The sequence below is a fragment of the Rhinoderma darwinii genome, chromosome 7, assembly GCF_050947455.1.
Source record: "Rhinoderma darwinii isolate aRhiDar2 chromosome 7, aRhiDar2.hap1, whole genome shotgun sequence".
Taxonomy (NCBI): Eukaryota; Metazoa; Chordata; class Amphibia; order Anura; family Rhinodermatidae; genus Rhinoderma; species Rhinoderma darwinii.
Window position 1 is genome coordinate 83,210,099 of NC_134693.1, and position 72,089 is coordinate 83,282,187.

Here is a 72,089-nt window from a genome sequence, read left to right on the forward strand (position 1 = left end):
CAATTGTGATGCATCACTCCTGAAAGTGAGAGCAATTGATCGTGTACTCATCGGTCCTAGAGGAGGAAATTGGAAGAAGTCCTTGGGACAGAAAGAAACTGCTTGGATTATGAGGTTGGGATCCCTATACCCATATGGGCTTAATGAGTATAACAGTTTTGCACCATTTCTGTGAAATCGCCATAGTTAAATTTTGGCTTCTTTTTTTGGTTCGATTATTGCCACTCTCTTATTGGTGTGCGCCAATATTTTATCCCTGTACTTTTTAACTTGTCGTTATTGTTTTTAATACACATTTTTTTATTCTTATTCTTATGTTTCTTGTATTTTTGGTTTTTTATTTGCCATTCCCCTTAGGGTATGTTCACACGGCGGGGGTCCGTAACGGCTGAAATTACGGGGATGTTTCAGCCTGAAAACATCCCCGTAATTTCAGCCGTACCGGCATGTGCAGGCGCTTGAACGCCGCGTCAATTACGGCCGTAATTAACGCTGCTATTCATTGGAGTCAATGAATAGCGGCTCCAATTACGGCCAAAGAAGTGACAGGTCACTTCTTCTACGCGGGCGTCTATTTACGCGCCGTCATTTGACAGCGGCGCGTAAATATACGCCTCGTGTGAACAGACAAACGTCTGCCCATTGCTTTCAATGGGCAGATGTTTGTCAGCGCTATTGAGGCGCTATTTTCAGACGTAATTCGGGGCAAAAACGCCCGAATTACGTCCGTAAATAGGCCGTGTGAACATACCCTAAGGCCTCCTTTTTCTCTCTAGATATATGTTGATATTTACCTCTATATTTGAGGCCAACTACTATCCCAGCTTTTCGGTGTTTGATGATATATATATAAAAAAATCAGCAGAGTATATAGGGGCAGCAGAGTATATTACGGGACAGCAGAGTATATATGGGGAAGCAGAGTATATAGGGGACAGCAGAGTATATATAGGGAAGTAGGGTATATAGGAGGCAGCAGGGTATTTAAGGGGCAGCACAGATAGCTTAATTTAATCTTTTCTACTTTAACCCCTTAGTGACCACCGATACGCCTTTTCACGGCGGTCAGTAAGAGGACTTAGGCTAGGCCGTCGCCTTTTCACGACGGCCTAGTCTAAGTCCTGCTCGGGTGTCCCGTACAGGCTGGAGCCGGGCTTGGCTGTCTAATGACAGCCGGACTCCTGCTCCAACGGCCGCGATCAAAGTTTACTTTGATCGCGGTCATTTAACCCATTAAATGCCGCGGTCAATAGTGACCACGGCACGTCATAATAGATTGCCTTACAATCTAAAGATCACATAGTAAAGTCCCCTAGTGGGAATAAAAAATAAGCAAGTAATTTGAAATAAAAATTAATATTAAAAATGACAATAAAAAAGTCCCATATACCCCAAAACAGTAACAATCAAAACTACGCCTTGTCCTGTAAAAAAACAAGCCCTCATATCACTACATTGACGGAAAAATAAAAAAATTACAGCTCTTGGACATAGTATATAGGGGCAGCAGAGTATATTACGGGACAGCAGAGTATATATGGGGAAGTTGAGTATATAGGGGACAGCAGAGTATATATAGGGAAGTAGGATATATAGGAGGCAGCAGGGTATTTAAGGGGCAGCACAGATAGCTTAATTTAATCTTTTCTACTTTAACCCCTTAGTGACCACCGATACACCTTTTCACGGCGGTCAGTAAGAGGACTTAGGCTAGGCCGTCGCCTTTTCACGACGGCCTAGTCTAAGTCCTGCTCGGGTGTCCCGTACAGGCTGGAGCCGGGCTTGGCTGTCTAATGACAGCCGGACTCCTGCTCCAACGGCCGCGATCAAAGTTTACTTTGATCGCGGTCATTTAACCCATTAAATGCCGCGGTCAATAGTGACCACGGCACGTCATAATAGATTGCCTTACAATCTAAAGATCACATAGTAAAGTCCCCTAGTGGGAATAAAAAATAAGCAAGTAATGTGAAATAAAAATTAATATTAAAAATGACAATAAAAAAGTCCCATATACCCCAAAACAGTAACAATCAAAAGTACGCCTTGTCCTGTAAAAAAACAAGCCCTCATATCACTACATTGACGGAAAAATAAAAAAATTACGGCTCTTGGACAGCGACGATGCAAAAACAAATAATTTTAGTTCAAAAGTGTTTTTATTGTGCAAAAGTCGTAAAACATAAAAAAAAAATATACATATGTGGTATTGTCGTAATCGTACTGACCCATAGAATAAAGGTAATATGTTATTTATGCCGCACAGTGAATGGCGTGAATTTAATACACTTTTAATTTAGCATGTATACACACGTTGTGCTCATATTTTGCGGCAATTTTCACAAAATTAAATGCAGCAAAAACTGCAATATGGTTGCAGCACATGAATATACTCTAAGGGTATGTTCACACGCATTGTTTTCAGACGTATTTCGGGCAATACACCTACAAACATCTGCCCATTGCCTGCAATGGGTTTTACGATGTTCTGTTCCCACGAGCCTTTATCTTACACGTCGCTGTCAAAAAAAGGAGCGTAAAAAGACACTTCGTAAAAAGAAGTAGCATGTCACTTCTTGAGGCGTTTTTTGGAGCTGATTTTCCATTGAACACTATGAAAAACGCCTCAAAAAAATGCCTCAAAAAACGCCTGAAAAGACGCCTCAAAAGAAGCTCCAAATTTAATTTTCAGCTTCAAAAACGCCTGAAAATCAGAGGCTGTTTTCTCTGAAATCAGCTCCGTATTTTCAGACGTTTTTGCTCACTGCGTGTAAACATACCCTTAGGGTCAGTTCACATGAATTTTGTTTCGGAAAATCCACAGCAAATACAGTAGCAACAAAGTGGATGAGATAAAACAAATCTCATCCACAAGCTGCGTAAATACTGAGCGGAAAATACACTCAGCAATTGACCTGCGGTCAGGGGTGAACCTAGCCTCTCTGCTGCCTGAGGTGAACTATAAAAAGACGCCCCCCCCCAATTCTATATGAGTTTTTCTCATTACTAGCTTTACACAACAAACACGCAATATATAAAATTTTTAAATAGGAAAACTTTGTTGTTTTTTTGTTAAAGTGCTGTTTGAAGTATAGAAAAGAGTTAAAGAATTCTTCTTACTGTATTACTTTAGTATTATAGATCAACAACGCAGCATTATCACTGAAAATGGTTTAACACATCTTCTTGCCAGGTGAAACTTCAATGCCTGTTTTGAAGCGGCACGTCCTGGGCTGGTTTCTTTGCTCTACCTGCTGTATTGTAGTGGTCTGCCTCTGCTGGCTCGATGCCAGTGGTGGATTAATATGATCTTAGGCCCTGGGCTGTGCATAAGTTATCTGCCCACACCCTACACTTAAGTCTCACCTACATGTCAAAGTGCATCACATACCACTCTGCAGACTGTCTCTTAGCCTGATCATCTGCTGCCACACTCACACTTCCCCACAGCCCCACCACAGTAATTTACATAGATTGTAAGACCAACATTACAAATAATGCCGCCATACTGCTACTGAATAATACCTCCATACTCTTACTGAATAATACCCCCATACTGTTACTGAATAATACTCCCATACTGTTACTGAATAATACCTCCATAGTGATACTGAATAATACCGCCATACTGTTACTGAATAATACCTTTATACTGTTACTGAATAATACCCCCATACTGTTACTGAATAATACCTCCATACTGTTACTGAATAATACCTCCATACTGTTACTGAATAATACTCCCATACTGTTACTGAATAATACCTCCATACTGTTACTGAATAATACCTCCATACTGTTACTGAATAATACCCCCATACTGTTACTGAATAATACCTCCATACTGTTACTGAATAATACCTCCATACTGTTACTGAATAATACCTTTATACTGTTACTAAATAATACCCCCATACTGTTACTGAATAATACCTCCATACTGTTACTGAATAATACCTCCATACTGTTACTGAATAATACCTCCAAACTGTTACTGAATAATACCTTTATACTGTTACTGAATAGTACCCCCATACTGTTACTGAATAATACCTCCATACTGTTACTGAATAATACCTCCATACTGCTAGTGCATAATACCTTTATACTGTTACTAAATAATACCCCCATACTGTTACTGAATAATACCTCCATGATGTTACTGAATAATACCTCCATACTGTTACTGAATAATACCTCCAAACTGTTACTGAATAATACCTTTATACTGTTACTGAATAGTACCCCCATACTGTTACTGAATAATACTTCCATACTGTTACTGAATAATACCTCCATACTGTTAGTGCATAATACCTTTATACTGTTACTGAATAATACATCCATACTGTTACTGAATAATACCTTTATACTGTTACTGAATAATACCTCCATACTGTTACTGAATAATAACTCCATACTGTTACTGAAAAAAACTACCAAACCATGGTCACATATTACTATAACATAGTGTCAGAAAAAACCCACCATACTGTTAGTGAATAAAACATACTATATATAGACCAATATTACCACCATACAGTGACCTTATAGAGGTAGATGCCAGTTATACACAAGATATCTGCAGACCATATAAGTGATTACAGTATAGTTATATCGAGTGACTCACAGGTGACGTCTTCTCAGATTGAAGTCGCTCACTTTCACCTTTTCTTCTTTATCCAGCCAAGACCGCAATGACAACTTCTCCCGGACACGATTTCCTAAGCCCTGCAGAATATGACACAGATATCTTTGACTCCTTGCTTTTCTAGCACACTCCCTAAATATTCCCTACCTCTACACAAACTCCCTATACATACTATACTAGGTGCCCCACACAGTAATAGTACACACACCCTATTGTTCCCCCAAAGGCCCCACACAGTAAGTGCTACTTTTGTTCCCCTACACAGTGTTAGAGTGATAAAGGCACTTTTCACTTACTCAGTGATAGAGGCACTTTTAGGGCCCTCACGCAGTAATAGAATTCCCACTCAGTACTAATACCCCTTTATGTCCCCACAGAAATAATGTCTCCACTCAGTAGTAATGCGGCCTTTTGTGCCCCATTCAGTACTAATGCCACTTTTTCTGCCAAACTCAAATGCCTGCTTTATGCCCCCACAATAAGGATGCCCCCTTTTGTATGCCACTTTTTTATGCCCCCTTTTTATTACCTAATAGACTTATGAATTTTAACTGAGTTCCGTGGCCCGGCGTGGATGGCATGATGCAGTGATGTCATCGTGCCGGGCAGTTGACGTCATCAGCATGCTCCCGATCTCTTGTAGGCCTCAGGTCTAAACCAGGCTGCGGCCTACAAGAGCAAACGGCGGAGCAGGGAGCCAATGGCCAGGGGTTGGCTGGCAAATTTTAGTCTGCGTGGCAAGCACACAGCACTGGCCCAAGAGTAGCGGCCCATTCTGGGGGCACTGGGCAATTGGCGAGTTTGCCCCCCTAACACCACTGCGGAAGAACTCTGCTACCTGTCAATTAACAAATCATCCGCTAGGAGGAAAAATGTTTCTTGATGGCGGAGTACGAGAAAGCCTGACCTGGGAATTCGACTTTCTTGTACTGCACCATGGGGAAACATTTTTCCCTCTGGCGGATGACTTTTCAGTTGACAGGAAGCAGTTACATGAAGGGGAATTATTTTTCCTTGACCTCTAGTTTCTATTGTGGCAAATTTAAGTTTTTTAAATTTTTATACTGCTTTTTTTTGGTAGGTTCCGCTGGAGCATTTGGACTACGTCATAGATTCATTGGACTACTTCGAAGATCTACTTTAAAAAAAAAAAAAAATGGTGAAAGATGGTTGCATGGGGGAGTTTAGATTTCAATAAAAATGTTTTTCTTATGTCTGTTTTTTTTAATTCTTTATTATGGCCTTAGTAATGGCTGCTGTCTGATTGAGAGCGTCCATTACTAAGAAGGGGCTTAGTGTTGGCCAGTAAAAAGGCTATCACTAACCCCTATTATTACCCCAGTTCTCACTGCCACGAGGGGAGTACGATCCAGTACCCGACCATCTGAAGCGACGGTAAGGCAGCAGGGTGGCCACAGGCTGGTTTTACCAGGCTGGGAAAGGATAAAAAAACGTGGCCCTTCCCACGCTGGTGATGCTAGGCTGCAGCTACTTTATCGTATCTGGCTGGTTATGAAAAATAACGTGGGGTCTTTTAAAAAAAATAAATAATAGAAAAAAAATTACGTGAGATCCCCTCCATTTTTCAGCCAGATACAATAAAGCAGCAGCAGCCTAGCATTACCAGGGTGGGAAGGGCCAATGTTTTTTGCCATTCCCAGCCAGATATTACCAGCCTGCGGCCACCCCAGTACCCGCCCTTCTCTTCAGACGGTCGGGTGCTGGATCGTACCCAGCTCTTCCAAGTACTCCTGGTGATTTAGTGCAACCCCTGACATATAGGTTTACACTAAATGGTTTCCAGCTCCCAGCATGGCCCAAACAATGATAAGGATATGCTGGGAGATGCTGTTTCACAAAAAATAAATCCTATCATAATCATACCACCCATCATCTCACTGCAGATCATACAGTGACTACAGTGCTGATTAGAGGCTTAATGAACATTTACATTAAGTGACTCACCGGTGACGTCTCAGATTCTAGTTCTTTTTCTCCATCCGGTCCAGACTTCTATGATGACTTCTCCTGGTCACAGCCCATTTCTGCAGTTTGCCGCTCAGATGTCTTCAGCTTCTCACTTTTCCAACATTTCTACACCTATAAATAAAGATAAAGTTCTCATTATACCATACTACGCCCCTAAATATAATAGCGCCATACACTGCACCTCTAATTATAATACACCGTGTCCCACACACACGCACTGTGCCACCTGTAGATAGTGTCTGCCATAGAGCCCCCTGTAGATAGTGCCCCCATACAGCCTGCTGTAGATAGTGCCCCCATATAGCCCACCCCTGTATATAGTGTCCCACAAATAGCCCACACCTGTATATAGTGCTCCATAGATCGCCCACCCCTGTATATAGCCCCCCTGTAGATATAGTCCACCCCTGTCTATGGTGCTCCACAGATAGCCCACCCCTGTATATAGCCCCCCTGTATATATAGCCCACCCCTGTATATGGTGCTGCACAGATAGTCCACCCCTGTATATAGCCCCCCCTGTAGATATAGCCCACCCCTGTATATAGTGCTGCATAGATCACCCACCCCTATATATAGCCCCCCTGTAGATATAGCCCACCCCTGTATATGGTGCTCCATAGATAGCCCACCCCAGTATATAACACCCCCGTAGATAAAGCCCCCCCATGTAGATAAAGTCCCCCACCGTAGATAAAGTCCCCCTGTAGATAAAGCCCACCGTGTAGATAAAGCCCCCCCGTAGATAAAGTCCCCTTGTAGATAAAGCCCCCCCTGTAGATACAGCCACACACTTTTTTATTACAATAAAATAAAAAACTGTTCAAACTCACCTTAATCCCGTTCACACGCCGGCCAGCAGCAATGGACACCTGCTCTCTTCTGCGCAGGTCTCCTGGGGGTTGAACGAAGCGTCTATGAAAGGCGCTGATTGGCTGGGCAGGATGACTTTGCTTGTCACTCAGCGCCTTTCAGCGACGGAAGCGCGATAGCGCTTCTCTGTTACAAAAGGGCTGAATAGCCGGGAACGGAACGTACCCGGCTATTCATTGCTTCTAATTGTACCTGTGTCCTATAGACACAGGTACAAGTATAGTGCAGGAGGAGGTGGCGCTGGCGCCCCCTCTAAGTTGCGCCCAGGGCACATGCCCTGCCTGCCCCCCCTAGCTACGCCCCTGGGCTGAGTTCTCATACAACAATCACACAAGTGAGTCCCCCACTTCCACACCATTCTTCAGTCAGCATCCTGGAGTCCCCATTCCTGTGTTGGCTACATCTCAGGTACCCACGGCTGACTCTGCATTTGGGGACTTTCTGCAAATCTGGCAACAGACCCGGTCCTCTATTTTGCTAGCAGTCGATCGCATGCAGCGAAAAGCGGATATAAAAAGAAGAGAGCCACCTCAGTGTCTTCCAGGTACCAAAGTCTGGCTGTCTTCCAGGAATATTCATTTAAAGGTGCCTTCGTAGAAGTTTGCTCCCAGGTTCCACGGTCCCTTTGAGATACTACAACAGTTAAACCCTGTCTCCTGTAAGCTTCGGCTGCCTCCTACCCTCAGAATCCCCAACTCCTTACATGTGTCCCTCCTGAAACCGGTGGTCCCGAACTGCTACAGTAAGACTATCAGTCCCGCAGTTACTCCCAGCGGTTCATCTGATGTGTTTGAGGTGAAGGAGATCCTGGACTCCAAAAGGGTAGGGGGAAGGACTTTCTATTTAGTAGACTGGAGAGGGTTTGGTTCTGAGGAGAGGTCCTGGGAGCCAGAGGAGAACCTCAATGCCCCTACCCTCATTAAGAAGTTACTCTCTCGCTTTGGCCTCAAGATGAAGGGGCGTAAGAGGGGGCATCCATGTGCTCACTTCCACTCCACTCTGCTGTGTCCCGTAGGGTGCACATGTTAAACATCAATAGTTAGCCCAGATCACCATGGACTATACGAAGGGCCCTGACCCTTTGCTCATTGCCTGAGCATTGTTAGTATTCCCATGTTAGTCAGGCAAATTAGTGTTATCCTGTTCCCGTTGTTACCCGTGCCCTGCTACCTGTATCCCATGCTGTGTCCTTGTTCCTGAGCCTGTTAGTGTTTGGAGTCGTGTCCTACTGCACCTACTGTCTTTCGCCACGTGTGGCGCAACCTGCTGCACCTGCTGTCATCCACCACGTGTGGTGCAACCTACTGCACCTACTGTCTTCCGCCACGTGTGGTGCAACCAGCTGCACCTGCTGTAATCCGCCACGTGTGGCGCAACCTGCTGCCCCTGCTGTCATCAGCCACGTCTGGCGCAACCCGCTGCAACCCCCACCAGCCGTGCTAAAGCCTCTGCCACTGTCTGGACTTTTTAGGTACCCGAATGTGGGACTTTGTATTGCTTGGGTACACTGTTGTTTGGCCAGCTGCCTCCCCGCCTCTCCACATACCCACAGACCGTGACACTGTACATCCTCCAATGTAGTGTACATGATCCTGTGTACAAGGTGCATCAGTAAAGGTATCTACATTGAAGAAACAAAACAAAAATTACAATCCAGGATGAATCTTCACAGACATACAATAAAAAAGCAGCTGGATACTGTAAAGGATCTGCCAGACACAGCTTCTGTGTCGACGCCCGTGGGTAATCAGTCTGCACCTACTCCTAAGTCTGAGAGAGTGACACGATCTTCTACCAGTCAGGCTGGGAGGCTGAGGAGTGGGAGAGCCTATCACAGCCTGGCCAGACGGAGCTAGCTCCCGCCCTCTGTCTATTTATACCTGCATTTCTTGCTCCTCCTTTGCCTGTGATTCTTTTCTGTTTCCTGGCTCTGCTGCTCCTGCTATGATTATTGACCTTGCTTCATTTTTGACACTGGCTTTACTGACTACGCTTCTGCTCTGCGATTTGTACCTCGTGCACTCCTGGTTTGACTCGGCTCGTTCACTACTCTTGTTGCTCACTGTGTTGCCGTGGACAACTGCCCCATTTCCCTTAGCTTCTGTGTACCCTTGTCTGTTTGTCTGTCGTGCACTTATTGAGCGTAGGGATCGTCGCCCAGTTGTACGCCGTCGCCTAGGACGGGCCGTTGCAAGTAGGCAGGGACTGAGTGGCGGGTAGATTAGGGCTCACCTGTCTGTCTCCCTACCCCGTCATTACAGATACACTCGTGGGAAAACACTTCTCTGGACCAGACCACAGTTTGGAATCCAAGCTGATGATAAAATTCCAGTCATTGACACAAGGACTCAATCTAACACATGGATTTATGAGCCACTACATGGACACACGTCACATCCCCCATCAGACTGACTTCAGATCCCTTAACTCCTAAGTCTTCACCCCCATAACCTCAGTTTTATGGCCCGACTTATCTTAATGATGTATCACCTCATGTACTAATTGTCTTTGTGTAACATCTTAAATGTTGTGCTTTTTCTAAGTCACTCATCTGTAAACTTGCCTGAAGAAGGAGCCTGTGCTCTGAAAGCTTGTTTATATATATATATATATATATATATATATATATACACACACACAACAAGAGCAAATAAACACAGCACTCCACGAATCCAGACAATCAGGCCATGTGCTCGTCACCAGGGGATGAATCAATTCCCCTTCTTTTTAGATAGAAACCAGCATAGGATGTAGTAACGGCACCAGGACTTCAAGGCAGATGAAAAACGGTGGATTTATTCACCTCAAACACAGCAACGTTTCGGTTCAACAGGAACCTTTCTCAAGGCTTGAGAAAGGTTCCTGTTGAACCAAAACGTTTCTGAGTTTGAGGTGAATAAATCCACCCTGTTTTTCATCTGCCTTGAAGTCCTGGTGCCGTTACTACATCCTATGCTGGTTTCTATATATATATATATATATATATATATATATATATATATATATATATATATATATATATTTTATGGTTAGCCAATAAAGGTATCATACGTGCTATACTTTTATCTTTTTTGACAGAAAAGTATTTAACATTGCATATTGTTTGTGGCTGACACGGTACGATACTATTTTTTTACTGTGCTTTGACTAATATGAGAATTTGTGTGATCTTTATGTTGGTGGTTCTCTGGTTGTCATTAACCCCTTTCCGCTCCTTGACGTACTATTAGGTCATGGTAAGTGCATGGTTCGCGCTCCATGACCTAAGAGTACGTCACGGAAGGATTCGCCATTTTGGCCGTGCTCCCGGAACATAGAGGAGCTGTGACAACTACTGTCTCGTACAGCAGTTGCCGCAGCTCCTTCAGCAGGGACCGATTGCCTTAGATGCCGCGTTCAATAGTGATAGCGGCTTCTTCGGGGTACACCACTATCATCAGCCTGCTACATGATAACAGGCGGCGATGGTTGCTATGGCAACCTGAGGCCTAACAATGGCCTCTGGCTATGCCATCTACAGAAGCCTAGTGCCTCCTGACAAAGTCAGGACCCACTATGCTTGCTGTCAACGAGTAGCTGACAGCTCTAATACACTGAACTACGCATGTAATGCAGTGCATTCGAATTGTGATCAGGGCCTCCTGCCTTCAAGTCCCCTAGTGGGACAAAATAAAAAAGTTGTGTAAAAATAAAAGTTTAAAAGTAATATAAGTAAAAATCCCCCTTTTTCCCTTATCAGTCCTTTATTATTATTTTTTTTATAAATAAACAAATAAACTATACATAATTGTTATCATCGTGTCCGTAACGGCCTGTACTACAAAAGTATTTAATTATTTATCCCGCGGTGAACACCATAAAAGAAAATAATAATAAACCATACAAAAATCAAAATTTTTGGGTCACTTCACCTCTCAAAAAACGGAATAAACAGAGATCAAATCATCACATGTACCTAAAAATTGTACTGATCAAAACTACAGTTCGTTATGCAAAAAAAAGCCCTCACATCACTTTCTTGATGGAAAAATAAAAATGTTATGGTTCTTAGAGTATGGCAATACAAAAAGTAAATGATTTTTATAAAAATATTTTATTGTGCAAATGGCATAAGACATAACAAAAACTATAAACATATGGTATCACCGTAATCGTATCGCCCCGCAGAATGAAGTGAATATGTCACTAATAGTGCTCGGTGAACGCTGTAAAATTTTTAAATAAAAAACTATAGTAGAATTGCGGTTTCTTAGTCACCACGCCTCCTAAAAAATAGAATAAAAACTGATCAAAAAGTTGCCTGCACCCCATGACAACTACAATGAATTCCTCAAGGGGTCTAGTTTCCAAAATGGGGTCACTTTTAAAAAACACAACAGAACTGCAGCATTACAGAGACAAAAAACGCATGCAGTTGACCGCATACGGTTTTCAAACGCAACAAAACTGCAACAAAACCGCGTCAATGACGCACCGTGTGGCCTTATGCTTGCAGAAATAGTTACGGTGTGGCAGGGTGGCGGTGGAGAAGTGGGTCCAAATTTGGGTAACAGCCCTAAGCTTATGGTCTACTTAATCTGCCACGGCGGGCTGGTGGTCATTTTACTGTGAGTTGCGGCCTGATTGTTATTTTTCTGTGAGTGGTTGATTGTCTTCAAGTGTTTTTTTTTCTGTTTGTCTGTGGTCTTTTAATTTTATTACTACTGCCTTAGTAATGGCGGCTGTCTGATAGACAGCGTCCATTACGAAGGTGGGGCTTAGTATTAGTCGGTTAAGAGACTAACACTAACCCCGTATTATTATCCTGGTACCCACCGCCACGATGGGTTCCGGGAAGAGCCGTGTACAATCCAGTAACCGACCAACTGAAGTGATGGTCGGGTACCGGGGCGGCCGCAGGCTTGTGTTATTAGGGTATGTTCACACGCAAAGTCAAAAATGTCTCAAAATACGGAGCTGTTTTTCGCTGCGTTATTCACAGCGTTTTTTACGTCCATTTCTGGAGCTTTTTTTCAATAGAGTCTATGGAAAACGGCTCCAAAAACGTCCCAAGAAGTGTCCTGCACTTCTTTTTTGCGGCCATTTTTTAATGCGTAAAAAAAACGCAGCGAAAAACGCTCCGTCGGAACAGAACGCCGTTTTCCCATTGAAATCAATGGGCAGATGTTTGGAGGTGTTCTTTTCCATTTTTCGGCCGTTTTTCGGCCGTTTACGGCCCGAAAAATGGCAGAAAATAGGCCGTGTGAACATACCCTTAGGCTTTATTCAGACGAACGGGAAAAACGTCCGTGCAACGCGCGTGATTTGCACGCGAGTTGCACGGACCTATATTAGTCTATGGGGCCGTGCAGACATGTCCGTGATTTTTACTCAGCGTGAGTCCGCTGAAAAAAAGTCACGACATGTCCGTCCTTTGGGCGTTTTGCGCGAATCACGCACCCATTGAAGTCAATGGGTGCTTGAAAACCACGCATGTCGCACGGAAGCACTTCCGTGCGAACAGCGTGATTCGCGCAACAGCTGTCAAACTCTGAATGTAAACAGAAAAGCACCATGTGCTTTTCTGTTTACAAACATCCAAATGGAGTGTCATAACGATGGCGGCTGTGCGAAAAGCACGCAGCCGCGCATCATATGCTGCTGCCACACGGAGCTGTTAAGTGGCTTTTGCGCACGCTCGTGTGAATCCAGCCTTAGACTGGGAACGTCCAAAACAATGGGCTTTCCCACCCGGCTGCTTTATTGTATCTGGCTGGTTCTGAAAAGGCGGGGGGAATCGACGTCGTTTTTTTTTTTTTAAATAAATAATTGAAAAAAAAAAACATTGGATCTCTCCATTTTTCATAACCAGCCAGATACAACAGCAAAACCCACAACAGAAAGCCAAGTGTTGCAAATTTTGTGGCAGAATCGCAGCGAATACGCCACAAAAATCGCTCTTCTCCTTCCTGCAGTCCGGCCTCCTGGGATGACATTTCATCGCATGTGACCCCAGGAGGTCGGACTATGCACAGAGAAGAGGGAGGGGGTAAGTATTAGGCCGTATTCTCACGTAGCGTAAACGGAATTCTGTGCGGAAATTCCGCAGCATTTGCAGTAGCAGCAAAGTGGATGACATTTCGAAAATCTCAATTTGCGTTTTCGTTAATTTTCCATTGCGGATTTTCCCCATTGAATTCAATGGGGATGCAAATCCAGCAACAGAAAGCCAAGTGTTGCGACTTTTTCGTCAAAATCGCAGAGATTACGCCACAAAAATCACAACTATGGAAAAATAAAAAAACATACTTACCCAGAATTCTGTGTTTCTTCGTCCAGTCCGGCATCCTGGGATGAAGTTGCAACCCATGTAACCGCTGCAGCCAATCACAGGCTGTAGCGGTGGTCACATGGGATGAAATGTCATCCCTGGAGGGCGGCCTGTATGACGTCAGAGAACCGGCCTCCTGGGATGATGTCACGTTCCATGCTTGGTTTTTACTCAGCGTATCTGACTTGTGGGAACCCGGCCTTACCATTTTTTTTTCTCCCCAGCACTTTTTCCAGCTTCGGAAATTCAGTTTGAAAAACCGCATCACAAGGTTCCACGTCGGATATGCTGCGTGTTTTTTGCGCAGTGTATCCGACCGTGGGAGCCTGGCCTTAGGCTTCCGTAACGGAATAGCTGCATATTTTCAGTCTGGAATTGAAGGATGGAAAATACCCAGCAGAATACAGTAGCAGCAAAGTGGGTGAGATTTAACATATCTCATCATCACACGAAATAATTTTTTTGACCAGAATTCCACCTGCGGTGCGTATTTTTTGTACTGCAACAGGTCAATTCCTGCTGCAGAAAGTGGATTGAATTGCTGCGTTTTTCAGAGGAGATATCACCATCTCCAATCATTGAAAAAAAACAGAGCAAAATCCACACCATTTTCTGCAGTAAATGGTGCAGTTTTTCCGCAGCAGAATGTCTACTAGTTTTAACAAATGCTGCAGAAATGTTCTGCAGCAATTCCATTACGTATGGACAAGCCCTTAGGCCCCATGCACTCGACCGTATTTTTACCCTCTTGTAAATACTGGTCGTAAATACAGGTCCTTTGTCACACATTTTTGACCCGTATTTAACCCATATTTACGGACCCGTGTCCGTAAATATGGGTCCACTGTAATCCGTATACCACCCATATTTACGGACCCGTAAAAAAAGGGGTCTGGAAATGATGTCACAATCATGTCCACACCCCTTAAAAGGGTCACATGAACGCTCAGACACCATTTTCCCTGCTTCTCTTTATTCAAAAATTGAAATCCCCTGAAATCCCCTATCAATGCTCCCGTAATTACGAGTGCACACACGTAGCCACCCAGTAATTACGGGAGCCCCATAGACTTCTTTGGGCCTGCCCGTGCTGTAATTACGCCTGAAATAGGACATGTTCTATATTTTTAAACGGCCCGGGCACCTTCCCGTACGCAAACAGGAAGGTACCCGTGGCCAATAGAATTCTATGGGCCTGTAATTATGGGCATGTGTACGGGGACTTCGGCTGGGTCCACATAGTGCAGATTTGCTGCATATTTTGCATGCGTTTTTTTAACCAAAACCAGGAACGGAACCTAAACATAAGAAATATATAAAGAAAGGCCTTATAGATCTCTTTTCCTGGATCCAATTCTGGTTTTGGAAAAAAATAAAAAAATGCATGCAAAATCTGCAGCAAATCTGCACGTTGGGATCCCAACCTTAGGCCCGTGCACTCGCTGCAGATTTTGTTGCAGAAATTTATGCGACTGAAAATCAGGTCCATTGATCTGAAAAGGTTGCTTCTACATGGTGCACCAAATCTGCAACAAAATCTGCAGCGTGTGCAATGGGCCTAGAGCTCACCTGAGCTGAGTTACACATTTTTGACATGTGATCGCAAATTCAACACAGGGTTTATAATTGGGAAATTAGTGGGGAAAGCAGAAGCAAAATATTACTGATATACACACACTCTTCTAGTGCCTTTCTGAGCAAAATGCAGCCTCCTTCAAAGGTTCCTACATCTAAGCCATTTAAACAAAGGAAACAGTTAGGTAAAAAGTTAAATGTTTATATAATACAAAATATTCAGTTGCATACATAGTTCTTATTTTTTTTTTTATTCTCACAGCCACAAGAATGTCAGAAGTCATTGGTATCAAGGCCAAGTTTCCTACTAAAATCCCGGTAATGCGTTTTCTGATGTTATTATCTAGAATGTAGACATTATTTCCGGAACTCCTATGGTATACAATTGCTGGTGTGAGGTTTGATGCTGTTTATGTTCTGTTTCAACTTTATAATTTATTAATTTTAGATCCATACCTTTGTTTCAGGTCATTGTAGAGCGATACCACAAAGAGAAATACCTACCTCTTCTTGATAAAATCAAATTTCTTGTTCCTCGGGATCTTTCTATGTCCCAGTTTGTAAATATTATCAGGTATACTTGTTTGTTTATATTAAATGTAATATTGAATGGTTGGCGTCATTGTTGAGATTTAATATACAAACGTAGCCAAATTTATCTTGACTGATCACTTGCTGCAGCGTAATATCACACAAAAGCCATTGAAAAGTCAAGTTAAAGTTTCTTGACGCTGTGTGTATTTAAAAGTCAAGATAAAGATGGCTACATCAGTAGCTGTGAAATGTGTAACTTAAATCCAATTTACTAATCATTGAAAAACTCTTAAACCCTTTTGTAATAATTAAGCGAACAGAGTTTTACGTAAAGGGGTTTCCAGTCCCATAAAATTGATGGCCATCGATATATGATCAGTCGGGGTCTGACTCCTGCCACCCATGTCGATAAGCTGTATTAAAGGGACCGCAATGCTGCATTCCCTTCATCACTGCTCATACTGTGAATCACTGACACGCTTGTAGTGGGGTTCATAGTATTACAGCCTTTTCCCATTGAAGTGACTACTGTGAATGTACGTGTGCTGCAGCCCCTTCAAAACAGCTGATGTCAGACTCTTGACAGATCACATATTGATGGCCTTTCCCCAGGATAGTTTTATGGGACTGAAAAACCCCTTTAACTGCATTTACATATAACCAGTTGACAGGTCTGAAGTCATGCTGTGGAAATTGCAAATTTACTTTTGGATTTCTCAGGGTTCGGCCTCCTTTTACACAAGCGTTTTCATGTAGATGAACGTCGGTGTGGTTTCCGTGGGCGATCTGTTTCTCCTCTGCAACCACTGCTTTGTTTCACTATTTTTTATTTGTATTTTTTTTACACACCCATAGATATTAATGGTGAGTCTCGTCCACAAAACCTTATTAGAATAGGGCATGCTGTGAGTTTCTCGTAAGAGACCCACGCTTCGTAAAAGAAAACTGATGTGTCAATAGCCCCATTGACTTGTATGGATCAGTGTGCTGTCAGTATTAACACTGACGAGAAATATATTCATGTGAACAAGGCATTAAGCCACATGCACACAATCATAAAAATTGTCAACGACTACGGACTAATTCACTTCTATTGCCCACAGACACCTTCCCGTTTATATACGTGAAATGGTCCAGCCCATACAAGTGTACTGCAAAAGATAGGACGTGTCCTATTTTTTGCGTTTTAGGGGCTGTGCTCCCATACTTTGTATGGGAGAATTCGATGAGCATGCGGGCGGCTGTGCACAGCCATGCGCATGGGGCCATACACTGCAAAAAATCTGTTCTTTACAAGAATGGTAGGTTTGTGTACTAAGGCAGTAGTACAGACTGTGTACTTCCTGCTGTACCATTCTATATCACCCCACAATAATCTCACTTCTATGTCTACATCCTAACCTCTGCATGTATATATTTGTATTGCTTCCCCCTTTATTTGTGACATCAACTTTTGTGAAAAATACTGGTATCCGAAGTGGTCAATCTTATTCTCCTCCCTATTTTTTTTCCTTTTTTTTTTTCTTTTGTCAAATTATCGGGCAAATGAGCGTGTTCACAAAACGTTTGTTCCCGATCATTGGCATGTGTAAACGGGGCAATGTTGAACTAGCAAACGCTGGTTCATCGGCTGATTTGTATAGTTTATCTGTATAAACGGAGATGTGCTGCCAACATGATAGAAATGTATGGGGATGAGCGCTTGTCCCTGTACTTATAGTAGCTCCTTGTGAAAGGAGCAAACGAGCGCCGATCAATGAGCTGTCTCGTTGATCGGTGCTCGTTTACACGGCCCACATTGCGTTGTGTAAGAGGACCCTAAGGGTATGTTCACACACAGTGGTTTCAGACGTAATTCTGGCGTTTTACGCCTCCTAATACGCCTACAAACATCTGCCCATTGCTTTCAATGGGAATTACGATGTTCTGTTCCCACGAGCCTTAATTTTACGCGTCGCTGTCAAAATACGGCGCGTAAAATGACGGCTCGTCAAAAGAAGTGCAGGACACTTTTTGCGATGTTTTTTGGAGCCGTTTTTCAGACTCTATTGAAAACGACTCCAAAAACAGCCATAAAAACGCCACAAAAAACGGGAGTTGCTCAAAAAACGTCTGAAAATCAAGAGCTGTTTTCCCTTGAAAACAGTTCTGTATTTTCAGACGTTTTTTGTTGAGCGTGTGAACATACCCTAAGACTCGATTCACACGCACCTTTTTTTTTTTTTTTTTTTTTTTTTAGTGCGGCCAGATGCAACATTTAAAGTCTATAATGAAATATGAAATGCACTAAGACAACGTTTTAATTTGATGTTGTTGAGGCAATTCTTTCATTTTTTTTTCGCCAAAGTGTGTGTGTTCTCTCCCATTGACTTCTCTATAGGACTTAAAAAAAAAAAAAAAAAGCATAAGCAAAATTAAACTAAATGAAAAGCGGCAACAAAGACGCTGTAAAATTGCATGTTCGGTTTAAGCCCCTAGGCACACCATGACGCAACTGTACGTCCTGGTGGCCAGTATCTTAGTGCACCAGGATGCACAGTTAGGGTATGTTCACACGCAGTGTTTTCAGACGTAATTCGGATGTTTTACGCCTCGAATTATGCCTGAAAAAAACGCCCCTAATACTCCTACAAACATCTGCCCAATTGCTTTAAATGGGTTTTACAGTGTTCTGTTCCCACAAGCCTTAATTTTACGTGTCGCTGTCAAAATATGGCGTGTAAAAAGACGCCTGTTAAAAAGAAATGCATGTCACTTCTTGGGACGTTTTTGGAGGCGTTTTTCATTGACTCCATCGAAAAACCGCTTATAAAACGGCTGTAAAATACGCCGCGAAAAATGTGAGTTGCTACAAAAACGTCTGAAAAATCAGGAGCTGTTTTCGTCTGAAAACAGCTCCGTATTTTCAGACGTTTTTGGACACTGCGTGTAAGCATACGCTTACTGCGTGATTCCCAGTGCACACGGCCGGTGGCAGTGTGCAACGAGATCCGGGAGGCCAGCTGTCCCCGACAGCTAACACTCCACTGTTGCCAATCAGCGGCTCATTGCCACTTATTTTGGCAATTAACCCCTTAACTGTGGCGATCGATTGCAATCGCTGCATTTTAAAAAATGCACAACGGCAGACCTCACAATGAAATTGCGAGGTTTGCCGATAGCATGGCGACCATAGGCCAAACTATGGCCTCTGTGTCTGCCATGTATGGAAACCTATCAGTCGGTGACAGTGTGCATCGGGAACCGGGAGGTCAGCTGTTCACGTCAGTTGACGCTCCACTGTTGCCGATCAGCGGCTCATCACCGCTGATTTTGGTTTTTAACCCCTTAAATGCGGTGATCGATTGCAATTGCCGCATTTAGGAGGTTTGTAACACATCGGCAGCCCCCATGCAATTATGGTGGTTTCCGATGGTTGTGATGGCATCCGGAGACCAGAAAACAGCGTCCGGGTCTGCCATGTGTGGAAGCCTATGAGGACCAGCCTCTGGATGGTCCTCATAGGCTTACTGTCTGTGTGACTGTGATGTCACACTAAGGCCTCATGCACACGACCGTAAAAACACCCGTTATTGCGGGTCGTAATTACGACCCGCAATAACGGGCCCATAGACTTCTGTTAGCCACGGGTACCTTCCCGTTTTCTCACGGAAAGGTGCCCGTGCCGTTAAAAAAATAGAACATGTTCTATTCTTTTATTTTACGGGCCGTGCTGCTATACTTTATAATGGGAGCACGGCTCGCAAAAGCGTCCGGCTGCCCGTGGCCGGCCGTGCTCGTAATTGTGTGCATGAGGCCTAACAGTTGGAATACATTACACTGCTAGGTAGCAGTAGTGTATTCTAGCAGCGATCAGTGCTGCAGGTAAAAAATAATAATATATACTATAGGAAAAAAATATATTTATTTTTACACTTTTGTATTTTATTATAGGAAAAAAAAGTACACATATTTGGTATCACCGCGTTCGTAACGACCCAATCTATAAAGCTACCGTCTTTACCTTGACTTTTAACGCATTAAATAGACAATGGCTAGATCTCTTATCTTATCTTTTCAATGGCTTTTGTTGTCATATTAGGCTGCAGAAAGTTATCAGAATCAACTTAAAGATGGCTACATCTGTATAATGTTGTTTTTCCGCATGGTGAACACTGCAAAAAAAAAGGAAAAACAATGCCAGAACCCATTTTTTGGGGGGTCACCACCCCTCCCAAAATATAGAATAAAAAGTTGCATGCACCGCAAAATAGTACGAATAAAACTACAACCCATCCCGCAAAAAAACAGTCTGAGAAATAAAAGTTATAGATCTCAGAATGACATTATTTTATTTTAAAAAAATGATTTTATTGTGCAAACACTGCAAAGCATAAAAAAACCTATATAGATATGGTATCGCCATAAGCGCACCGACCCGCAGAATAAAGTAAATCTGTCATTTATAGCGCATGAACGCCGAAAGAAATAAAGAATTTAAAAGTCCAAAATCTGTTTTTTGGTCACCTTCCCTCTAAATAAAATGTAATAAGTGACCAAAAAGTTGTATGTACCAATGAAAACTACAGCTCGTCCCGCCAAAAATAAGCCCTCACATTGCTCAATTGACCAAAAAAATAGTCATGGCATTCAGAATGTGTTGATACGGAACAATTTTTTTTTAACAAACAGTTTTTTCTTTGTAAAAGTAGTAAAATATATATATATATATATATATATAAAAAACAATATACATTTGGTATCACCATAATCGTATTGAGACGCAAAATTAAGTTAACTTGTCTCTTTCACCCTGCAAAGAATTTGATTTTCGGTTGCCCAGTACTTTAAATACAACTCAATACAACTCTTCATGCAAAAAATAAGCCCCCACACCGCTCTATTGATGGAAAAATAAAAGTTATGGCATTTGGAATGCGGGGAGTGAAAAACTAAAATGAAAAAGCAAAAAGATCAGTCCTGAAAGGGTTAATTTCTAATAAACAAACAATTACAACGTGGGGTATTGTCTTACTTTGAAGACATTGCTTTACAAATGTTGGGGTGCTTTTTCTCCTTTTATCCCTTGTGAAAATGAAGAAAAAAATTAAACATTTTAGTAGACAAAAATTTTATTAATTTTCATGGCTTTATTTCACTAAATTCTACAAAACATCTGTGGGGTCAAAATGCTAAATATACCCCTAGAAAAACTCCTTGAGGGTGTAGTTCCCAAAATGGGGTCACTTTTGGGGTATTTCCACTGGTTTTGTCCCTCGAGTGCATTGCAAGTGCGACATGGCACTGAAAACCAATCCAGCAAAATCTGAGCTCCAAAATCTAAATGGCGCACCTTCCCTTCTGAGCTCTACTGTTGGTCCAAACAGAAGTTTATTACCACATATGGGATATTTCTGTAATCTGGAGAAGATGCTTTACAAATGTTAGGGTGCATTTTCTTATTTGCTCCTTGTGAATATTACAAATTTCTATGGTTTTTTTTTCAGAAAAAAAAAAATTTTCATTCTCACAGAATAACTCCAATAAACATTGCAAAATACCTGTGGGGTCAAAATGCTAACTATACCCCTTGATAAATTCCTTGAGGGGTGTAGTTTCCAAAATGGGGTCAGTTTTGGGGGGTTTCCATTGTTTTGGCCCCACAAGACCTTCAAACCAGCCTAAAATATAATCTAATAAAAAGGAGTACCCAAAATCCTCTAGGTTCTCCTTCGCTTCTGAGTCCGGTATTTCATTCTATTAGGACTCTAGGGCCACATTTGGGATATTTCTAAAAACTGCAGAATCTGGTAAATAAATATTGAGTTGCGTTTCTCTGGTAAAACGCTCTGTCTTGCAGAAAAAAATGTATTACAAATGAATTTTGGCAAAAAAAATGAAATTTGCTTTATTTCCTGTGAAAGAGTTAAACTTTCTGAATGCTGTTTTGAATACTTTGAGGGGTGCAGTGTTTAAAATGGGGTTATTTATTTGGGGTTTCTAATATTTAAAGCCCTCAAAACCACTTCAGAATTGAACTGATCCCTGTAAAAATAGCCTTTTGACGTTTTCTTGAAAATGTGAGAAATTGCTGCTAAAGTTCTAAACCATGTAACGTCTTAGAAAAATAAAAGGACATTAAAAAAAACACTGCAAACATAAAGTAGACCTATGGGAAATGTTAACTAGTGACTATTTTGTGTGGTATTACTATCTGTTTTACAAGCAGATCCATTTAAATTTAGAAAAATGCAAATTTTTGCAAATTTTCTCTAAATGTTGGTATTTTCACTAATAAATATTGCATTTATTGACAAAACTTTTCCACTAACATAAAGTACAATATGTCACAAGAAAACTTTCTCCGAATTGCTTGGATAGGTAAAAGCATTCCCAAGTTATTACCACATAAACAAACACGTGTCAAATTTGAAAAAATCTGCTGTGCTACAAGGCAAAAACAGGCTGCGTCCTGAGGGGGATAATAACACTAGCATTTTTTTTTTTTCATGCAGTCTAAATTGCCAGGAAACTTCTGTGTGTGATGGGGGGAGGGGGGGGGGGCTCAAATCTCATATCTGAAAAGTTATAATCGCACTCAGATTTGAGGCTCCATGCACACACGGCCCATATTGCATACAGAGGTACAGTATGGCCAAATAAAGTGTAAAGGGTACCTTATTATAGCTCTGTAAAACTCTGTTTGAATGGAGCACCTGAGCAGCTCAACATGTGTCCCAGTGATTAGCAGAGTATCAGGACTTGTATTCCGGCAAGCGTTGTAAAACTCGTCCGCATTTCTGTTGGGAGAAACTAACTATTTTTACGTCAGAGTTGAACCAGTATTGTCAGTGTTTTCTAAACATCAGTATTGCACCAGTGATTGCATTTTTTTTTTTTTTTAGATGAGATGGGGAAAAAACTGACTTTGTTTTTTTATTAATCCAGAGCATTCAACATGAAAAGTGAAACCGCATTGCAAATAGTCAAAATATTCCTAAGGCCGGATTCACACGAGCGTGTGCGTTTTGCGCACGCAAAAAACACGGTGTTTTGCGTGCGCAAAAGGCACTTAACTGCTCCGTGTGTCAGCCCCGTATAATGCGCGGCTGCGTGATTTTCGCGCAGCCGCCATCGTTATGACACTCCGTTTGGATGTTTGTAAACAGAAAAGCACGTGGGGCTTTTCTGTTTTTATTCATAGTTTTACAGCTGTTGCGCGAATCACGCGCGTCCCACGGAAGTGCTTCCGTGTGGTGCTCGTGATTTTCACGCACCCATTGACTTCAATGGGTGTGTGATGCGCGAAATACGCCTAAAGAACGGACATGTCGTGACTTTTTCGCAGTGGACTCACGCTGCTTAAAAATCACGCAACTGTCTACACTGCCCCATAGACTAATATAGGTTCGTGCGATGCGCGTGAAAATCACGCGCATTGCACGGACATATATCCCGTTCGTCTGAATAAGCCCTAACATTGTATTTGTTGAACTTCTCTGCATCTCTCAAAAAAAAACAAACAAAAAAAACACTACAAATTCTGTATAGGCAACCATACGCTCTTTCAGCTGTACCCTATTTCTTGCTAATCTACACAATGTATGTCACCAAGAAGTAGAGAATGGATGAATGCAGCATGTCTACAGTATCAGACAATAGATTGTTAACTTGTTGAGCTTTTTTTTTTTCTTCTTTTTTTCTCCGTTTTGTTGAACAATAAATACTGTTGGTACATCTACATAAGTTAAATTATATTTCAAAAGTACAGTGATTCAACATGACCATAAAATACTGTAGTATTTGTGGCATACAAGACACTTAAATAAAAATGGCACTTAGACTGGCTGAGCCGGCTCCAAAGAACGAGCGTGTCGGCTGTATCTTACACATTTGGCATCGCCGCATCCATAACAAGCAGAACTATAAAAATATCATGTTATTTTACCCATGCGGTGAACACCGTAAGAAAATTTAATGAAAAAACATTCCAGAATTCTTAAATGCCTTGAGGGGTGAAGTTTACAAAATGGGGTCACTTCTCTAGGTTTTCCACTCTACTCTGACACCTAAGGGAGCTCTGCAAACGTGACATGGCACCTGTACACCAGTCCAGCAAAATCTACGCTCTAAGGCCTCATTTGCACGAGCGTGATATACGCCCGTGCGACGCGCGAGGCCGCTGAAAAAAAACTCACGACATGTCCTATATTTGTGCGCTGTTCGCGCATCATGCACCCATTGAAGTCAATGAGTGCGTGAAAATCACGCAGGTCACACGGAAGCACTTCCGTGCGAACAGCGTGATTCGCGCAACAGCTGTAAAACTCTGAATGTAAACCGAAAAGCACCACGTGCTTTTCTGTTTACAAACATCCAAACGGAGTGTCATAATTAGAGATGAGCGAACTTATGAAAAGTTCGGCTGGTTCGCTGAATTTCATGAAAAAGTTCGATTCGGACCGAACTAGTTCTGACCGATCCTGTAATTCAAGAAAGCCCCTAAAAATCGTGCATAACACTGTTTAAAAGCCCTAGAAGCCCTGTATAACACTTAGGTCACCCATGTGTGTATCCAAGTACTTTTGAGCTGTCTTTAAGGCAAAGTTAGTGTCAAAGTTACGCCAACATGTATGGCTATAGGAAAACGGATGGGACACGGTGATAACTAACAGAAACCACTGCACTTGTGCATGTTGTATGCTTAATGCATTGTTAAAAAAGGTACAAAAATGAACCATTTTTGGCGGCAGATGCCTGCCAGGGTTCATACATATAAGGTGGTAAAAGAAGAAGCAATGGCTTTGAAAAGCCCTCAAAAAATGTACCCTTTATGGTGGCAGATGCCTGCCGGGGTTCATACATATATGGTGGTAAAAGAAGAAGTCATTACTTAGCCATTGCTTTTTCAAAGCCCTCAAAAAATTAACCCTTTTTGGGAGTAGCAACAGGTTTTGCATCTGGAAAGTGAAGAAGCTATAAAATAACAAAAATGATTCCTTTTTTAGGATCATCTGGCAGTATCAGACGGCAGCAGGGATGGTGGATTGGTGGTAGAAGTTGTAGTAGCAGATCCAACAGCAGCAAATGAAAACAGATTGGACAGGACAGAATCCCGGTGGTTGTGTAGGCCAGCTTGTAGCAGAGAGCAGTCGAGGTGGATTGGTGGTGGTTGACTGGTAGTAGTGGTGGTGGTGGACTACTGACAGCACGGGTGGTGGTGGTAGTAGTAGCCGCATCAACAGCACAGCAGCACATTAAAAAAGAGTGGACAGGACAAAGCCCTGTGGTTGTTTTTCTGAGACTTTTCAGAGGTACTGCAGATGGTGCTGTCTGTGTATGAGGACCGGTGTCGGTTACTAGGCAGACACAGACAACATGGAAGATCAAGCCAAGGCTTCCTTTGGAACAAAACATGTGGAAAATAAACTTTGATAGAATTTTACAATCCCCAAGATAAAGAGGACATTAAAAAAAGACTGTGGTGGGGCAGGTCTGCTTGACAGCAGTGGAGGTGTATTGGTGGTAGTAGAGGTAGCCAACGGACAGCAAGGGTGGTGGTAGTAGTAGTAGTAGCAGCACATTAAAAGACACTGGACAGTCACAGGACAAAGCCCTGTGGTGGGGCTGGCCTCAGGCCTGCTTGTAGCAGACGGCAGTGGAGGTGTTTTGGTGGTAGTAGAGGTAGCCAACGGACAGCAAGGGTGGTGGTAGTAGTAGCAGCACATTAAAAGACACTGGACAGCCACAGGACAAAGCCCTGTGGTGGGACAGGCCTGCTTGTAGCAGATGGCACTGGGGGTGGATTGGTGGTAGAAGCGGCACATTAAAAAAAGAATGGACAGGACAGAATCCCGTAGTAGCAGGTGGCAGTAGCAGGCGGCAGCAGCAGCAGCAATGTCAGATCTAATCCGTGGCATCAGGCACAGGGGTTTTAAAATCCTCACCGATCCACACTTGATTCATTTTCAGAAACGTGAGATTTTCCAAGCTGTTGGTGGACAATCATGTTCGCTTAGGGGTGACGAAGCCCCCTGCCGCGCTGAATACCCTCTCTGATGCTACACTGGAGGGTGGACAAGACCGTACACCCATGGCAAACTGGGCCAGTTCTTGCCAATGATCCAATCTGCTGACCCAGAAGTCCATGGGGTCTGGAATCAGGATTTCTGACGGAGAAAGGGCACAGTCCAGGTACGAGTGAACCTGGTTGTTTAGGTGCTGGTGATGGTGAGCATCCCTTTGGTGACTACGATGTGTGTCAGGTCGGCATATTGGATGTAAAAATGTTGTCGTCATATTTTCCAAACTGAATTGGCTGCTGCTGCTGCCGCCTATTGCAGAGGTAGCTCTGCCAGAGGCGGTGGAACGATGATACAGTGGGGAGCGGAGAGTGGCCCCCCGGTCAGACATGCTTGCAGCAGGTGTTTGCCGTTTGAAAGCCGTGACAAGCTGGCTGCATAGCTTCTCTCGATAATAAACCAATTTTGCCTCCCGCTCGGAAGGCGCAAAAAACTCCCCCATTCTGGCTTTATACCGAGGGTCTAAAAGTGTGGCTATCCAGTACTCCTCTCTTTGCTTCATGCTAACAATACGACAGTCAGCGCGCAAGTAACGAAGCATACAGCTCGTCATCCTGGCAAGCGTTTCAGAGGGCCCGGTTGGTTCCATCTCCGCACCATACTGCCATGGTTGTCCGTCATCAAGGTCGTCGTCAGACTCGTCATCACTGTCATGTTGTGCGGCTGCCTCGTCCCCTATCCCTTCCTGTGATTCCATCTCCAAATCCAGCTCCTCTTCAGGTCCTGTTTCCTCATCCTCCTCCTCCTCAACATCCATAGCCAGATGTGATCCTTCCTCAATCCTTTGCTGAATCATCGCTGTGAGCGTTTGCTCCATAATGAATATAAGCGGCATAACATCGTTCATTCCGCTAGCGTCACGGCTCACAAATCGTGTGGCCTCTTCAAAGGGCCTCAAAACGTGACATGCGTCTCTAACCAGCTGCCCGTGCCTGAGCTCGAAATTACACTGGCTCCAAACGCTGCCTGTCTGCTGCATCTGGAAATCATTCACGGCTTTCCGCTGTTCGTACAGACGGTCCAACATGTGCAGGGTGGAATTCCAGCGTGTTGGAACGTCGCAAATCAGGCTGTGTTCTGGGAGATTGTTTTGACGCTGCAAGTCCAGGAGGGCGTGCTTAAATGCATACGAACGTCTAAAGCAAACGCAAACCCTCCTGGACATGGCCAGCACACCCTTCAAACCAACATATGACTTTAAGAAGTGTGTTATGACCAGATTGATCACATGTGCCATGCAAGGAGCGTGTATCAGGTGACCTAGACGCAGTGCAGCCACAACGTTCTTCCCGTTATCAGAGACATCATTGCCCAGTGTGAGTTTCAGAGGAGACAGCCAGCGTGCCATTTCCTCCTTGATGCACAGCAGCAGCTCCTGCCCTGTGTGGCTTTTCTCACCCAGACTCAGCAGGTGTAAGACAGCGTTGTGGCGCTTCACCTTGCACCAATGGAAAGAGGAGGGAGGAGGAGTGGAAGATACGCTGTGTCCTGTCGGGGACGGGAAGACCTCCATTGAGGAGGGCAAGGAGTAGGAGGAGGAGGATGGTAGGCGCCTGGTGTCCGGAGTTGAACCAGAAAGCTACAAGCGTGGAGGTGGTGAATTATGCCTGGCATTGCTGCGGTGGTGCATCAGACTGCAAAATATTGACCCAGTGGGCCGTGAAAGACATGTACTGTCCCTGCCCATAGTTGCTGCTCCACGTGTCGACGGTGGCATGTACCCTGCTGCACATGGATAATTGCAAGGACTGGCCCACCTCTTCTTCCACGTGCTTGTGCAAGGCAGGGACAGCTGTTTTGGAGAAGTAATGGCGGCTAGGTATTCGCCACCTAGGCTGAGCGCACGCCATCAATTGCTTGAAGCTGGCGGAGTCGACCAGGTGGTACGGCAGCGACTGCACAACCAACAACTTAGCCAGGTGTGAATGAAGCCGCACGACAAGTGGATGACTGGGTATATATTGTTGCTTATTGGACAACGATTCCGTAATGGATAACTGACAGGACGTAGGAGGAGCACTAGATGACAGTGATGATGATGATGATGATAACGACATGGTGGGTAAGGCCTGGCTACTACTTAGGAGACAGGGACTCGGAGCAGCAGCGGCAGAGGGGTCTTCATTAGATGTACATGATGGTGGGGCATGTCGATTGTCCCACATGGCCTTGTGATGCCGCTCCATGTGTTTACGTAGAGCGGTAGTTCCTACATTGCTGCGCTGCCCACGCCTTACTTTCTGCTTGCAGATACGGCACAGTGCCATGTTTTCGTCCTCCGGGAAGGTACAGAAAAATTGCCACACGGCAGAGTACCGTAAAGAGGTAGTACCACGTCCACCACCACCCGAGCTTGCCCCTTGTCTGGCAGGCTTTTTTCGGGAGCCTACACCAGTAGCAGCAGTGTCACCGGCTCCTGAGCTGACCCTACCGCTGCAACGTTTTGCAGATTGACTTCTGCCCCTACCTCGGCTTGGCTGTTTATCACTGCCAGTGCCGCCACTACTACCCTCCTCCTCTGACGCCGTCATCACCTCGTCACCTGGTTCCCACGTCCTGTCTAAAACAACATCATCATCATAGCCCTCCTCATCATGCCCGCCACTTCTGTCACTGTGTTGTGAATGTGATGTGACATCTTGGCGGGCTCCATGCCCCCCTCATTACTGCGTCTGCTACCACCACCAACACCCCCACTACCACAGCTATGCGTCTCGGACACCGCTTCCACCGCCGCAACACACTCCGTTGGCTGAATCGCGGAAAACAAATCATTATCACTGTTGTTCAGTATCTTCCTTCGCACCCGAGGAGATGTCTCTTAGGACTCTCAGGAAAGATGGCTTCCCGCTAGGAAGGGGGAGTGAAGACATAGATGATAGAATGGAAACGCTAGAAATACCCATATTACTACTGTCACTGTGCCAAGGAACTGTAGAGGATCTGGAATCCAACGAAACCTGGCTTGAAGCCAGATCGTTGGAGTCTTGCTGCTGAGATGACCGAGAGCCAGCCAACCAGTCCACAATGGCCGTATTGTCTAAAGTAACCCGCCCACCGGAGGAGATGGACAAGTCTGGATTGCTGATACTGCTACTACTACCAGCAGGCACATGGCGGCTGCTGCTACTAGTAGAACTGGGCACATGTCTTGTGCCACAAATGCTGGTACTGGGTCTGGCACCAACAGATCCAACATTTGGACTGGAAGAGGACATGGCATGGGTGTTTTTTCCTCTACCCCGTCCTTTCACAACCTTTTTTTTTTACCAGACATTTCACTGCTGTGCTGGAGTGCAGCAAGTTGAATCAAAACCCCTTCCCCCTACTTATCGGAATGAGGCCCTTATAAAATTTTATTTGGACTGGCTGAAAATAAGTGACTGTGAATAGGTGGCAGTCAGTGTATGCTGTGACTTGTATAATAACACCAAAGGCACCGGCTGTACCTAATTAGCACGTTGAATTAAACCCTTAAACAGAAATGAGGCCCTTTTTTAAATTGTTATTCGGACTGGCGGAAAATCAGTGACTCATAAGGAGCCAGTCAGTCGGGGAATGCTGGGCGTTGTAGTACTACAAAGGCTGCCTGTATTGCAAGTTGTATTGTTATGTTAACCCATGCAACGGGGGTGAGCCCCTTCTAAAAGCTTATTCACACACTGGCTTGGCAAATGGAGAATTTCGGATTCGCTGCGAACCGAACTTTTCACGATGTTCGGACCGAAACCGGGTTCGGTTGTCCCGGTTCGCTCATCTCTAGTCATAATGATGGCGGCTGCGCGAAAATCTTTCAGCCGCGCATCATACGCTGATGACACACTGTTAAGTGCCTTTTGTGCACGCAAAACGCCGTGTTTTTTGCGTGCGCAGAACGCACACGCTCGTGTAAATCCGGCCTAAAAGACACATATTGCTCCTTCTCTTCTGAGCTCTGCCGTGTGTCCAAACAGCTGTTTGACAACATTTGGGGAGTTGCCATAATTGGGAGTAATTGCTTTTCAAATATTGGCGTGCTTTTTCTCCTCTTATGCCTTGTAAAAATTGAACATTTCTAGTTGGGTTTTTTCCACTAAAGTGTAGATTTTGATTTTCACTACCTAATTCCAATATACTCAGCAAAAAATCCTGTGGGGTCAAAATGCTCCATATGTCTCGCTAAATTCCTTGAGGGGTGTAGTTTGCCAAACTTTCTCTTGGTGGTGTTTCCACTGTTTTGGCATGACAAGACCTCTTCAAACCTGACATGGTGCCTGAAATATTTTCTAATAAAAATGAGGCCCCAAAATCCACTAGATGATCCTTTGCTTCTGAGGCCTGTGCTTCAGTCCAGTTGCACACTAGGGCCACATGTGGGATATTTCTAAAAACTGCAGAACCTGGGCAATAAATATTCAGTTGTGTTTCTCTGGTAAAACCTTCTGTGTCACAGAAAAAAATAGATTAAAATTCAGCAAAAAATAATAATTTTGTACCTTTCACCTCCACTTTCTATATGCTGTTTTAAATACATTGAGGGGTGCAGTTTTTAAAATGGGGCAATTTATTGGGATTTCTAATGTATAGGCCCCTCAAAGGCATTTCAGAACTGAACTGGTGCCTAAAAAAAAATAGGTTTTGGAAAATTTCTTGAAATTGTGAGAAATTGCCTTGTAGCGTCCTAGAAAAATAAAAGGACTTTTAATAACTATGCCAACATAAAGTAGACATATGGGAAATGTGAACTAGTAACTATTTTGTGTGGTATTACGATCTGTCTTACAAGCAAATAAATGTAAACTCAGAAAAATTAACATTTTTGCAAATCTACTGTTTTGGTGTTTTTCACTGAATGTATCGACCAATTTTTACCACTAACATAAAGTACACGAGAAAACAATCTCCGAATTGCTTGGATACTTAAAAGCATTCCAAAGTTATTACCACTTAGGGTATGTTCACACGCAGTAGTTTCACACGTAATTTGGGCGTTTTACGCCTCGCATTACGCCTGAAAAAAAGCCCCTAATGCGCCTACAAACATCTGCCCATTGCTTTCATTGGGAATTATGATGTTCTGTTCCCACGAGCCTTTATTTTACGCGTCTATTTTACGGTTTTCGCCTGAACATATATACTGTACATACATAAAGATAGATATTTAGACATACAGGCAAATATACATGCACACATTCTGGAATATATACATACAGGTAAATATATAGACGTACAGACACATATACACACACACACACACCGGCAGATAAATACACAGACAGGAACCTATACAAATACATCAAAGACATATATATATATACACGCAGATAAATACACAGACAGGAACATATACAAATACATAAAAAGCACAAATATACAAGCACAAAGACACATTCACAAACAGACCCATATATACGCACACAGGCACATATGTACACAGAACAGATAAGGTAGTAGCTGTTGCCTGCAGTCCTATGTAACACCACAGATAACACATTGTAGCAGAGCTGAGATTGTAATTTAGCACAATGTGTTATCTGTGGTGTTACATAGGACTGCAGGCAACCGCTACTACATTATCTGTACTGTGTAGCAGAGCTGAGATTGTAATTTAGCACACAGTACAGATAATGTAGTAGATGTTCCCTGCAGTCCTATGTAACACCACAGATAACGCAGTGATAACTCTGAGTACAGATAATGTAGTAGATGTAAGAGACAAACACATTCAGACACACACACACGCACACACACTGTAACATATACACATACAAACAGAGACACACATTACACACACATATACATACAGACACTCACCATGTCTCCTTGCTGACAGGTCAGGACGAGCTGTGTGTGGGCGGAGCTTCCTCTCTGCTTCTCGGCAGAGCACAGAGTAGCGGCAGATGCAGGGAGGCTGCAGCACGGGAGTGGACCTGTCCCCTGACCTCATGTCACTGACGTGAGGTCAGGTGACTGGACTGGTCCACTTCCTGGCCGTCACAGACCCCAGTCAGAACGCAGTAATGTCCTGGCTCTTCCTAAGCTGCTGCAGGTGTCCGACATACGGGGCGCCTGTCAGCAGCGATCAGCTGCTCTTCGGCGCCCCCTATCCGTATCCTCCAGGTTGCGCCCGGGGCACATGCCCCGCCTGCCCCCCCCTAGCTACGCCCCTGCTTTAGGCATTTCACAGGTATTGAAGCAAAGTAGGGATTTTATTTTTTTTATTTATTTTTTTTTGCCAAAATTCACTTGTAATACATTTTTTTTTTTCTGTAACACAGAAGGTTTTATCCAAGAAATGCATCTCAATATTTATTGCCCATATTCTGCAGTTTTTATAAATATCCCACATGTGACCCTAGTGTCCTAATGGACTGAAACGCAGGCCTCAGAAGCAAAGGAGCACCTAGTGGATTTTGTGGTCTCCTCTTTATTAGAATATATTTTAGGAATGTCAGGTTTGAAGGGGTTTTGTGTTGTCAAAACAGTGGAAACCCCCCAAAAGTGACCTCATTATTGAAACTACACCCCTCAGGGGATTTATCTAGGGGTATAGTTAGCATTTTGATATCCCCCCTAGTTTTTTGTGAAATTTATTTGAATTAGGCATCATTTATACGCGTGCGCTTTTCACGCGTATCGTACGCACCTATATTAGTCTATGGGGCAGTGCAGACAGTGCGTGAATTTTGCGCAGCACGAGTGCGTTGCGTAAAACTCACGACCTGTCCTATCTTTGTGCGCTGTTCGCGCATCACACACCCATTGAAGTTAATGGGTGCGTGGAAACCATGCATGCCGCACGGAAGCACTTCCGTGCAAACTGCGTGATTCGCGCAACAGCTGTCAAACTCTGAATGTAAACAGAAAAGCACATGGTGCTTTTCTGTTTACATTCAAACGGAGTGTCATAATGATGGCGGCTGTGCAAAAATCACGCAGCAGCGCATCATACGCTGATGACACACGGAGCTGTTAAGTGCCTTTTGCGCACACAACGACGCGTTTTTTGCGTGTGCAAAACCCACACGCTCGTGTAAATCAGGCCTAAGTCTGTGAAAATGAAAATCTTTTTTTTTTTTCCCTCTGGAAAACGTAGAATTTTCTATTTTTTTTATTTTATTTTTTATTTTTTTTTATTTCGTTTTTTGGCAAGGAATAAAGGAGAAAATGCACCCCAACATTTGTAACGCAATTTCTCCCAATTGCGAAAATACGTGGTAATAAACTGCTGTTTGGACCCATGGCAGGGCTTAGAAGGGAAGGTGTGGCATTTGGATTTTGCAGCTCAGATTTTGCTGAATTTGTTTCTGGGGGCCTTGACACATTTGCAGAACCTCGGAAGTACCAGTACAGTTGAAAGTCCCAGGTGTGATTGTGTAGACTATACCCCTCAATGAATTACATTAGAGGTGTAGTGAGCATTTTGATCCCTCAGGTGTTTTAATAATATATAGATTTAGCACATTTTTCATTTCCACAAGGAATACAGGAGAAGACACCCCAAAATTTGTTACACAATTTCTCCTGAGTAGGGAAATACCCCATATGTGGTAGTAAGCTGCTATTTAGGCACATGGCAAGTGTCTAAAGTTAAAAAGTGTAATTTAGTTTTTGGAGTGGTGATTTTACAAAATTTGTTTTTTGGTGCCATGTTGCGCTGAGGTAACAGTACAGTGAAAACCCCCGAGAAGTGACCCCATTTAGGAAACTACACTCTAGATTAATTCTTTAAGAGGTGTAGTGAGAATTTTGACCCCACAATTTTTGCAGAAATTAGTACGCAGTAGATGTTGCAGATCAGAAATTGCCAATTGTCCACAGAAATGCTATTTCAGTGCCCAATGTGTTGTGCTCAGATTGTGCCACCTTAGAGACACAACATAAATTAAGTGGGTTCTCCAGAGTACAGTAATACGCCATATGTGGTCATAAACTGCTGTTTTGGCACACTGCCAAGCCCAGAAGAAGCGCCATTTGGCTTTTGGTGTGTAGTTTTTGTTTGGGGTCTTACTGGTTTTTCAGTTTATAATGTGGAGGCATGTGTAAGCTGGGCGAAGTGCATCGGGGCATGTGTGAGGTGGGTGGAGGCATGTGTAAGCTGGGTGGAGGGCATAATGGGATCATGTAATAATGGGGTTAATTAATAATAAAATTATCCAAAGATCGTGACGTATGCTTTGAACCAATCCTTTATGCACATCCCAGTTTTTTTGGGTGCAGGAGTCGCACTTCTAAAGGGTGTCAGTGGTATTGTACAAAATATCCGCACTCCAGCATTGCCTAATCTTTGACTTCGTTACTAGCCCCATATGTAGCACAACACCACAAAATGTCAGGCCCCGTAAATGCAGTGGGTGCTAGCAAATGATGACCTGGGGTTTTAGGTGAACTGCTGCACATACATATATTAGTCCGGGCCGTCGTTTTGCATTATTGCTAGAGATGAGTGAACTTATGAAAAGTTCGGTTCGGCTGGTTCGCCGAATTTCATGAAAAAGTTTGATTCGGACCGAACTAGTTCTGACCGAACCTGTAATACAAGAAAGCCCCTAAAAATCATGTATAACACTGTTTAAAGCCCTGTATAACACTCTCTTAGGTCACCCATGAGTGTATCCAAGTACTTTTGAGCCGTCTTTAAGGCAAAGTTAGTGTCAAAGTTACGCCAACATGTATGGCTATAGGAAAACGGATGGGACACGGTGATAACTAACAGAAACCACTGCACTTGTGCATGTTGTATGCTTAATGCATTGTTAAAAAAGGTACAAAAATGAACCATTTTTGGCGGCAGATGCCTGCCAGGGTTCATACATATAAGGTGGTAAAAGCAAAAAGCAATGGCTTTTGACAAGCCCTCCAAAAATTTACCCTTTTTATTGGCAGATGCCTGCCGGGGTTCATCCATACATGGATGGAATGTAAAAGCAACAAGCAATGGCTTTTCACAAGCCCTCCAAAAATATACCCTTTTTATTGGCAGATGCCTGCCGGGGGTTTATCCATACATGGATGTAAAAGCAACAAGCAATGGCTTTTCACAAGCCCTCCAAAAATTTACCCTTTTTATAGGCAGATGCCTGCCGGGGTTCATCCATACATGGATGTAAAAGCAACAAGCAATGGCTTTTGACAAGCCCTCCAAAAATTTACCCTTTTTATTGGCAGATGCCTGCTGGGGTTCATCCATACATGGATGTAATGTAAAACCAACAAGCAATGGCTTTTCACAAGCCCTCCAAAAATATACCCTTTTTATTGGCAGATGCCTGCCGGGGGTTCATCCATACATGGATGTAAAAGCAACAAGCAATGGCTTTTCACAAGCCCTCCAAAAATTTACCCTTTTTATTGGCAGATGCCTGCCGGGGTTCATCCATACATGGATGGAATGTAAAATCAACAAGCAATGGCTTTTGAGTGCAAGCCCTCCAAAAATTTACCCTTTTTATAGGCAGATGCCTGCCGGGGTTCATCCATACATGGATTTAAAAGCAACAAGCAATGGCTTTTGACAAGCTCTCCAAAAATATACCCTTTTTATTGGCAGATGCCTGCCGGGGTTCATCCATACATGGATGTAAAAGCAACAAGCAATGGCTTTTCACAAGCCCTCCAAAAATGTACCCTTTTTATTGGCAGATGCCTGCCGGGGTTCATCCATACATGGATGGAATGTAAAAGCAACAAGCAATGGCTTTTCACAAGCCCTCCAAAAATATACCCTTTTTATTGGCAGATGCCTGCCGGGGGTTCATCCATACATGGATGTAAAAGCAACAAGCAATGGCTTTTCACAAGCCCTCCAAAAATTTACCCTTTTTATTGGCAGATGCCTGCCGGGGTTCATCCATACATGGATGGAATGTAAAATCAACAAGCAATGGCTTTTGAGTGCAAGCCCTCCAAAAATTTACCCTTTTTATAGGCAGATGCCTGCCGGGGTTCATCCATACATGGATTTAAAAGCAACAAGCAATGGCTTTTGACAAGCCCTCCAAAAATATACCCTTTTTATTGGCAGATGCCTGCCGGGGTTCATCCATACATGGATGTAAAAGCAACAAGCAATGGCTTTTCACAAGCCCTCCAAAAATGTACCCTTTTTATTGGCAGATGCCTGCCGGGGTTCATCCATACATGGATGGAATGTAAAAGCAACAAGCAATGGCTTTTCACAAGCCCTCCAAAAATATACCCTTTTTATTGGCAGATGCCTGCCGGGGGTTCATCCATACATGGATGTAAAAGCAACAAGCAATGGCTTTTCACAAGCCCTCCAAAAATTTACCCTTTTTATTGGCAGATGCCTGCCGGGGTTCATCCATACATGGATGGAATGTAAAATCAACAAGCAATGGCTTTTGAGTGCAAGCCCTCCAAAAATTTACCCTTTTTATAGGCAGATGCCTGCCGGGGTTCATCCATACATGGATGTAAAAGCAACAAGCAATGGCTTTTGACAAGCCCTCCAAAAATATACCCTTTTTATTGGCAGATGCCTGCCGGGGTTCATCCATACATGCATGTAAAAGCAACAAGCAATGGCTTTTCACAAGCCCTCCAGGCCTGCTTGTAGCAGACGGCAGTGGAGGTGTATTGGTGGTAGTAGAGGTAGCCAACGGACAGCAAGGGTGGTAGTAGTAGTAGCAGCACATTAAAAGACACTGGATAGTCACAGGACAAAGCCCTGCGGTGGGGCAGGCCTGCTTGTAGCAGACGGCACTGGGGGTGGATTGGTGGTAGAAGTAGTAGCAGCACCAACAGCGGCACATTAAAAAAAGAGTGGACAGGACAGAATCCCGTAGTAGCAGGCGGCGGTAGCAGGCGGCAGCAGCAATGTCAGATCTAACCCGTGGCATCAGGCACAGGGGTTTTAAAATCCTCGATCCACGCTTGATTCATTTTCAGAAACAAGATTTTCCAAGCTGTTGGCGGACAATCTTGTTCGCTTAGGGGTGACTAAGCCCCCTGCCACGCTGAATACCCTCTATGATGCTACACTGGAGGGTGGACAAGACAGTACACCCATGGCAAACTGGGCCAGTTCTTGCCAATGATCCAATCTGCTGGCCCAGAAGTCCATGGGGTCTTGGATCAGCATTTCTGACGGAGAAAGGGCACAGTCCAGGTACGAGTGAACCTGGTTGTTTAGGTGCTGCACCTGGTGATGGTGAATATCCCTTTGGTGAGTACGATGTGTGTCAGGTCGGGGTATTGGATGTAAAAATGTTGTCATATTTTCCAAACTGAATTGGCTGCCGCTGCTGCCGCCTATTGCAGAGGTAGCTCTGCCAGAGACGGTGGAACGATGATACAGTGGGGAGCGGAGAGTGGCCCCCCGGTCAGACATGCTTGCAGCAGGTGTTTGCCGTTTTGAAAGCCGTGACAAGCTGGCTGCATAGCTTCTCTCGATAATAAGCCAATTTTGCCTCCCTTTCGGAAGGCGCAAAAAACTCCCCCATTCTGGCTTTATACCGAGGGTCTAAAAGTGTGGCTATCCAGTACTCATCTCCTTGCTTCATGCTAACAATACGACAGTCAGCGCGCAAGTAACGAAGCATACAGCTCGCCATCCTGGCCAGCGTTTCAGAGGGCCCGGTTGGTTCCATCTCCGCCCCATACTGCCATGGTTGTCCGTCATCAAGGTCGTCGTCAGACTCGTCATCACCATCACTGTCATGTTGTGCGGCTGCCTCTTCCCCCTATCCCTTCCTGTGATTCCATCTCCAAATCCAGCTCCTCTTCAGGTCCTGTTTCCTCCTCCTCCTCCTCCTCCTCCTCCTCAACATCCATAGCCAGATGTGATCCTTCCTCAATCCTTTGCTGAATCATCGCTGTGAGCGTTTGCTCCATAATGAATATCAGCGGCATAACATCGTTCATTCCGCTAGCGTCACGGCTCACAAATCGTGTGGCCTCTTCAAAGGGCCTCAAAACGCGACATGCGTCTCTAACCAGCTGCCAATGCCTGAGCTCGAAATTACACTGGCTCCAAACGCTGCCCGTCTGCTGCATCAGGAAATCATTCACGGCTTTCCACTGTTCGTACAGACGGTCCAACATGTGCAGGGTGGAATGCCAGCGTGTTGGAACGTCGCAAATCAGGCTGTGTTCTGGGAGATTGTTTTGACGCTGCAAGTCCAGGAGGGCATGCTTAAATGCATACGAACGTCTAAAGCGAACACAAACCCTCCTGGACATGGCCAGCACACCCTTCAAACCAACATATGACTTTAAGAAGTGTGTTATGACCAGATTGATCACATGTGCCATGCAAGGAGCGTGTGTCAGGTGACCTAGACGCAGTGCAGCCACAACGTTCTTCCCGTTATCAGAGACATCATTGCCCAGTGTGAGTTTCAGAGGAGACAGCCAGCGTGCCATTTCCTCCTTGATGCACAGCAGCAGCTCCTGCCCTGTGTGGCTTTTCTCGCCCAGGCTCAGCAGGTGTAAGACAGCAATGTGGCTCTTCACCTTGCACCTATGAAAAGAGGAGGTAGGAGGAGTGGAAGATACGCTGTGTCCTGTCGGGGACGGGAAGACCTCCATTGTGGAGGGCAAGGAGGAGGTGGAGGAGTAGGAGGATGGTAGGCGCCTGGTATCCGCCTGGTATCCGGAGTTGAACCAGAAAGATACAAGCGTGGAGGTGGTAATGCCTGGCATTGCTGCGGTGGTGCATCGGACTGCAAAATATTGACCCAGTGGGCCGTGAAAGACATGTACTGTTCCTGCCCATAGTTGCTGCTCCACGTGTCGACGGTGGCATGTACCCTGCTGCACACGGATAATTGCAAGGACTGGCCCATCTTTTCCTCCACGTGCTTGTGCAAGGCAAGGACAACTGTTTTGGAGAAGTAATGGCGGCTAGGTATTCGCCACCTAGGCTGAGCGCACGCCATCAATTGCTTGAAGCCGGCGGAGTCGACCAGGCGGTACGGCAGCGACTGCACCACCAACAACTTAGCCAGGTGTGAATGAAGCCGCACGACAAGTGGATGACTGGGTATATATTGTTGCTTATTGGACAACGATTCCGTAATGGACAACTGACGGGACGTAGGAGGAGCACTAGATGACAGTAATGATGATGATGACAACGACATGGTGGATAAGGCCTGGCTACTAATTAGATGACAAGGACTCTGAGCAGCAGCGGAAGAGGGGTCTTCATTAGATGTACATGATGATGGTGGGGCATGTCGATTGTCCCACATGGCCTTGTGATGCCGCTCCATGTGTTTACGTAGAGCGGTAGTTCCTACATTGCTGCCCTGCCCACGCCTTACTTTCTGCTTGCAGATACGGCACTGTGCCATGTTTGTGTCCTCCGGGAAGGTACAGAAAAATTTCCACACGGCAGTACCGTAAAGAGGTAGTACCACGTCCACCACCACCACCCGAGCTTGCCCCTTGTCTGGCAGGCTTTTTTCGGGAGCCTACACCAGCATCAGCATCCTGAGCTGACCCTACCGCTGCATTGTTTTGCAGATTGACTTCTGCCCCTACCTCGGCTTGGCTGTTTATCACTGCCAGTGCCGCCACTACTACCCTCCTCCTCTGACGCCGTCATCACCTCGTCACCTGGTTCCCACGTCCTGTCTAAAACAACATCATCATCATAGCCCTCCTCATCATGCCCGCCACTTCTGTCACTGTGTTGTGAATGTGATGTGACATCTTGGCGGGCTCCATGCCCCCCTCATTACTGCGTCTGCTACCACCACCAACACCCCCACTACCACAGCTATGCGTCTCGGACACCGCTTCCACCTCCACCACCGCCGCAACACACTCCGTTGGCTGACTCGCGGAAAACAAATCCTCATCATCACTATGTTGTTCAGTATCTTCCTTCGGACCCGAGGAGATGTCTCTTAGGACTCTCAGGAAAGATGGCTTCCTGCTAGGAAGGGGGAGTGAAGACATAGATGATAGAATGGAAATGCTAGAAATACCCATATTACTACTGTCACTGTGCCAAGGAATAGTAGAGGATCTGGAATCCAACGAAACTTGGCTTGAAGCCAGATCGTCAGAGTCTTCCTGCTGAGATGACCGCTAGCCAGCCAACCAGTCCACAATGGCCGTATTGTCTAAAGTAACCCGCCCACCGGAGGAGATGGACAAGTCTGGCTTGCTGATACTGCTACTACTACCAGCAGGCACATGGCTGCTGCTACTAGTGGAACTGGGCACATGTCTTGTGCCACAAATGCTGGTACTGGGTCTGTCATCAACAGATCCAACATTTGGACTGGAAGAGGACACGGCATGGGTGTTTTTTCCTCTACCCCATCCTTTCACAACCTTTTTTTTTTTTACCAGACATTTCACTGCTGGAGTGCATCAAGTTGAATTAAAACCCGGGGGATGAGCCCCTTCTAAAAGCATATTCACACTGGCTTGGCAAATGGCTATGAATGAGCCACTCCACGGTGCACTCAGGGAATGCTGGGCATTGTAGTACTATGTCTACTACAAAGGCTGCCTGTATTGCAAGTTGGATTGTTATTTGTTTGTTATGTTAACGGCCGGGGATGAGCCCCTTCTAAAAGCGTATTCACACACTGGCTTGGCAAATGGCAATGATTGAGAATTTCTATCAGCCACTGTGCACTGACTCAGGGAATGCTGGGCGTTGTAGTACTACAAAGCCTGCCTGTATTGCAAGTTGGATGCAGCTGGGATGAGCCCCTTATAAAAGCATATTCACACACCGGCTGAGTAGTGGATGAGCCCCTTCGATTGCTGGATTCCTGCCTTTTAGATTCCTAAAGCTTTCCCTTACTGCACAGAGATGCTATCCCTACAGCTCCTGTCTCTAAAATGGCCGCTGAGCTCCGTGCATAGACTTTTATTGCAGGCTTGAGCCCGCCCCTATGCTGCCTCCCGATTGGCTGGGAGAGCCGTTTGCAAGGCATTATGGGGTAGCCTGATGTCAGGTGATATTGTGAAATCCTCCATTTTACATCTAACATGTGGCAGGCCCCAAAATGTAGCCGGGTTCGGCCGAACCCGCTGAAGTTCGGATTCGCTGCGAACCTGACTTTTCCCGAAGTTCAGACCGAAACCGGGATCGTTTGTCCCAGTTCGCTCATCTCTAATTATTGCGTTCTCAGAGTCATAACTTTTTTTATTTTTCCATTGACTAGTTGTGTGAGTGCGTGATTTTTTTTTTTTTTTTTTGTTCTTTATTTAATTTTTTGGGAGGTGAGGGGACCAAAAAAAATAATTCTTTAACTGTTTTTTATAATTTTTTAACGGCGTTCTCTGTGCAGTCTAAACAACATGTTTTTACTTTATTTTGCAGTTTGATACGATTGCGGCAATACCAAATGTCTATAGTTTAACTGTTTCACTACATTTTACACAAACACCTTTATTTTTTTTTTTTCTAAATAAAAAAATAATTTAGTGTCACCATATCCTAAGAGCCAGAACTTTTTTTTTTCTTTCTTTTTTTTTGTCGACTGAGCTGTCTGAGGGCTCGTATTTTGCATGACAAACAATAGTATTTATTGTTGCCATTTTGGGGTACTTGCGGCTTTTTGATCACTTTATTCCTTTATTTCCCCCCAAAAAAATGTGACCAAAAAAGGAAATTTTGCCATGGTTTGTTCATTTTTTACGGTGTTCACCGTGCGGGATCAATAACACAACATTTCTATAGGTCAGGCCGATACGAACGCGGCGATACTATGTGTATTTTTTTTTTCTAGTTATAATGGACTTGATCAGGGAAACGGCAATTTTATTATTTTTCTAAAACATTTTTTTAACTACTATGGGAGTTGAAGATCTGATCTTCTGATCCCCCAGTACAATACACTGCACTAATGTAGTGCAGTGTATTGTAACTGTCGTTTTACAACTGACAAACCTATTATGTCCTGCCTCGAGCAGGACCTAATTGGCTTCCGTACCTGGCAATCAGGAAGCTGTTGCTAGGCCTCCTGCTTGCCACAGCAACCATCGACACCCAGCGATTTTTCGCAAGGGCCCAACTGGGTACAGTGGGAGCTCCCTCCCTCTCTGTCAATCACTTAAATGCGCTGTCGCTATTGACAGCAGCATTTAAGGGGTTAAACGGCGGTGATCGGAGATAAATGTGATCGCCGCCATTGCAGTGGGATGTTGGCTGCATATTACAGCAGACACCTGCTGAAGATGAAGCGTGCACAGCTCCTGTGCCCGCTTTATCCTCAGGGCGATACTGTACGCCCAATTGTGGGAACGCACCGCTAAAAAAGGTGTACAGTAACGCCCATTTGTGGGAAGGAGTGAAAGGGGTATTCTGAGTTAAAACATGTATTTAACTTATGAATGTAAATACATTTGTAATCTACTTAAAGTTTCCAAATTGGCCCCGTTTCCAGATGCTGCCGTGGGGCACAGAACAGATGACCTCCCTCTCTGGCCATTATTGAAGATAAACACAGCGGCCAGAAAGTGGTGCTCTGAATATTTGAGTGGATCACTGGTTCAGACTTGTAAGGCTACAGTCGTGTAACACATGAAGGACATTCTATTTAAAAACATATATTTTTAACATGTGGACATATAGTTATCTGATGTTTATTCAAACAATACGTGTAGATAAAGGTGTCGTAATTGACTGAAAAGCCCTAACTAATTGAATATTTTATTACCACAAACCACATTCAAATAATACAATATTTACATGTGTCATCAAACTGTCTTTTTGCTACCTTTCTCTAGAAGCATGGAAAAATGTTCATATTGACTTTGCTGAGGATCATATTATGCTAACTTTTTTTTTTTCCTGTCAGAAACCGAATGGATTTATCTGCAACACAAGCCTTTTATATTCTGGTGAATGAGAAGAATCTTGTCAGTATGTCCTTCACAATGTCTGAATTGTACAGGGACCAAAAGGATGAAGATGGCTTTATCTACATGACTTATGCGTCCCAGGAGATGTTTGGCTAAGAGTGTGCTAATCTCTATGATTTTATTTCTTTCAGAATTGCTTCACAGTAAATCCCTTATCACAAATTGAGATTTTACCGGTTTCAAAATTATCCTTGTTTTAACTGAATATAATACTTTTAATGAATTTATAGAACTTTTTTTTTTTTATGATTGTTTCCAGATAAATAACTGTAATAAAGGGTTTAACGTACGTTAAATTATTTTTAGTACTAGAGAAAAGAGCAAAAAAACACGGCGCCAAGTAGCGGAATCAATAGTTTAAAGGAGCAAAAGGTACATAAATGCTCACCTGTTCAGTGGCAAATTACCGGCATGTAATTTGTATTGATAAGCTGCTGCCAATCCCAGACGCAACTCCCGTGGAGATGCCAACGTAATATAATAGAATAGCAAAAAACGGGATAAGCGGCGCTGCTTATGTAAAGTACGGTTTATTGGAAAGGATGCTACGCGTTTCGGCGCCGGACCAGCGTCTTCATCAGGCATGTCGCAGGGTTAAAAGACACATGTATATATACCCAATACCACAGGGTAAATGACAGACTGATTGGACCAGTTCAGACCAGCCTCCTGGTCCAAAACCGCCAAAACAGCAGGTCAAAGTTCAGCAATTAAAAAAAATAAAAAAAATAAATTTATGATTCATATTAAAATTTACAAACGAAGATTTTAAAGGAAATAATAAAGGACCTAACCAGGGGACATTAAAACAATTAGGACGGCAATACTAGATACAGTGGCCGGCAACGTTCAATGTCGATTAGGACATGAACAGACTTTAAATAATTAATAGATAGTAATAGAGCATATCAAACCGTAGAAAATAGTATGACATAACTCAGCTAATACCAATACTCCTAAAATCAAAATTACATAGCACAATAATAATAACATAACTACATAAAGCAAAAATAAAAGGGTTATTATATGATAGCAATAAAACGCTTATAAGAAGCTAAATCTAAAAGAAACAATTAAATTAATAGTCAGGACTTCAACATCATTATTCCAATACAGAAATATGGTTAAAAAGCAAGGTCAACAGTTACACAAACATAAAATCATCAATCCAGTGCGGACTCTGTAATATCATTAAGACCATTGGGATATAACGTTCCTAGTTTGTATATCCAGAAATTTTCCCTTTGTTTTAGTCTGGTAAACCTATCGGGTATATCAATAGGTATTCTCTCAATAGGAGTTACAGTAATAGTGCCAAAGTTACAGTTGTGTACAGCGGCACAGTGACGGGATACACTATGTTTATCGAAACCAGTCCTAACATTAAATCTGTGCTTGTTAATCCTATTTCTGAGGGTTTGGGTAGTACGACCCACGTATTGACGGTCACATGTGCATTGTAGTAGGTATATTACATAGTCACTCCCACAGTTGAGGAAGTTTTTAATCGGGAAACTTTCATTAGTATTTACCGATATAAAATTAGTTATTTTGTTCGCAATGTTGGAGCAACAGAGGCATCTTGGTTTGCCGCAACGATATGAGCCATTAGATGTTATCATTACTTTCTGAGGGTCATAATTGATTTTCCGTAATCTACTGGGTGCAATTAAATTTCTCAATGTTTTAGCCCTTCTATAAGTAATCTTGGGTCTAGTAGGAAGAATACTTTTCATATATTGGTCGTTCTTAAGAATGTGCCAATGTTTAATAAGTGTGGAACTAATTAATTTACTTCCTTTGTTAAAAGTAGTAATAAAATTGCAATTGAAATCTGTGGATTTCCCTGTATGAGGTACTCTGTGCACTCTTGCCCTGCATGAATTTAAGGATAACCGTGCTGGAGACCCTCTGACACTGGCAGCCTCTGTTTTACCTTCAACTATTACTCCGGGTTCTACCTTCAACTATTACTCCGATTAACAACCAATACCTCTTTTTTCATGATGGACTTCATCAGAGAAAGAGCTACCACTCATGATTGTCTTTTCACACAATTGACAGCAATGGATTCCCATGGGGATCGGACTGTGCTTGAAAAAAAAACAAACCAATATTGAGGAAATGAAGAAAATGACTAACTTGTTCCTGCAATTGGAGGATTTATTGAAAGAGGAATCCTTCTTAAGCATTGACTGTCGATTCTTGGACATTTATTTGTCAGAAAAAATAGCCCCTAGGGGCCTCAGGGTCTGCTTTAATACCCCATATCTGAATGATACTGATTTCTTTACTGAATGGTTAAAAGCTCTGGAATTGAGCAATGCAGGGCTTCTCAAATGTCTGCACAAAAAAAGATTTGACATTTGTGCTGGTCTGTTTAGAACTATAGAGGACCTGAGTGAGCAGTTAAGTTGTTTTTCTGATTTTCCAGATTACAAAAAATTGGAACTATCTACTATTGAACGTCTGCATGTATTTGAAAAAGATACCATTAACAGAAAAATGAAAAAACTCAAACGAGATAGAGATGATTATGTTGACAACAAGTTGGGGGATTGGACCTCCAAACCCCCTCCCACCATACGTCCGCTCATGGACCGTTATAATAATTATAAAAATAAACCTGATACTCCTCTCATAGACTTATCCTATGTAGCTACTTACCTGCAAACGCTGATGCTGCTGCAGAATCAACTGTAGCCTCTGGTGCCGGTGTCCTCGCTCGTCTGACACGATGCAGGACCTGTGAGTGACATCACAGCGTGATCTCTCGAGAACACGGCTGTGTCTGCACTGCCAGAAGCTGGGCGTTCAGAAGAGAAGTGGATGATACTTCTCATCAGAGCGCCCAGCTAGAAAAAGTATTAAAAACGCCCCCATGTACGCACATAATACACGCCCACTTGGACTTTTACTTTTAAACACACCCACTTGGACTTTTGCAAGCCTCATTTGCATAACTACAAAAATGGTCATAACTTGGCCAAAAATGCTCGTTTTTTAAAAATAAAAATGTTACTGTAATCTACATTGCAGCGCCTATCTGCTGCTATAGCAGATAGGGGTTGCAAAATCTGGTGACCGAGCCTCTTTAAGCACAAATTTGAACACACTTACCACAGCCAATTTGAATAAAGATAATGGCACATGTGATCACATCAGTTCGAATACGAAACCCATGGCCCTTATCTATAAGTCTGTACCAGTCTAGATTCCTACCGGCCATGCGCTGTCCCAATATTCCAATCCCACTAATCGTATAGTTCCTGTGAATTCTACTACCACGAATACCAAAAATATGTCAAAAAATAATAACCAATTGGGACAAATACCCCAACATGCATTCAAGTCCGCCAATTTGGACGCTCATCTTAAATTATTTAACCTCATCCCTGACACTCCGCCTAGTCTTACTTCTGATTTATTTTTTGAATCCCCTGTATTTAATGATTCTATTGACATTGATGTTGCATCACCTTTCCCAGCATGCTTGTTGAACATTTCTGTACATGACAACCCGGTCCCTTTGGACAATTTACATACGGTGACATATCCATTTAACATGACTACGGATGGTTTAGAACCCATTTTTGATAATACCATAGGAACAGTTTCTTTTTTAGGACTCCCATCACAGTTCACCAGACCCCCGATCACTCAGATTTCCCGATCACAAGATATTCTTCTGCCTATTTTAAAAAGTCCAAAATCCCAAACCATCACTGCCTTTTTTCCAAGGATACAAAAGATTACAATAAAAAGAAAACTGGAGGAAGAACCAGAGTATGCAGAGGGGGCAGACGCAAGCCCCCCCCTGCTTCCAAAAAAGCACAGACAGAAACAATCAAACTGTTTAATCTATCCAAATATAATCTTAACACTGATGAGACGAGTTTACTGTCCAAGGGCCTTTCTTTTTGCCCCACTACCTCTCCCGATGGTTTCGAAATTTTTATGGACCTTAAGGGTATGTGCACACGTAGTGACCAAAAACGTCTGAAAATCCAGAGCTGTTTTCAAGGGAAAACAGACCCTGCTTTTCAGACGTTTTTTGACCAACTCGCATTTTTCGCTGCGTTTTTCACGTCCGTTTTTGGAGCTGTTTTCATTGGAGTCTATGAGAAAACAGCTCCAAAAACGTCCAAAGAAGTGTCCTGCGCTTCTTTTGACGAGGCTGTATTTTTACGCGTCGTCGTTTGACAGCTGTCAAACGACGACGCGTAAATAACAGGTCGTCTGCACAGTACGTCGGCAAACCCATTCAAATGAATGGGCAGATGTTTACCGACGTATTGTAGCACTATTTTCAGACGTAAAACGAGGCATAATACGGCTCGTTTACGTCTGAAAATAGGTCGTGTGAACCCAGCCTTATAGGTTTATGCGTAAACTAACACTCTTACGACATTTTGCACTAGCACCCAAAAACTCTCTACCTGAGCTCCCACACTCCATGGTCTCATCATCCTCCCATTCCCCTAAGCCTATCAGTGTAGATGTTCGGCCTAGGTCTACGTTCTATCCCCTCCACCACCGTGGACCGGCTCTCGAAACTTTTTATAATCTGGTCAGTAATGATCTTAAAACAATAGAGCAACCCATACATTCTCTGGATAACCTTACGCGATCTGAGCGTATTTCATTAAAGAACCTCCAAAAGAACCACCAAATTGTTATACGGTCCGCAGATAAAGGTGGTGGGATTATTATTCAGGATCAGTTGGATTACACCAATGAGGCCTATAGATTACTGTCTGATACAAACTATTATGAGAAACTGCAATGTAATCCAATACCCTTTTTTCAAACTAAATATAAAAATCTTATTGAAACCGCTTTCAGGGATCAGATTTTAAATAAAAAAGAAAAATTATTTTTAACTGTTCCATTTCCTACTACACCATTCCTCTATCATTTACCTAAGGTTCATAAATCCCTATCTAATCCCCCTGGTAGACCCAACATATCAGGAGTAGGGTCTCTTACAAGTAATCTGTCCCACTTTATAGATATCCATCTCCAAACACATGTGTCTAAATTACCGTCCCATTTTACAGACTCAACTGATCTAATTAGAGAGCTTTTACACTTGCAAACCATCCATGATTTTACGGATCTTTGGTTTTTAACAGCAGATGTGTCATCATTATACACAAACATCCCACATGACCTTGGTATGCAGGCATCTCAAACCTACCTAATTTCTGATCCACGATTACCGAACAATCAGATCAACTTTTTAATGGAGTGCATTGATTTTATACTTCAACATAATGTGTTTACATTTGAAGGGAGTTTCTATAGGCAGATAAAGGGCTGTGCGATGGGGTCAAGATTTGCCCCATCGTACGCCAACCTGTACATGGGGGGCTTTTGAAGATTTTTATATTTATGGTAATGATAAATTTAGGGACAATATTATATTTTATAAACGGTATATCGATGACCCCTTTTTTATTATCAAAGGTGAGGCAACAGTTATTTCAGATTTTATTGAGCACCTTAATGACAACAACTATGGTATCTCTTTCACACACACATCTTCCCGTGAACATATTGACTTCCTAGATCTTACAATTATGAAAAATGGCCACCTCATTAGCACTAAAACACATTTTAAAGGAGTAGACGTGAACAGTTATCTGGATTTTAAAAGTGCACATTACCAACCTTGGCTAAAAAACGTACCCTTTGGCCAATTCAGGCAAATAAGAAAGAACTGTACCAATGACAAAGATTTCTCGACTGAATGTAATTTATTAAAAAGAACAAAAAAACTTCCCAACCAGCCTGATTATGGGAGCAGAATCTAGAGCAAAGACATTAACACAATTAGAGTGCATTAATCCTAGTGCTCGTACAGGGAAATCCACAGATTTCAATTGCAATTTTATTACTACTTTTAACAAAGGAAGTAAATTAATTAGTTCCACACTTATTAAACATTGGCACATTCTTAAGAACGACCAATATATGAAAAGTATTCTTCCTACTAGACCCAAGATTACTTATAGAAGGGCTAAAACATTGAGAAATTTAATTGCACCCAGTAGATTACGGAAAATCAATTATGACCCTCAGAAAGTAATGATAACATCTAATGGCTCATATCGTTGCGGCAAACCAAGATGCCTCTGTTGCTCCAACATTGCGAACAAAATAACTAATTTTATATCGGTAAATACTAATGAAAGTTTCCCGATTAAAAACTTCCTCAACTGTGGGAGTGACTATGTAATATACCTACTACAATGCACATGTGACCGTCAATACGTGGGTCGTACTACCCAAACCCTCAGAAATAGGATTAACAAGCACAGATTTAATGTTAGGACTGGTTTCGATAAACATAGTGTATCCCGTCACTGTGCCGCTGTACACAACTGTAACTTTGGCACTATTACTGTAACTCCTATTGAGAGAATACCTATTGATATACCCGATAGGTTTACCAGACTAAAACAAAGGGAAAATTTCTGGATATACAAACTAGGAACGTTATATCCCAATGGTCTTAATGATATTACAGAGTCCGCACTGGATTGATGATTTTATGTTTGTGTAACTGTTGACCTTGCTTTTTAACCATATTTCTGTATTGGAATAATGATGTTGAAGTCCTGACTATTAATTTAATTGTTTCTTTTAGATTTAGCTTCTTATAAGCGTTTTATTGCTATCATATAATAACCCTTTTATTTTTGCTTTATGTAGTTATGTTATTATTATTGTGCTATGTAATTTTGATTTTATGAGTATTGGTATTAGCTGAGTTATGTCATACTATTTTCTACGGTTTGATATGCTCTATTACTATCTATTAATTAATTATTTAAAGTCTGTTCATGTCCTAATCGACATTGAATGTTCCCGGCCACTGTATCTAGTATTGCCGTCCTAATTGTTTTAATGTCCCCTGGTTAGGTCCTTTATTATTTCCTTTAAACTCTTCGTTTGTAAATTTTAATATCAATCAGGTAATCCTGTTTTTTTTACCCCAGCATGTCACCCGCTTTTGCGGTCCATCATGCGTATCATTGCGCTTCACTTCCGGGATAGTGTTGACAGTGGTCTCCCTGACAACGCTCCACCATGCGTTCCACTGAGACCGCTGCACCGCTTCCGGATCCTATTGTGTATGTGTTTCCTGGCAACATACAACGGCCGATGTCTTTCTTTGCTTCTTTCACGTATGGATTTTGGTAATGCTTTTAGTTTTATTATCGTAAACTACTTGGTGGTACTTCCATGTACAGTTCATCCTTATTTGATTTGAATTGCTATTATCCCTTTTGTAATTCGGCATTTCGAGACAGGTTCTTAGAAATATCTGTCTTATTGTCGATGTACCTATTTAAATCACATTGCTGCATATTGTTATTCCCTGTCATATGATGTATTGCTTTGTTTTACTGTTGGTTCTAAAAAAAAATATTATTTTTTTATTGCTGAACTTTGACCTGCTGTTTTGGCGGTTTTGGACCAGGAGGCTTGTCCGAACTGGTCCAATCAGTCTGTCATTTACCCTGTGGTATTGGGTATATATACATGTGTCTTTTAACCCTGCGACATGCCTGATGAAGACGCCGGTCCGGCGCCGAAACGCGTAGCATCCTTTCCAATAAACCGTACTTTACATAAGCAGCGCCGTTTATCCCGTTTTTTTGCTATTCTATTAAATTATTTTTAGAGAAGATATAAAAGTTACAGGGGGGAATCTATTAATGACTTTATGGCAGTATTGTGGCATTAAGTTGCAAATTTTGTCAAGTTATATTCGGTACATTTCACTGCTCTCACCACTTTTTAAAAACTGGTGCAAGAAGTGAGAATGGAGCAACAGCTTTACTAACATTTATAAAGAAATAGGCATAAATTATGGTGAAAATATGTGCCTGCTCACAGCAGCTGTAAAAACGAATTTCTGACAGCCATAGATGTGCCAAATTTATTTAGATGCATGTGCCTTTTTAAACCCTTACCACCGCAGCCAGGTTTGGCCTTCCTAACATAGCCGCATTTTTTTAAATCTGATGTGTGAGGGGCCTGTATATAAGGAAAACAGTATGTGTTAACTGAGAAATGCAACTCTCATATTATATTCACAGAGGGAACACACTGGTCAAAATAATATAAAAAGTAACTTTTAAGCCGGATTTACACGAGCGTGTGCAAAAGGTACTTAACAGCTCCGTGTGTCAGCAGCATATGATGCGTGGTTGCGTGATTTTCGTGCAGCCGCCATCATTATGACACTATGTTTGTATGTTTGTAAACAGAAAAGCACGTGGTGCTTTTCTGTTATCATTCATACTTTTTACTGCTGTTGCGCGAACCACACACGTCACACGGAAATGCTTCCGGCTGGTGCGCGTGATGTTCACGCACCCATTGACTTCAATGTTCGTGTAGCATGCACCCAATGCACAAATATAGGACATGTCGTGAGTTTTATGCAGCAGACACGCTGTGTGAAACTCCCGCACAGTCTGCACGACCCCATAGACTAACATAGGTCCGTGTGAGGTGTGTGAACAGCACGCGCGTTGCACGGACGTATGGCACGTTTGTCTAAATAAGCCCTTAGGCTACACGCACGTGTTGCGTAATTTGGTGCAGAAAACCCATATCAAAACCGCAGGCAACGTCTGCACCGAAGGCCGAATTCCCACATAGTGTAAACGCTGCAGAATTTCCGCATGGAAATTCTGCAGCATTAACAGTAGCAGCAAAGTGGATGAGATTTAGAAAATCTCAAGCCCACACTGCAGAAAAAAAAAAACGCAGTGTATACGTCAATAAATTTATCAGCGGTGCAGAATTTAACCGCTTCCCCACCGCTCCCTGTAAATGCACGTCGGTGCTTGTTTGGCTCTGTGCAGCACCGGCGTGAAGTCATTTTCGCTGACACCCGGATCATGCTGTTAACACCTGCCTCTGGTCCCGGAGACATGATTGGGACCTGATTGATCCACATGATGTGACAATGCGAGGAAAGTTTGTTGTAGCAACAAACTTTCCCAAGATCAATCTCAAATTCCTTTTCCACTACTCCAACGTCACATACAATTAACAGTCCTGCATCAATGGCCCCTTTTGGAATCATGTACAATCAATACCACAGACCTTGGTAGCTAGACTTTACCAATAGATACTACTTTCTCGACCATTTATTTTTTAGGACTCACCTCTCAGTTAACCAAACCCACATTACATATAAGTTAAACAAATTCAGCCGATCTTTAACTAGCAATTTATCACACTTCATCGATTTTCCACATTCAACCCTTTTGTTTTGACGTTACCTTCCTAAGAGTCAATGCAGCTCATCAGAGAATTACGTCTGTTCAACACTACTAAAAATCTCTTATCCCTTAACTTTTTAACGGCTGACGTCACATCTCTTTACACCAACATTCCCCATGATAAGGGAATTGCCACTATCGAATCATTTTTGATCTCCAATCCCTCGATACCAAATAGCATTTTTGTCTGACTATCAAATTTATTCTGCATCATAATGTATTCACATTCCATAGTTCCATATACAAACAGATCAGAGGCGTAGCCATGGGCTCTCGCATTGCACCATCGTACGCTAACCTCTATATGGGTGAATTTGAAGAGTGATACATTTTAGCTAACCCTATGTTTACAAACAATATTTTATTAACCCGTTAGTGACCGCCAATACGCCGGCCACTAATGGGCTTTATTCTGATACATAAGCCTTTTTACGGCACTGCATCAGGATAAATAAAGCAGATAGCTGTCAAATCTCCCTGCTCTCAGCTGCCAGAGGTAGCTGAGAGCTGGGGGTGTCCCTGCTCGAACGTGTTAGATCGATATAAGTATCGATCTCACCCGTTTAACCCCTCAGATGTGGTGCTAAATAGCGTGCGCCGCATCGGAGTTGTTTTGCAGAGAGGGAGGGAGCTTGCCGAGTGTCTGCGTCTCTGATGGCATCCGGGGGCCTAATAAAGGCCCCCAGGTCTGCCTGTAGTGAATGCCTGCTAGGTCATGCCAGAGGCATGTCCTAGCAGATGTCTTTCTGTTTTAAACGGACAGGCAGTAATACACTGCAATACAAAAGTATTGCAGTGTATTATAATAGCGATCGGATGATTGCATATTAAAGTCCCATAGTGGGACTAGTAAACTTTTTCCCCTTACAAACTGCTTTACTATTAAAAAAACAAAATAAAGTAAAATTACGCATATTTGGTATCGCTGCATCCGTAACGACCCAGACTATAAATCTATTACATTATTTAACCCGCACAGTGAACACCGTAAAAAATTAAATAAAAAAACTATGGAAAAATTGCTGTTTTCTGTGAATCCTGACTTAAAAAAAATTTGATAAAAAGTGATCAATAAATCGCACCTACTCCAAAATGGTACCAATAAAAAGTCTTCCCGCAAAAAAAAAGCCCTCCTACAACTGCATCGGCGGAACAATAAAAAAAAGTTATGGCTCTTCAAATATGGAGACACAAAAACAAATAATTTTGAAAAAAAAAGCGTTTACTGTGTAAAAGTAATAAAACATACAAAAACGATACGAATTTGGTATCGTTGCAATCGTAACAACCCGCTGAATAAAGTTATTGTGTTATTTATACCACAGGTAAACGGCATAGATTTAGGATGCGAAAAAGAGTGGCGAAATTTCAGTTTTTTTTCTATTCTCCCCCCCACCCCCACCCCCAAAAAAAGTTAAAAGTTAATCAATAAATAATCTGTACCTCAAAATGGTGCTATTAAAAAATACAACTTGTCCCGCAAAAACAAGACGTTATACAGCTATGTCGACGCAAAAATAAAAAAGTTATAGTGCTTGGAATGCGACGATGGAAAAACGTAAAAATACCTTGGTCATTAAAGAGGCTCTGTCACCAGATTATCAAATCCCTATCTCCTATTGCATGTGATCGGCGCTGCAATGTAGATAACAGTAACGTGTTTTTTTTTTGTAAACAATCATTTTTGGCCAAGTTATGAACAATTTTATATTTATGAAAATGAGCCTTTCTAATGGACAACTGGGCGTGTTTTCTCTTATTTTCAACTGGGCGTGTATTGTGTTTGTAACATCTGGGCGTGTTTACTTGTTTTACTAGCTGGGCGTTGTGAATAGAAGTGTTTGTCAGCATCATATGTCAGCATCATACACTTCTATTCACAACGCCCAGCTAGTAAAACAAGTAAACACGCCCAGATGTTACAAACACAATACACGCCCAGTTGTCCATTAGAAAGGCTATTTGCATAAATATAAAATTGCTCATAACTTGGCCAAAAATGATCGTTTTAAAAATAAAAAAAATATGTTACGGTTATCTACATTGCAGCGCCGATCACATGCAATAGGCGATAGGGATTTTATAATCTGGTGACAGAGCCTCTTTAAGGTTTAAAATAGGCTAGTCATTAAGGGGTTAATTGTTATATAGACTTTAATTATTTTTTTTAAACATTACATTTTTATTGGTATATAACAATGAAATACAGAAAAGGAAATCCGTATAATAACTTTTCCTTATAATCATACAAAAATATCTGAACAAGTATGGAGATGCATTTCATTATCAGGTTTACAAGTTTTTTGTATTTAGCACATTCAGTTTACAATAATCTAAAGAACAAAGAAAAAATAAGAAATAAAAATAGCAAAAGAAACTAGGTTTCCATGGTACAATGAAAGCAGGGACCTGAGTTCCAATATGTTGTAACAGCAATACTGATTAGGACAAATTCACTATCACTCAAAGACTAATGAGGTCTTGAGAAGATTAGGTCTTAGGGCGGATATACACGAGCGTGTGCGCTTTTGCGCACGCAAAAAATACTGCGTTTGGCGTGCGCAAAAGGCACTTAAAAGCTCCGTGTGTCATCACATAGGATGTGCGGCTGCGTGATTTTCGCGCAGCCGCCATCAATATGACACTCCGTTTGGATGTTTGTAAACAGAAATGCACGTGGTGCTTTTCTGTTTCCAAACATACTTTTGACTGCTGTTGCGCGAATAACGCGTGTCCCACGGAAGTGCTTCCGTGTGGTGCGTGTGATTTTCACGCACCCATTGACTTCAATGGGTGCGTGATGCGCGAACAACGCAGAAAATAGGACCTGTCGTGAGTTTTACGCAGCAGACTCACGCTGCGCAAAAATCACGGACAATCTGCCCTGCCCCATAGACTTGCAGAGGTCCGTGCAACACGTGTGAAAAACACGTGGGTGGCACGGACGTATATCGCGTGTTGTATTTGCTCCTAAGCCATAGATCCCATCTTTTATGGAACAGATCTGATTTCTGTACCGCAGAGGCAGACATACATTCGAGCCAGCAATTATAATTCATAACCCTAATAATATCTGCTATCTTAATATTTTTCTTTTCCTTCCAAGTGGAGGCAATCAATTGCCTAGCAGAGATTAGCAAGTATTGGACAATGGTTTGGAATGAGGTTGGGAATAAATTCAAGTCTATTGAAAGAAGAGCTAATTTGGGTTTTGGGAAGATAAAGAAGAGGCTGGACGCAGCTGCAGGCTTAAGGGAAGCCGACATGACCGTCCTGGTAGGGAAAGGGTTAATGTTACGAGGTCAGGGAAAGTTGAAGGAGCTGAAGGAGGGACGGGGAGGAGTTAAGGGGGGCGGGGGGGCCGTTACTGCGCTTCCCGCTGTTTCTCGGCATTGAGCCGGAAGCAGCGGGAGGAGTAACACACAGTAAGCAAAGCTCCCCGTTGCCCGGTTTTTTAGTAATGGCAGAGGCCTTGATTTTAGAGCGGCTGCGCGCCGCTGCTGTGCACCACGGTCCCGGATGGCTGGAGGAGACCGTGGCTGCATTAACGCGGATCCCGGACGCCGTTTCGCCACGTCGGGCACGGCGTTCGGGGTCTGTTGTAAGGGACAGGCTCCCCTCCCCCGGCCCCCCTACGAGCATGGCTATGGCGGCGGGGGGGGAGTCGGCAACAACCGCTCCTGCGCTGGGCAGGCAGAGAGCGGTGGCAGGGGTGACGGCGATGCAGGCTGTGTCGACCCGTCCCTCTCGGCGGTCCCGACCTCCAGAGCGCCTTAGTCCGGAGGTAGTCCCGCGGACACGGCGTCGCAGAGGGAGCCCGATCCCGGACGCTGCAGGCCAGGCAGCTGGGAGGACCGCCCCTTCCCAGGCCCTGCGTCCTGGCAGGAATCCCAGGCCGCGACGGGGTCCGGCGGTAAGCAGGGAGTCGCAGGCCGGGCTCCCTGTCACCCCTCCCCCATCAGATGGAAGATGTCGAGAGCAAGGTACGGCCGCCCCGCATGGTGATGTTCCGGCCAGGGGGCAGGCTTCGTCAGGATCGTCTAGACGGACGACTAGATCTGCAGCGACGTCGAGGCAACAGGTCCGGTCGGAAGTCTGGGTCCCGGCGGTCGGGCGGCAGGTTGCCGGCCCATCGGTCAGCGCGTCCTCATCCCCTTTCCGAAGATGTCGTTGGGAGGGACAGTCGTCGGCGAGAGAAGAACTGGAGGAAGGTGAACTGGACGTCTATCGTCGAGGTCAGGATGGTCCGGCTGACGGGAACACAGCGCCTGTGCAGCCCGGTGAGTGTATAACTCCATTATTGTCTTATCCAGCGATTTTTATGTCGGGTGTCGGCGGGGGGGCTGCTAGCATAGCATCGGGGGCCGGTAGTGGCGCGGGCGGACGCGACGGAGCGGGTTTGGCAGATTTAGTGGGTTGCTTACGGGAGCTGGTGGGGCGCCTTGATAGGGCCGCGGCGCCGGTAGTAACGGAAGTGTCCCCTGCGGTAGTTTGGGAAGGCCCCAGGGACGTGGGATCGTTGCAGGCGCGTCCTGTGGTGGCGGTTAGAGAGGCGGTCGCGGTGTCGGTGCAGACTGAGGCACAGAAGGACGAGTGCGCATGGACGATCGTGCTCGGGGGGAGGTGTATGTTTGTTTTGAGGGTCCGTTGGGGGCGCATTTAAAGCAGGAGGTGCGTGATCGGATCTGGAAAGATGAATACGTTGAAATTTTTTCTCTCTTGCCGCTGGCTAAATTCAATTTGGATAAGAGCAAGCGGGATGAGAGTAAAAAGGACGAGGAGGAACGGCGGCGGTATAGGCTTATCCCGCAGACGTTCGTTAATTGGTCGCAGGCGTTCGCCATATTGGCTAGTGTGATAGGGGAAAAGGCGCCGGAAAATTGTTCGGCGTTATTTTGTTATTTTGATGCTATTGGGGAGGCTCATAGGGCGTATGGGGGTCAGGCGTGGCTGCGATATGATGAGCAATTCCGTCAGCGGAAGGCGGTTCGGCCGGCGATTCGGTGGGACCAGAAGGATATTGCTCTCTGGTTACGGGTTACGGCTCCGGTTAGGCAGCCCTTTCCCGGGAGCGGTGGCCAGGGAGGCCAGTCTAGTCAGAGTGGACCAAGCGGCGGGGGAAAGGCGGGGTTTTGCTGGCAATTCAATGAAGGCCAGTGCAAGTTTGGGGCCACGTGCAAGTTCAAGCACGTGTGCTCCGAGTGTAATGGTGCATCACACGGGGCGGCAAAATGTCTGCGGAAAAAGAGGTCCGGGAACCAGCACGGGGCTGGTCAAGGGGGTGTCGCCGGTGAGGGTGGAAAGGATGGCCCCTTATCTAAATGAGTATCCGGATAGGGCGGCAGCTAAGTTGCTTTATGAAGGGTTTAGTGTTGGTTTTGTTATTCCTCCGCCTCCTTATGAGGTTCCGGTTACGCGGAGAAATTTAAAATCGGCTTACTTGCATGCGGAAGTTGTGTCGGAAAAGTTGTTAAAAGAAGTTTCGTTGGGGCGCATGTCGGGGCCATTTGTGGAGTCGCCGGTGAAAGATTTAGTTGTGTCCCCTTTGGGTATTGTCCCTAAACGCGAGCCCGGAAAGTTTCGTTTGATTCAACATTTATCGTATCCCAAAGGTTCGTCGGTAAATGACGGGATTGATCACGAGTTGTGTTCCGTAGTTTATACCTCATTCGATAAGGCGGTGGGGTTAGTGCGTGCTGCGGGTCCGGGGGCGCTGCTAGCAAAAACCGACATCGAGGCGGCGTTCAGGTTGTTGCCGGTGCATCCAGAAAGCCAACGGCTGTTGGGTTGTTTTTGGAATGGGGCCTTTTACGTGGATCGGTGCCTTCCGATGGGGTGTTCTCTTTCTTGTGCATACTTCGAGGCGTTTAGTAGCTTCGTGGAGTGGGTAACGAGGGGAGTATCCGGGGTCGATTCGTTGATCCATTACTTAGATGATTTTTTGTGCGTTGGCCCGGGGGGTTCGCCGGTTTGCGGTAACTTGCTTCATGCCCTGCAGAAGGTGGCGAGGGATTTTGGGATCCCTTTGGCGCCGGAAAAAACGGAGGGCCCGGTAGCGACGATTTGTTTCTTGGGAATCGAAATTGACTCGGTGGCAATGGAGTGTCGGCTCCCGGCGGATAAGTTGGGTGCTTTGAGGCTGGAGGTGCGACGGGCTTGTAGAAGGAAGAAAATGTCGCTGAGGGAGCTTCAGTCGCTGCTGGGGAAGTTGAATTTCGCCTGCCGGATTATGCCGATGGGGAGGGTGTTTGGTAGAAGGTTGGCGGCGGCAACGGCGGGAGTGCGGGCGCCGCATCATTTTGTGAGGCTCAAGGAGGAGCACCGAGCTGATCTTCAGGTTTGGGATGACTTCTTGGGCCAGTACAATGGTCGCTCGCTATGGATGGCCCCAGCGCAGGATACGAGTGATCTGAATATTTTCACGGATGCGGCTGGGGCGGGTGGCTTTGGAGCTTACGGGGGAGGTCCGTGGTGCGCAGGTCAATGGCCGGCTAGCTGGGTGTCCAGTGGATTGACGCGGAATCTGGCCCTGCTCGAGCTGTTTCCCATCGTGGTGGCGGCTACCATTTGGGGGGACAGGCTCAGGGATAAGAAGGTCCGTTTTTACTGCGACAACATGGGGGTGGTGCTTGCCATTAATAACATCACGGCGTCCTCTCCTCCGGTAGTTCAATTGTTGCGACATTTAGTGTTGGTGTGTTTGTCGTTGAACGCGTGGGTGGTGGCGGTGCATGTCCCGGGTGTACGGAATTGTGTGGCTGATGCTCTTTCTCGCTCGCAGTGGGACCGGTTTCGGCAATTGGCCCCGGGAGCGGAACGTCTCGGTTTGGCGTGTCCGGATCATCTATGGGATCTGGTATCGGTCCCGTAGAGCAGCTGTTACAAAGGTCTTTGGCGCGCACGACGTGGAGTGCTTATGCTGCTTGTTGGAGGCAGTGGGAGGAGTGGGTAAGAGGGTTGGGTGATGTCAATACGGATAGAGACAGGTTGGTGGCACTTTTGTATTGGTTAGGGGATGCCTGGGAGGGGGGGTTTTCAGTAGCGAAGGTGAACCGGTTTATATCCGCGGTGGCGTTTGGGCTTAAGTTGCGGGGCTTGCGGGATGTATCGAAGGAATTTCTGGTATCGCAGGCTTTGAAGGGGTTGCGCAGAGGTAGGGTGGAGGCGGATAGTAGAAGGCCGGTGTCGTTTGCTTTGCTGGGCTTGTTGGGCGGTTCATTGGCATCGGTATGTCGTTCTTCAGATGAAATGGATTTGTTTCGGTTGGCTTTCTCGTTGGCGTTCTTCGGAGCATTTAGAATAGGTGAGTTGGTGTCGCCAAGTACTAAACAGGCAGGGGGGCTGAGATCTGGGGAGGTGAGCCTTTTTGCAGATCGGTTGGAGGTATGGTTGCGTAGATCAAAAACTGACCAATTAGGGAAGGGAAAACTGATAGTTTTGTTCGCTCTCCCGGGGTCGGTCATGTGCCCAGTAGAGTGCATGCGGGGTTTTACAAAAAACAGGGGGTCTCCAGATTTGCCTTTGTTACGTCATGTGGACGGGTCGTTCTTGTCCAGGTTTCAGTTTGGAGCTGTTTTTAAAAAATGTTTGACGGCGGTTGGGGTTGCGGCAGGCTCATATTCATCTCATTCCTTCCGGATTGGCGCAGCAACGGAAGCAGGGCGCTGGGGGTTGGATGATGAGGGGGTGAGGCGTATTGGTCGTTGGGAGTCTAAAAGGTTTAAGTCTTATGTCCGCCCCCATATGTTGTAATTTTGTTGTTATGCTTGCAAATGTTATATGGTGGTGCCTAACTGTGTTTTCCGTTTCAGATTCGCCTCCTTGTCTGGTGTGGTTGATGGGTCATTCGTACGTGCACTGGGGGGCTTTGAGGGCGGACGTCCGCCCGGATGGTCGCCAGTTGCGCATTCCGCGACAGGATGCGGTTGTGCATTGGCTGGGGTTTAGAGGTATGTCGTGGAACAGGGTGTTGGCGGAATTCCAGACATATGTGCGGCTCGATAGGGTTCCGGAGGTTTTAGTGTTGCACGTGGGTGGGAATGACTTAGGAGTCCGCCCTTTTCGTGAGTTGGTGCGGGATATCAAACATGATTTGTTGTGTTTGTGGGTATCTTATCCCAAGTTGGTGGTAGTGTGGTCGGACATAGTCCCAAGGAAGCATTGGCGGTTAGCTAGATCGGTGGAGAGAGTCAATAAGGCTCGGATAAAAGTTAACCGGGCGGTGTCCCGTTTTGTGGCGAAGAACGGGGGCATTTGCGTGAGGCATAGGGATTTGGAGTCAGGATTGGGGAATTTCTGGAGGAGTGACGGGGTTCATCTGACCGAGGTTGGCATTGATATTTGGAGCTTGGCTATAGCAGAAGGCATAGAAAGGGCGGTGGTGGTGTGGAGGAACTCACAGGCTTAAGGTGGTCAAGGCCTGTTTCGCGGTGGCGGGGGGAGTCCTTGAGGCCAGTCAGTACAAAATGGTGGGGGGGTCGCATCGGGGGTATGCGTCCCCCAAAAAAGGTACATGGTTGAAGACTTCATCGGGTGTTATCCCTTTGAAGTGGTCTTCTGGTAGAAGGTATGTCACTTGAAGGCTTCATCGGGTGTTACCCCTTTGAAGTGGACTTCTAGTGGTCGGTATATCACTTGAGGGCTTCATCGGGTGTTATCCCCTTGAAGTGGACTTCTAGTGGTTGGAGCCATCTGCAGAGGTGAACGGTGCTTCCGAGCTGGTTTACGGCTGGAGGTAATTAGTGGTTTGCAGATGGCTAATTCGGTGTGTTCTTGAAAGGAACATCTGAAGGGGCTTCAAGGACTTCCTCTGCTCGGGTTAATGTTAACGTTTAATTGTTATTTATGATTCTGACCCATGTTGGGTCATGTGAATTATTAGGAGGAATTCTCTGGTGGATTCCTAACTAGTTATCCGAATGTTTCGGATTTAAATTGTTTTTATAAAACTGTGAAATTAATAAACGGCTGCTGTGGCCATTTCACATCCAACCTCGGTGTCATGTGTCGTTACTAAATGGGGATGGGGGATAGTATGGTTTAAGGTTAACACACGACTCTACCTAGGCAGGTCAAGAAGAGGCTGGACGCAGCTGCAGGCTTAAGGGAAGCCGACATGACCGTCCTGGTAGGGAAAGGGTTAATGTTACGAGGTCAGGGAAAGTTGAAGGAGCTGAAGGAGGGACGGGGAGGAGTTAAGGGGGGCGGGGGGGCCGTTACTGCGCTTCCCGCTGTTTCTCGGCATTGAGCCGGAAGCAGCGGGAGGAGTAACACACAGTAAGCAAAGCTCCCACCCTCCCACCCTTGTTTTGTTACTCCTTAGGTCTTATGTACGTCTGGCTATGAGCGTTGTGTTTTATTTTGTGTGCTTATTTAACATGTTTTTCTTTTTTCCGGAGTAGGTTCTGTTGTCATGGCAGCTGGCGGGGGGAGTCCTTGAGGCCAGTCAGTACAAAATGGTGGGGGGGTCGCATCGGGGGTATGCGTCCCCCAAAAAAGGTACATGGTTGAAGACTTCATCGGGTGTTATCCCTTTGAAGTGGTCTTCTGGTAGAAGGTATGTCACTTGAAGGCTTCATCGGGTGTTATCCCTTTGAAGTGGACTTCTAGTGGTCGGTATATCACTTGAGGGCTTCATCGGGTGTTATCCCCTTGAAGTGGACTTCTAGTGGTTGGAGCCATCTGCAGAGGTGAACGGTGCTTCCGAGCTGGTTTACGGCTGGAGGTAATTAGTGGTTTGCAGATGGCTAATTCGGTGTGTTCTTGAAAGGAACATCTGAAGGGGCTTCAAGGACTTCCTCTGCTCGGGTTAATGTTAACGTTTAATTGTTATTTATGATTCTGACCCATGTTGGGTCATGTGAATTATTAGGAGGAATTCTCTGGTGGATTCCTAACTAGTTATCCGAATGTTTCGGATTTAAATTGTTTTTATAAAACTGTGAAATTAATAAACGGCTGCTGTGGCCATTTCACATCCAACCTCGGTGTCATGTGTCGTTACTAAATGGGGATGGGGGATAGTATGGTTTAAGGTTAACACACGACTCTACCTAGGCAGGTCATGGAGCCATATAGCTCAGAAAGCAATTTGAATACTTTGAGCCACACTTTATTGTTTTTTTTCACATTCCCACCACATATGAAGAACAGTACCTCTATGTTTATCACAGATCCAGCAATTTGAAGATAAGGTCGGGAATATTTTAGACAACCTATTTGGAGTATAATGCCATCTATAAAATAATTTTCTAGCTTTTTCTACATGATTGACACACCTGGAATGTTTGGCAGTGGCGATAAGAACGGATTCCCATTGATCATTTGTAAATGATGAGGATAAGTCCAATTCCCACATAGTCTTAATAGGTCCTCATTTGCGGTATTTCAATATTTTATAGCATTTAGACAATCCTTTATTCGAGCGAAGAAGGAGAGAGGAGGTCAATTGGGGGAGATGGTAGTTTGTGTAAGGCATTTCTAACCTGAAGATATTTGTAAAAATCTTTAGTAGGAAGGCTATATGAAACGCTCAATTCTGAGAATAGGGCAAAATTGTCATTGTGCCACAGTCGGTGGATTTTTTATAATTTATTATGTCTCCAATTGGTGAGGTCAAGATTAGGGATTTCTATTTCCAATACTTCCAAGGAATTGTTGAAGATGTTCGTTTGTATTAAGTGTTTTTTGTGGGTAATGGCCATATGGACAATATAGCTTGTGTGGTAGATAAAGGAGATTGAGATGTATAATTCAAATGTGAAATAGGTAATAGAAAATTCTTAGTGTGTGAAGTTTTTAGGGAATGCATTTCTATTTGGACCTAACGTTTAGACCAGTCGTTGGACCATAGCGGGCGTAGTTGATCTAGAAAAAGCAGCTCTATAGTATTGCAATATGGAAGGACCGCCTGAGCCTCCTAATTTTGGGTGTAGATATAATAGATCTGCTTTGAGTCTTGCTTTCTTTTTATTCCATAGAAATCTCAATATTAAGCTTTGGAGTTGTTTTAAGTAAGATATGGGGATAAAGATTGGTATATTACGAAATAGAGAATTTTTGGAAGGATTATAATTTTTTTTTTTAATTCTGTATTTATTTATCGCAAGTGCGTGACTGAGACATAAAACATTCCACGACTCAGTGATATACATTTGTTACATATGCGCACAAATTAAAACATACGGATATAAAGAATTAGAAGAGAGTGAACCAGAAACGGGAAGGGAAGAGGAAGAAGGGTATAGGGGGGGGGGGGCTTATCCTTAGCATCCACCCCATAAGCTGATGTCTCATAGGCAGAATAAGTAAATTTAGTTACACACTGTTAGAACAGCAGAGCAATGTACTCCGAAGAATTCTCAAAGCTTACCCCAGTTGACCACACGCGCATAAACTTATTATGAGTGTCCTACAAGGAAGCTGTACGCTCCTACATATGTTTCACTTCTTGGATCTCCTGAAACCAAAGGCGCACCGTGGGGGGCTCGACCTGTTTCCACATAGCCAGAATGCAAGCACGTGCCGTGTTGATCAGATGTCGTACTATTGACTTCTTGTATGTGGAGATTGGGATGTCCCACAGATGAAGCAGGAAGAAGCCCAAGCATCTGGGCAGCGTATAATCAGTAAACCTAGAAGCTACACTCCAAACCTAATCCCAAAAAGTTGTTAATCGCCGACAATCCCAAAAGGTATGTAAAAGATCACCTACCCACACCCCACATCTCCAACATATAGGGGACACCTCAGGGTAAAATTTGTGAAGTCTGGAAGGGATCCTTGTCAGAATCTTATATCCCGCTTCCTGAATTCTACTTGAGATGGAAGATTGATGAGTCATGGTATACAACCGAGTAGGCACATCCGCTGTAATACTTATGTCAAGATCCGTCGCCCATTTAGCCAAATAGAATGGATGTGAGTCTGCCATTGGGGAATTTAATAAACTATACGGTACCGAAAGCATGTGACTGAACGGACCCGACATTGTGCATAACGTTTCAAATGCTGTAAGTTCACGTGAAACTTTGGTTGCGAGGGAGAGAGATAAAAGAAAGTGACGTAATTGGGAAGCCTGCCAGATCGGGAGGTGGCCCGGATCTGCACTGTCTGTTAATTGGGATGCCGTCTTCCAACTGGCATTAATAATATAATGGTGGGCCTGGGTTTCCCTAGCTAGACGTTTGTGAGAGCATGGTCCAGGTTCACAACCCGGCTGAAAAGGATTGTCTAATACTGGGTATAGTGGTGACGGGGAAGGGGAGAAATGTTTGAATGCAAGTGTCGCAACTCGCAGGGTGGGACCGATAAGAGCGTGAGATCTTGCCGATGGTGGGTTCTGATCCAACAATGATGGGGCCGCCGAAAGAGTAACGGATAGAAAGGATTGTTCCAACTTGACCCATGGTTTGGTGGTTTGGATTTGCCATGCCTACACCAATCTATGATGCGCGCCAAGTGTGCCGCCTGGTAGTATTGGTGAATATCAGGCAAGCCCAAACCACCATCAAACCTCGAGCGAGTCAGAGTCGTTCGTGCAATGCGTGATGGTTTGTTCGACCAGATAAACTTAAGTATTAAAGAGGCTCTGTCACCACATTATAAGTGGCCTATATTGTACATGATGTGATTGGCGCTGTAATGTAGATTACAGCAGTGTTTTTTATTTAGAAAAACGATCATTTTTGACAGAGTTATGACCTATATTGGCTTTATGCTAATGAGTTTCTCAATGGACAACTTGCCGTGTTTTACTATATGACCAAGTGAGCATTGTGCAGGGAAGTGTATGATGCTGACCAATCAGCGTCATACACTTCTTTCCATTCATTTACTCTGCAGATAGCGATATAGCTATATCGCTATCTGCAGCCTCATACACACACACACTAACATTACTGCAGTGTCCTGATAATGAATATACATTACCTCCAGTCAGGACGGGATGTGTATTCAGAATCCTGACCACATCTGTAGGGTCTCTGTGATTTACAGCACAGCACAGCGAGATCTCCCTGTGAATGACAGTTTACAGCGTAATTTCCCGAGACTATGCCTGCTATGCTGTAAATCACAGAGACGCTACAGAAGTGGTCAGGATTTTGAATACGCATCACGTCCTGGCTGGAGGTAATGTATATTCATTATCAGGACACTGCAGTAATGTTAGTGTGTGTGTGTATGAGGCTGCAGATCGATATAGCTATATCACTATCTGCAGAGTAAATAAATGGAGAGAAGTGTATGATGCTGATTGGTCAGCGTCATACACTTCTCTCCACAACGCCCACTTGGTCATATAGTAAAACACACCCAGTTGTCCATTGAGATACTCATTAGCATAAAGCTAATATGGGTCATAACTCAGTCAAAAATGATAGATTTTCTAAATAAAAAACACTGCTATAATCTACATTACAGCGCCGATCATATTATGTACAAGATAGGCCACTTATAATGTGGTGACAGAGCCTCTTTAAGGAAGAGAGGGAGGTAAAGAAAAGACGAGGTATGTAGAGAGGGAGTGCCTGAAAGAAGTACAACAGACGTGGCAACATATTTATCTTGAATATGGTGCAACAACCAAACCAAGTGAAGGTCCCTTTAGACCATCTTTCAAGATCTCCCTTAAGTGTTCATAATATATGGGGATAGTTACACGCATAAAGGTGTGAGGGTCGATTCGCAAGACGAATGCCTAGATATTTTAATGGAACTAGCCACTCACTTGAAAGGGAAGGAATCCGCCAAGCCTGCCACTAATTGGGGCGAGAGGGGTACATTGAGAGCTTCTGACTTTTGGAAGTTTATTTTAAAATTGGACAACGCTGCAAATGACCAAAATTCAGCCATCAGGTTTAGCACCGAGATGCGGGGCCGTGAAAGGAAAAAGAGTAAGTCAGATTATCATTTTTACTGCCGCAATTTTACCCAACCACGATATTCCTTGAGTTTGGAGATTGGATATGTACAATTTGATTGTGTTCAATAAAGGGGAGAAGTTGGAAGTAAACAATTTTGAGGGCGGGAACACCAGTTTGATTCCTAAATAAGTCAATTCCGATTAGACGCAATTGAAAGTGAATTTTTCAGTCAGGAGTCTCTTTTGCTTCTGTTCTATACCAAGATTAAGAATTTGGCTTTTGGAGGTATTTATTTTATAATAGGAAATATTGCTGAATTTTTCAATTAATGAGACAGTTGCCAACAAGGACGTTTCAGGATTGGAAAGAGCAATTAAGACATCATCTGCAAATAATCCTATTCTATGTTCTTCAGAACCTATTGAAATACTAGAAAGATGAGGTGAAGATCTAATGGATTGAGCGAATGGTTCAATTAAAAGAGCAAAAAGGAAAGTGGACATGGGACATCCCTGCCTGGTACCATTGGTAATTTTGAAAGGCGCAGATAGGAAACCAGAAGAATATACAGTTGCACTAGGTGAGGAATATAAGGAAAGTCTTGCCAATAAAAAAGGACCTTCAAAACCAAATATCTGTAAAACTAATTTTAAATATCACCAATGGACCCTGACAAAGGCCTTTTCCGCATACAGAGAGAGGAGCAAAAAAGGCGTCCGACGAGAGTGCACAACATCGATTATATCAACAAATCTCCTCGTGCCATCCAAGGTTTGACGGCCTTTAATAAAGCCCACTTGGTCGGGGTGAACAATTGAAGGAAGAATGTTTATGAGCCTATTCTATATCAGTTTGGCCATTATTTTAAGATCCGAATTTAATAAAGATATTGGTCTGAAATTTGCAGGTAAATCTGGAGATTTCCCTGGTTTAGGAAGGGTAACAATAATTGCATGAAGCATTTCGCTCGGAGTGCTACCAGTAGATATAATATTAGTTAAACAATGTAAGAGATAGGGAGTTAAAATGTGATGCAATTTTTTTATAATATTCATTCGGGAGCCTGTCAGGTCCGGGAGATTTGTTGAGTTTCAAAGACTTTACAACTTCTATAATCTCCCTATCTATATCTCTGTTTAGGATCTTTAATTGGTCAACAGTGAGCAGGGGCAGATCCATACCACCCAAAAAGGAATTTATATCCTCCAGAGATGGTTGAGGAGTACGAGGATCATCCTGCAAATTGTATAAAGAGGAATAATAACTAGCAAATTTGTTGGCGATATCAAGAAGGTTAAGGATTTTTTTGTTTGTTTTTATCTAACAGGAAGGGGATTCTGGATTTTGCAGCTTTTTTCTTTAATTTGTTCGCCAAAAGTTTGGAAGCTTTATTATTTTGCCAATAGTTCGTAAGTTTAGCTTTTCGGAGATGGAGTTCATACTTATTCTGAAGGGTAAGGTATAGTTGGTGACAAAGGCATTTTATTTCTTCAGTTATTGAAGACGAAATGCTAGATTTATTTTTATTTTCCAGGATATATAATTTGTCCGTTAATTCTTTAACAGTAGCCAATCTGGATCTTTTTTCTAGTGCTGCTGATTTAAGAAAGTGACCTCTTATAACAGCCTTGTGTGCGCACCACAAAGTAGTTTTTGAGACGTCATCAGTATTGTTTAATGAAAAATATTCTGACAACGCGTTTTCTATGGTCGATACATACCACTCATTGTTGAGAAGATAATTATTCCATCTCCAAGGAGATGTTGGAGGAGAGTTAAAAGATTCTTGAAATGTAATGGATGTTGGTGCGTGGTCTGACCATGTGATCGTATACATTTTTGCGCATGATATTTTATGTAATAACCATTTATCTACTAGTTTCAAATCTATGCGGGAGTATAAATTATGTGGATTGAAAAAAAAAAGTATAATCTTTTTCGGATGCATGAGTAACTCTCCAAGCATCATACAGTACCTCTGTATGCAATAAGTTACGAAGATCGCAATTGTTGTCACTAGAGTGAGGGGGATTTCTGTCAAGGATAGGATCTATAGTCCTATAGAAATCTCCGCAGATTAGTAAGCTACTTTTTTCATGGATTCAACTAACTCGATTAATTGAGTAAATTTGTGTTGATGAGTGTTGGGTGCGTAAAGATTGACTATAGTAAAAGGGGCATTGTTAATGAGACATATGATCACCAGATATCTACCCTCTGTGTCCGATATCAAAGATGTTAGCTGAAATGCAACGGTATCTCTGAGAGCTATCAAAACTCTTTTTTTCTTTTCCATTGCATGGGAGTAAAATATATTCGGGAAATGCCTATTACTTATTCTAGGGGCATCGCCCTCATTTAAGTGAGTTTCTTGAGCACAAATTATGTTGCATTTTTGTTTAACACATTCCTTCCAAAACAGAGACCTCTTAAAAGGGCTATTGAGACCTTTAACATTCAAAGTACATATCTTAATAACCATATTGAGAATTTTACATATGCTAGGGGACTTCAATCAGCGACTGTTAGATCGCTTGCACGATATACTGCAATACTAATGTATTGCAGTATATCGTGATTCTGACAGGCATCTATTAAGCTCTGCCAGAGGCAGGGCTTAATAGGTGCACAAAGATGGCGGACCTGGGGCCTTCATTAGGCGCCCAGGCAGCTTTAGCAACCATCGTCCCCCTGCGATTGCGTTGCGGGGGCGCGATGAGCTGTTAGTGGGGGCCGCCCCCCACTTTCTAATGATTTAAATGCTGCGGTCGCTATTGACCGCAGCATTAAAGGAGTTAAACGAGCGGGATCGCAGTCGAGCGCGATGCCGCTCGTTACTCTGAAGTGTCGGCTGTAACAAACAGCCGACACCCGCATCGTATGGAGCGGGTTTACTCCGTGAGCACACTCCATACTTCCCCCACCCGGCTATGACGTAACTGTATGTCATATGTCGGGAAGGGGTTAATTGTCTAGGAGAATACCATCGAAATAATAAAACAAAAAATAAGTTAAACAATTGAAAAACATCCCAAATATCTGAGCATTGTGGGTAAAAAAGTCTTGGTTCTAAGTGAACCCGTCTGGACATCCTAGGATAGTCACTTGACATGGGGGGGGGGTGGTCTGGAAGTACAAGATCAAGGGAAGGTGAGAGGAGAAAAAAAAAATAACTGTGCATCAGCAGGCTATATGAGGTAGTCGAGGTGAAAAGAGCACAGATCTTTTCAAAGAGCAAGTTTCACAGTAAGGTAAGTCTGCAAAAGTGAATTACTACAGTTCAAGTAGCCAGAATAGAAGAGGATTCAAGACGTTCTGCAGGGAACGATTCTTGTTGAATAGAAGCTGGTTTCTTTCTTTTTAGTGACATGTTATCGCCATCTAGTGAGAGTTCCAGAGACCATTCCTTAAGTAGGCTAGCAGCTTCTTTAGGGGAGGAAATAGAGTGGGTCGTTCCATTATGCCGGATTATCAATTTGACTGGAAACCCCCACTTGTAGGGTATATTATGTTGTCTCAAAACCTGAGCAGTTGGAGCAAATTCCCGCCTCCTGGCCAGTGTGGCTATGGATAAGTCTGCATACAATGAAATATCTGGAAATCTTTCAGGAAGATTCTTTGTGGTGGCTGCAGCTTTCATCAACGCATCTTTGAATTGAAAAAAAGTTTCCGAGCCAGAACATCTCGAGGAATTGCAGGAGCCAGATGTCTGGACTTAGGGACCTTGTGGGCCCTATCAATTAGTAGATCTCTTTCCAATGCCTTGGGAATCAATGCTGTAAATAAATCCACCAAATATTCTCTTAACTTGTTGTCAGTAACATTTTCAGGTATATTCCTGAAGCTAATATTATTCCACCTAGAACGGTCTTCTAGGTCAGCTAATTTCAGCTTAATAAGTGCTAGGTCATCTTCTGTAGCATTGTGAGCGTCCACCAAACTATTATGAGCTGTGGTGAAATCCTCCATCTTATCCTCCAAATGTGCCGTTCGTTCTCCAATAGCTACCAGTTCCGTGTGAAGAGATGATATTGAACCATGAATGTCTGCATGTATAGTTTCCTTTAACTCATTCAGCAAGAATTTCATGTCAGACATAGTAACAGGAAGTTCTGCGGAAGACATGGTGGATTCTGGAGGGACAGAGGAGATTGTCTGGGATCTCACCTTGGCCGGACTGCTGAAGAGTCGGGAGCAGGATCCACGCAGTCCTAGCCGCGTTGGCACGAGGACACGAATAAGGACTTCCGTCTTGCAGTGAGGAGCACCATGCGGTCCGGCGCAATCTTGGATCTGTCCCGCGCTGGACAAGAAGGAGGTAAGTTTAGTCGGACTTCCCAGCTTTCGTCTCCTCCTGGTCATGTCGGCTGATGCACTGAGTGACAGCCGATTAGTAAGTGTGAGTAAGGTGATTATTTTGGCAGTTACGTGCCTGCTTTGAGCCGTTTTGCCCCACTGATGCACGGAGCTGTCTCTCCTTGCTGCTACTCTGCTCTACATCCGGCCACGCCACCTTTATTTTTTATATGGAATGGTACCTCTGCTGAAGATGATGATTTTGTCAAATTTTTAAATAATAATTCTTTTACACATTCTTTTTCTCCCACTCATATTAATTTTCTAGATCTCGCCATTAGCAAAGATGTTAGCGGATAATTAGTTACACATACATACTTCAAAACTACGGATGTCAACAGTTATCTGGATTTTCAAAGTGCTCATCTCCCTGCCTGGATAAAAAATACACCCTTTGGACAGTACAGACGTATCCATAAGAATTGCTTCAGTAATGAGCATTTCTTTCAGGAAAGTAAAATACTGTCCAAAAGATTCAAAGAAAAAAGTTTTCCGATTAACCTCATCAAAGGCGCTCAAATAAGAGCAGCGATACTTTCCCAGGATTCATGTATTCATTCCCCCCCCCCCACCCCTTGGTTACAGATGAGTCCAAGTTTGGCAAACATAATTTTGTAACAGCTTTGAATAGTGGTAATAAAATCCTAAGAACCACGCTTAATAAACACTGGCATATACTCAAAAGCGACACTTATTTGAAATGTGCTCCCTGACGCTCCACTGATTACGTTTAGAAGATCCCAGACATTAAGAAACTTAATAGCTCCCAGCAGATTGCGCTCAATAAATACTAAAAGTATGAGTATGTTTCCATTACTTAAAGGATCCTACCGTTGTAATCATAGTAGATGTTTATGCTGTGATAACATTAGCCACCAAACTCAAACATACACCACTGGTGAGAGTTTTTCTATTAAAACCTTCTTAAATTGTGGCAGTTATTTTATTATATATCTACTGGAATGCCCCTGCAAATTACAATATATAGAGCGGATGGTACAGACTCTACAATGCAGAATTAATAAGCATCGTTCTCTAGACACCTTACTGGAGCACATAATTGCAATTTTAATGTCATCTCTGTCACGAGGGGTTCGTGGACCCACTGGGCCATACCGCCTTGGCGGTATGGAAGCTGGCCAACAGGACGCAGGTCAGAGTCTATAGTTCGTATAGGGTACCTGTGGCAGCCTAGACAGTAGCAAGGCAAGCTAGGCAGGAACTTGGCAGCAGGTGGACGTCAGGTGTGGAGAAGCAGGTCAGGCATAGAATACAGCACAGCACGGCAACAGCAAGCACGACACTACAGGGTGGGCCATTTATATGGATACACCTAAATAAAATGGGAATGGTTGGTGATATTAACTTCCTGTTTGTGGCACATTAGTATATGGGAGGGGGAAACTTTTCAAGCTGGGTGTTGACCATGGCGGCCATTTTGAAGTCGGACATTTTGTATCTAACTTTAGTTTTTTCAATGGGAAGAGGGTCATGTGACACATCAAACTTATCGAGAATTTCACAAGAAAAACAACGGTGTGCTTGGTTTTAACGTTACTTTATTCTTTCATGAGTTATTTACAAGTTTCTGACCACTTATAAAATGTGTTCAAAGTGCTGCCCATTGTGTTGGATTGTCAATGCAACCCTCTTCTCCCACTCTTCACACACTGATAGCAACACCGCAGAAGAAATGCCTCCCGATCTAACCCCCTTAGACTTTTATCTTTG

At 43.7% G+C, this 72,089-nt stretch overlaps 1 protein-coding gene across 2 annotated transcripts; it reads left to right on the forward strand.

The window, feature by feature from the left end:
- Positions 1 to 15,525: 15,525 nt before the first annotated feature.
- On the forward strand, positions 15,526 to 42,925 carry MAP1LC3C (microtubule associated protein 1 light chain 3 gamma). Of its 2 annotated transcripts, none has more exons than XM_075832306.1 (4): positions 15,526 to 15,590; positions 15,668 to 15,716; positions 15,866 to 15,972; positions 42,766 to 42,925. In XM_075832306.1, exons 1-4 carry the CDS (start codon positions 15,526 to 15,528, stop codon positions 42,923 to 42,925), a joined length of 381 nt encoding a protein of 126 aa, XP_075688421.1. The 2 variants fall into 2 exon arrangements, with proteins under 2 accessions (XP_075688421.1, XP_075688419.1); XM_075832304.1 differs by having other exon boundaries at positions 15,526 to 15,583; positions 15,661 to 15,716.
- The last annotated feature ends 29,164 nt before the right edge of the window (positions 42,926 to 72,089 follow it).

Coding starts and splice junctions, on each gene's coding strand:
- MAP1LC3C (XM_075832306.1), top strand. CDS start 15,526: ATGCAGCCTCCTTCAAAGGTTCCTACATCTAAGCCATTTAAACAAAGG. Junction 15,717..15,865: donor AGTTTCCTACTAAAATCCCG/GTAATGCGTTTT, acceptor CCTTTGTTTCAG/GTCATTGTAGAGCGATACCA. Junction 15,973..42,765: donor CAGTTTGTAAATATTATCAG/GTATACTTGTTT, acceptor TTTTCCTGTCAG/AAACCGAATGGATTTATCTG.